The following is a 72,089-nucleotide window of genomic DNA, read 5'->3' as shown; positions in this document are numbered from 1 at the left end:
CGCTGCACACATGATTGTCAAAAGAAAAATTCAGATGTAATCAAAATTCAAAGATTTTTATGTTCATTTACCTCCTTCAATATAGACTTAGTCAGATTTAGTGGACATTTTATGGTAGGATTACCAAAATATAGTACCTGGCATTTATTTGTACAACATTTTAAGCCTGTTAATATTGCCCATGCTGAGAACTCTCCTAGAAATGTGTCAATTTTCAAACAATCCTTGCTAGTATTAGCAAAGAAACCTATCTTGCAGTCATTTGTATAATTACCAAGTCAACACTGTCTGTTTGATGGATTGGTGGAGAAGAACAAATTAAACAGAAATGGCCTCAATATCGAGCCTTGTGGAATTCCAGCAGACACAGGCAAGTAGTTACAGTTGGTACTTCGAACAGAAACACAATGAGTTTGACCAGACAACTAATTGTTAATCCAATTCACTAAGAAGGGGTTATATCTGTAGCTCTTTCAGGCCTGAGTAATAGATTTCTGGGGTAGAAATCAAAAGCTTTGGTTAGAGCTAAGAAAATAACTCATATTTTCAAATCATAATCTTGTACAATAGTAACTTCATCACTGAATTCAATCAGATTTGTTATCGTAGACCTTTCAGCACTAAATCTATGTTGGCATAAGTCAGTGATAAATTTGTGGTTCATATTGTCAGAAAATAAGCTCAATAGACATATCTCAAAGCATCTGCAAATTAGTGAGGTAAGACTAATTGGTCCATAATTAGCCAGATCTAGTTTATTACCTTTTTTAATATTTTGGTGAGATAATATATATTCCAAAGCAATGGAACATGAAAGTTAGCTAGCAGGTGGTTAAGCGTTTTATGTAATATTATTAATAATTAAATGAGACTTTGTCTTCAGAGTAGCTGGAATGTTGTCTGGTCCCATGGATAATTTACTGCCAGTTTTCTTAAATATGTTTACAATCAAATCACAAGGTATAAAAGGGCAGAAGTAACTATCTGCACATAGAGATTAAATAGGTATTTCAAAGTATCTTGCTAAGTTATGAAGTGATTGAGAACATATATATAAATTATTCAGCAAAAAATATGGGATCAGATAGAATTTCTCCATTAGGTAGTATAGAAATGTTATTCAATGACTATTTTTACTGTTTAACTTAACATATTTGTAGAACTGTTTCTTAAAGCCTGAAATTGTTGCCAACTTCCTTTCATATTTTTTTATTCTAATAGAAAAGGTCTCTCTTATGCTCAGCACTCTATTAGTAATGACAATTGCAATGCTATATTATTACTGAGATGTCTCAGGTCCTTATATGAGAGCACAATGATCTATGTGAAATAAGTCAAGAAAACCTCCCCTTTAAAATAAATATGTACGTTGCATTTAAAGTAATTAAGTTTTGGAGAATTCTTAACAAATAGAGGTAAACAGTTCAAAGATCTTGCTACTGTGCAGTGATAAAACTTCCTCGTTTGATTTGTGTGGTAAAAGTCATTCACAATTAACTAATGGCTGTTTCTCATTTTAACACTGACAGATGAAAAATTAAAAGACATGGTTATATCTTTCTAACACTTATAGACCCAAATTGGTTCTCCCTATATAATCAACAGGTAAACCAACTTCAACTCTAATGTTCACTATTTGTCTTGGTGGCCAAGTCCTTTCACATTGATAGTTTGTTCTGAATACTATTTCTTGACCTTTTCCATCCTAGCATTATCCCTAGGGTTGTAGGAGCAGAAAAGCACCATACTCTAAAACTGGCCAGATAATTGACTTGCACAGTAGGATACAGGTCTATTTATAGATCAAAGCAATGCATTTCAGTAGAATACTGATAAAATTGAAACATTTCCTGACTACCAAACCAACATGAGTTTGTGGTGACAGATCGATATTTATCAAAACTTGAAATCTGTAGCATGTTTCCAAGATGTTATTGTCTAAGGCACAGGAATACTGGTTGTTTAAATGCTCCAAATGCACAACTTTCCATTTGTATTAATTGAAATGCATCTAATGCATTTCAAACCACTGATACAAATGATCCAGGTGTAACAAACTCTGTGTTCATGAGTGAATGATACTGTACTTGTAAGTTTTGCATTGTCCTCAAATTCAACACCCAGGTGTTATCTGATGAAAGCATGGTGGACATAACAATATTAAGCAGAAACTATCCCAACACCAATTCTTGGGGCACTCCTTCTCAGATATGCAACTACTAGATTGAACATTTTATATCTATCTTTTACCAAACTGAGATCCACCTGACAATAAGGGAGTTAAGATTCTTGTTCTTTAGAGCTGAAATTAGAAATATGAGAATGAAATGCTTTGGCAAGATCCAAGAACGGAATGTCAGCTGGTAAGCCTGTATCCAGTGCATCAATGACACTAGTATAAAATTGAAGTCAATTGATGGCATAAGATCTGCCCTTCATAAAGCCCTGTTGTTTATATCTTTAATAACAAAGTTATTTAGTTAGAACTCGAACGCTATGTAATTATCAAACCTACCAATATTAGGCCAAATGTTAAACATTACTACAAACCTCTACTCAAAGCCCTCAAATTCATTACCACTCTGAATCACAGACTAGCCACAGATGGTGATATCCACCCCAACCCTGGCCCTTCCCCTCCACTCAATTCTAATTCCACCCTATCCTCCCCTCCACTTCTCAATCTAAACTCTAGACCCTTTAACTCTCTTCTGACCTGTCATCTAAACATCAGAAGTGTAAATAATAAGATTCACAACCTACATGCCCTTTTAGCTACTTGTTCCCCAGACCTACTATGTCTCACAGAAACCTGGCTTAAACCAAGTATGAAAGACACACAGATAATCCCACCAGGGTATGATATATTAAGAGCAGACCGAATAACTCGTAAAGGTGGCGGTGTATCCATACTCTACAAAAATACATTACAAATCTCCCTTGCCTCTCTACAAACCCTCCTAACAAACAATGCCGAAATTCTACTTGTAAAACTTCAACCAAACAAACATAAAAGCATAAATATAGCATGTATTTACATCCCCCCAGGCAACAATAATAACAAAACCTTAGAGGACTTTCTCCACTGGTTAACTCAAACTCACCCCCAGGAATCCATAGTGTTAGGTGACTTCAACATCGATTGGAATTCCTTCTCATCTAGCTCCCCATCTAGCAGCATAAATCTACATGGCTTTTCTCAGCTCATATCCACTCCTACCAGACTAGGTAAACCCCAAAACAAAGACAGCATCCTGGACTGGATCCTTACTAATAAAGATCCTGACCAGTACTCAGCAGGTACTCACCCAGAGGACATGAGTGATCACTTACTCACCTATGTTATCAAATTCAAGAAAATCACCCCCCTTCTTACAACCATAAAAAAAAATCAGGAACAATAATAAATTCAACGCCTCCATTTTTCAAACTGAACTTAAAGCCCACAACTGGACAATACTCAAGTCTCTTCCTCTTGAAGAGGCAGTTATCTACTTCAACACCACCTTCCTCAAGATTCTAGATTCCCATGCTCCAATACAGTCCATTAGAACTAAAACCAAAACCGCACCATGGCTCTCTAAGGAAACAAAATCCAAAATCCTATCTAGAAACAAGATGTGGGTCACATGGCGTACCTCTAAAGACCCACACTCCCACCAAACCTTCCGGCAACTTAGAAATGAAACTAAAAGAATGATCTTAAATGATAAAAAAACTTCTTCCTCCACCTCCAACACAAACACCTTAATAATCCACAAAAATTCTGGGCAGGCTTAAACAAGCTCCTGCACCCAGGCCAGGCAACCACTCCCACTCCAACAACTTGCAAACAACAGTGCCCTGTAAACATTGCTAACACATTCAATAGTTTCTTCACAGAAACTATACAATCCCTGGCCACACAATTCAAACAAACACCCAGCCCACTCCACTACCCATGTCAGCAGAATACTACAACTACATCAGATCATCTATTTACCTTCGATCCAGTACCCATATCCTCTATAACATCTCTTCTTAAAAAACTAAAACCCACTAAGCTAGCAGCTGGCCTTCTCCCAGCTGAGTTTCTGCAAAAAGCAGCTGAGGCCATTTCCTATCCCGTCTCCATAATCATAAACCGTACCTTGTCAGAAGCCTTCATCCCTCCATATGGAAAATGTCCCACATTATTCCTCTCCATAAAGGTGGTAGCTCACTAGAGCTAACCAACTACAGACCTATAGCTATACTCTCACCCCTGGCCAAAATTATGGAAAAGTGTGTCCAAAAACAACTGATGGAACACCTCACCAAAAATAAAATTCTAGCCAACTCCCAACATGGCTTCAGGCCAAATCACAGTACCACATCAGCCCTACTATCCTTTTCTAATACCATCAATAACTTCAGAAACAATAATAAACTATCATCTGCTCTTTTCTGAGACCTCTCCAAGGCCTTTGATATGGTGAACCACATTCAACTCCTCCATACATTAAAAAAACTATCACTCAGCAATTCCATGCTGAAATGGTTCCAATCCTACCTGTCCAATAGGCAACAGGCTGTTCTATGGCAGGACAAATTATCCATATGCCTACCTGTTACACTTGGAGTTCCCCAAGGATCTATTCTTGGCCCTCTTCTCTTCACCATCTTTGTTAATGACCTGCCCACAATCACCCCCATGCCACATGCATTCAATATGCAGATGATTCGACTATCATCAGCACTGCCTCCAACCTGGCAGACCTCACTGCTTCAACCCAAGACACCTTCAACCTAATAGAAAAATGGTTCTCAAGTCGTCAACTAGTTCTCAACCCCAACAAAGCAAAACTACTTACTTTCTCACCCACTAACAAGACTCTTCCCCCCACCTTCTCTATTACATCCTCCAATGGAATCACTATATCACCAGAAGCTCACACAAAACTATTAGGTGTTACCATTGATAACTCCCTTAAATTTGACACCCATTTCAATCTTACTATCAAAACTGTCAATAAAAAGCTTGGCTCTCTCTCTATAAAGTAAAACACTTTCTCACTCCTCACGCTAAAATTACAATTGCCAGCACACACCTACTATCAACTCTTTTCTATGCCTCCCCCTCTTTACAAACCTAAACAAGACAACCCTTAACAAACTTGCTTCTTGTTACAATCACATAGCTAGATTTGCCACAAATTCCACCTTTAGAACGCACCACTGCACTAACTTGAAGCAACTAGGGTGGTTAGAGTTTTCCAGCCAACTCCATTTCAACCAACTCAAAACGGCTCACCAGATACTGTATCACCCAGAGAAAACACCAGCTCTGAAAAACATCATTCACCCCTATATTAACCTGCAATCTTTACACTCCTCCAATAAGATCTTAGCTCAAACTACCAAAGCCAATAATTCTGCTGGGGATTCTCTATTCTCAAACTTTGTAGATAAAATGTGGAACTCCCTACCGACCATGCTCACCTCAGAACCTTCACTCTTACAATTAAAAAAAAAGCTTAAACCCCATCTCAATACTCTCTGGCAATGTCCCTGTTCCAAACCTGATTAACCACTATCATTTACCCTTCTCTTACCTCACTATCCTTAACTGCTTTTTAACAAGGCGCCTCGCCTTTGTAACTGACCTATGTTTTTTTTTATATGCTGCTGTTATTTTTTTCCCAAGATGTGATGTATCTTTATATTGTATTTAGAACTCAACTATCTTCCTTTTTTGCACTAACAATGTTCATATGTCTGTTATGTACCTGGAGCTTTTCTCCCCGGGCCTCCACTGAAAATGGACATGTATCCAGTCGGACTCTCCTGGTTAACAAATGTAAAATAAATAAATAAAATACTTTAATGCATTTTAGCACAACCCTCTCAAAGCATTTGCCCAATATAATAGTAAGGCTAATAGGTCTCTAATGACTAATGCTACCTTGATCTCCCCCACCACGATGTTGGGAATTTCCAGATTTGGAGAACATAATCTTTCTTAATAATCAACTAATATAAAAAAGTGAGGCATGTAAAAATGTTGTGCTTAATTCAATTTAAAAATAAGTTATTCATGTCATCTGGACCAGTAGCCAAAGCATTCTAAGTTTTGCTCAAGGACTCAGATACCCACTTCTCAACAACAGTTAGAAGAATTCCACCTACTTTAGCAAATAAAGTTTGGCTGCCATTTCATGTTAATGCTTGCTTTTGCAGAAAAAAGCTGCAAACACTTCATTATTCCACTTTATATGTACTACCAGACAGTCATCGATGTTTGGAATAGTATTATGATTTTCATAGGTAGTTACTACACATGCAGTCCATGAAACCACTGAGGAGTCTATTCCAACCTCCCATATACCCCAGTCCAATGATTGGTTAAGTGACAAGCTCAGAGTCATGCAGTACGCAAATGGTAGAAGAGAAAATCAAACCGCAGGAAGCAGATATTTAGCAGTTTATGGCCTTAATCTCCTGCACTTGCTGCCAGAAGATGCATTTTAGCAGAACCCTTTTTAAAGCATTATCTTATCTACAGTATGCTTAACGTAATTCAGTTTGTACTGTATCTTTGACTTCCTAATTTCTGCCCTAAACTTTTTTGCTAGTGCAATTTTTTGTATCATGCCATTTAAACTAATTGGATTCATTTATAGGCTTGCCATGTTATCTTTTCCTTCCTGGATTGATGAAATAAGGACATAGACCACCAAGGGTTATTATTATTATTTACTTGATAAACCCTTTGCAAATTTGTGAGAACACAATTATTAGTCACAAAACTGAACTTGTAAAAAAGATGCCAGCAATCTTCTGCACTCATAGCAGTCATCTCAGCCGCCCACTTTTAACTTTCCAATTTTCCAATTTGGCAATACTTTGTTAATGAATACACAGTCTGCAGCATAACATTTCTTAATTATAATCATCTTTTGCTGTGAAATAAATCATACGCAGCTTGCCATGTTACACCTATGTGGTCTGAATTGGCTAACAGTAAACTGCCATATTTTTAAGAACTTGTGTTGCACAAATAGTGAGGACCCTTCCAATTTGTTATGCTGCTAGTTGTACTGTTTCAAGGTCATTGATTATCTATGAGTATCCTGTCATCAAGTTTACCTTGAGCAGCAACTGATGACCAGTTGATGCTAGGAGCATTCAAGTCTCCTTCTAAAATGTAATTTTCTTAACATACCTTTTTAGATCAGGTAGAAAAATATTAGACTAACCTTGTGAAAGTGAGGTGCTACTGTAAAAAACAGTATTGTTGTATCTGTTTTTTGGCCAAGCAATATTGACTGCACTGACTTCTGAGGTGTCACTTTTAAAACTATTGCTAGCACAAGCAGTAAGCATAATGTAAATAAATACTCCACCATCTAGTCTGTTTCTGCTAGTGTTGTAAAATCCTTGGCAGCCTCTCATCTCTATGGGAGATCTTCCAATAAAACATGCCTCTGTGGAAATTCCCACATCTGTATGTTAACTGGTTCGGTAAGTTTCCTGATCAATACATTTCCTATTTAGGCACCTGGCATTACAAAGTACAGAGTGCAGTGTCCTTGTGCTTGTATTATCTAGTACAGATGACTAAGGGGTAAATAAAAAAAAACATTAATAGTTAAAGTAATTTTTACACCATATTAGGCTGTTGTCACTGCGATTAATTTACAACCCAACCTAGGATGTTTATTTTATTACTAGACATGGACTTTTCATAGAAGGAGTATTTAGAATTATTATACAACATTAGAATATTATTTTGGGTAATCAGGTTCCATGGGGCATTTTAAAACATTCCCTCAAAGTATCCTAGTATAGGTCTTCCTCTTTGATAGGCCTTCCTGTACATTCAGGTAAGTTTCCCAACTCAGTAACCAGTCCTTCTTGTACATTCAGGAAAGTTTCCCAACTCAGTAACCAGTCAGATGGCTTTTACATGAAAGGGATGCTCTGTCTGAGCATTTTGGGATTCTAGTGTTGAGCTCAGTTAAATGGACACACCATTTTTTTACATGAGACTTGGAATTGTTATCAGTTTGGAGTAGTGTATTCTTTAAGCTGTCCATATTATAAATACCATATTGTACAACCTTCTTGACAGGTCAGATCAAGATTTTCTTAGCACATGAGAGATATTCATAATGCTTCCATCGCTAGTTCTGTAGCATAGCATCTTTTGCTATTCATCATTCTGAGCTAAGTGTCTCAGTATGTTAATTTACATCTGGATTCCATCCAGTTTCTTTTAGAAGATGAGGCACAGCATATTATTTCATTAGCGGCTTTGTATCACAGAGGCCTTAATAATGAATTAAATATGAAATGTTTTCTATGAGGAGTTATAGTCACTAATGTACCCTTACATGTGGGGCAAAGTCATCAGCTGTTGTCAGTTTTTGACTAGTTGTGTAGAAATTTGTAAGTGTTTATATTGATTTTTTTTCTTACTATTTCTGTTAACTTTGAAGTTTTAATGCCAATGCACTAGTTCCTTTTAATTATAAAAACAAATGTTAAATAAATTAAAAAAATAAAATAAATAACAATTACAGTTACAGTTACAGTTTCATTCCAGTAGGTCAAGGGGAATGTGTATGGAGAGTCCAAGACTGATTAATAAATAAAAATAAAATTCCGATTCCATTGAAGCCTTTTTGACATCTATTGTTTTTACTTGATCTAAGGGCATTTTGCATACTAGCAGTAATGGTGATAAGAATTTTGTATGTATGATTCAAATAATAACCCTGAGTGCTTTAAAAGTTTGTTGTTGTTGCTGTTTGTCTTTTTGGCTTTTCCTGGTTAGGGGTCGCCACAGCGGAACTCTGTTCCACTAATGATTGACAGTAGATTTTTTTTATGGTGCCGAGTTGCCAGCCCGACGCCCAACCTTCAGTGAAAGAATGGATTGCTTTACACTGCCTATGTTCCCACAAAAAGATTGTGTTATCCCAAACAGCTAAAGGGTTATTATTGTACTTTTATATCATGGGCTTTATATCTATATATATGTTATATGTTATATTTATATTTATATCTAGTTAATTTTGCCATTTAAAAATTTATAGTATCATACCCTTTACTGTATGATACTACTTCACATTTTAAGGACATTACTGATTCTTTTTATGTGTGATTAAATTGAATACTGGGTTCTACTTGACTTTTTATGCAGAGAACTTTTCATCTAAGATCCCGTGTGCCATATTTTTTTCCTTCCTACAGTATAAAGATCATTACAAAACCCAAAAGAATGTCCTATTGTATCTGATTGTAGCTCCATTACTACAACTTTATCTGAATTTCTGAATGTGTTTAAAGCCCTTGTCAATTTTTAGTTAGGGTACATATCCAAGATACTAAGAAATTCCTCCAACTTATGTATGTATATGCATGTGTGTGTGTGTGTGTGTGTGTGTGTGTGTGTGTGTGTGTGTGTGTGTGTGTGTGTGTGTGTGTGTGTGTGTGTGTGTAGACCAGATGTGGTATGTGTGCACACTTGATGTGACCTCTCTTTATGCTTTTATTCCCCATATGGCTGGTTTGGCAGCATTAGAATATTGGCTAAACTACATTGGATTTTACAGTATAGAATTTATCACCTTTCTGTTACAGCTATCCAAGTTGGCTTTGGAGGAAAAAAAATGTTTCTTACTCAGCCAATGAGTGCAGGCTCAGTTGCAGGGTATCATTATGGATGTTGGATTTGTACCCATATATGCCAAGCTCTTTATGAGGCTCCTTGATGTTAAACCCTTTTATGATGAACACATAGCTTTCTTGATTAATGTTAACATGTGGCATTGTTATTTGAATGGCTGCTGGCTTGTGTGGAACAGTTTTTGGATTATCTGAAAGCAAATTATTTGATAATCATTTTTCTTAAAAATGTTTTATTTTTCTACTGATTTTCTCAATGTTTCAGTGACTAAAACAGTAGACAGTTCTATTGTTATCACTTTATATATAAAACCCTTTTCTAAAATATCCTTCTTGTATATCACCAGTTGTCATCCCAAACATGTCGTCAGAAGCATTCCTATTTCCAGACCTTATGCCTCAAGGGAATCAGTGGTTCTGTCAATGCCTGTGACAGGTTTTCAATGGATTTGGTGCTCCATTTTCATCACAGAGGTTACAGTCAGGCTGTCATAACCTGTGGACTAAATAGCAACAAGATTATGTCATTGGGTAAGCAGTTACAGTTTCATTCCAATAGGTCAATGGGGAGCTATATGGGGAGTCTCAGACTGAGTAATATACAAAAGTGATTTTTTTTCAAGATGGATCAGAATTAATTGATTTTTACTTTTACTGGAAAAGGTCACTCAGACTTTGCTACAGACTGCTGTTAGGGAAGGTTAGTTTGTTTTTCCTTTCTTGTAATTTGTTTTGCTTCATTGATTTCTATTTTGTACATTGTGGTGTATTTCATTTACATTCTGTTTTAATTGTATTCTGCTTTCAACTGCATATTTAAACTAGGAAAGAGACCAGAGATATGTCTATGAGTCACACAGAAATTAGAATTTCCCCACTCTTCCTCCCTGGTGCTGTTGCCCACTGCTTAAGTTAATTTGATCACATATTTTCTTCTTTCTCTTCTTTCATTTGTAAGGACAAAATTATCATTTTGTGAAGACACCTCACTTCAGCTGTTTAAATGTATTGGCCATCCCACTGTGTTCCACAGAGCCAGAATACTAAGAGCCTACCCCCCTCCAAAAAAGCCTGCTCTTTTACAAGTAGTGGCTGTTCCCTTAGATTGGTGAAGCTTGCGTCACCCCCTCTTTCATATCTAACTGCCTAGTGCACACTGCAACTCTTAGGATATAAACTCAATTGTTCCATCTTACTTTTAAAATCTGCAGCATCTAGTCTATGACCACCAATTATTGGAGAGTTCACATTCTGCCTCTCGGTAGTCATCTTGGGATTAGTGTTTCTGTTTTATTCCTGGTGATAGAAGGCACACAGTGACATTATTTTCTGTAAACTGCTGATCACCAAAAAACCTGATAACTGCTTAATATGTGCCAGCTTGGAATTTGTGCTTATATTTTGCTCCTGGAGAGAGAAAGAGCAGAGAGTGTTGACTTCTGACTGTCTCTGATTGGACAGTCAGTATCTGTGTGGGATCTTACTGATTGGTCTGGTTGCTATTCAAGGTATCTGCCAGGAAAAGGCTACAACAGCCCTACAGATTCCTGCATCATCTGGGAAAAGATTGCTGATTATCAAAGAGCCTATGACCTGCTTCTCATCTTGCAATTGGTGCTACTGTTTTGCCTCTGGTGAGAGAAGAATTAAAGGGGCATTGTATCCTTGCAGCATGAAGGTGTGGTGAGATCAGCACTAGTAGTAGCCAGTCAGGTGAAACCCTTATGTCACCCGATGGATAACCAGCTGGCTCACAGAGAAGACTCAAGAATTTAGAATTGGAGATTCCACCTCTAAAAAGAGGCTACTCACAAGTGGAGTCTGTCAGGGATTGGTCCTGGGGCCATTTCTTTTTGTCTTTACTTCTCTGAGGTCACGCCCAATGTCAAGGGCCTCTGGCTGACCTAAAGATCAGCCATACAGTCCCCCAATGACACTAATGTTCTCCAGGAAGGGCAAACACAGACAAATTACTTGTGTAAGAGCCATGGACTAAAAGTAAATGCCAAGAAATGCATAACAGTATCCTTTGGGAAGTCATCCACCTCCTGGTAACTATCATATTGACAACACACCCCTAAGAATTGGTCCAGTAGTCAGGGATTTGGGGACATGCATGGCAGTAATCTATCCTTTGAACAACACATGTCAACAGTAGTGAGGAAATCCTTCAATATTGTGCAACTTATAAACAAAGGTATAGCATCTAGGTCCAGGGAGGTCATGATTCCACTATATTCAGCATTCATCAGACCTACCATTGAGTACACTGCCCCTTTGGTATGTACGTAACCAGGCACATCCAACAGTTGGAATGTCCACAGAGGTTCCTCACTAAAAGAATAAAGGGCATAAGTAAAATGCCTTCTGCAGACTGCCTCAAAGTCCTACCCCTGTATTCTGTATCCTGCAGGATGTTGAGGGGAGATCTATGCCTGGCATCTAGGGCATTGTCAGACCTCACTCTGGACCTCCTGCATATCCACAAAACAAACAGCACCAGAATTACCCATTCTAAAGACTTAAACCTTGTCTGTGATATAAATAGAACCTGCTGAAGAGACAGGTATATATTCCCAGAGGTTATTCCTTCTCTGGAACAGGGTCTCCATTCATGTTAGGCACAGTTCCCCATAACTGAATTCAAGTGTAACTTGAACAATCGAATGGGGAACAGGTAATTGATCCCTGGTTTTCCACCGATGCCTCTAATGGACACAGACAGCCTATAAATGGTTCATCTCTCAGGCCCCTGCTTGTAAATGATTCCTCTCCCAAGCCTCTGCTTGCACTTATCAAGGGGACCAGAAACTGTCACTGATTTGGGATGCCTTGCTAAGCTTAAAGAGTACTTGTGGCAATTAGTCTAGTACACATCTATAAACCTTTGAACATATGAACTAAGGCATGGTTATTTATGGAACATTATGCCCAACAACTGTTACGATATATTTTGTAAACAGAACACTATTTCACAGATTCTGAGTCACCACAAAAGGATTTGTTCTATGAGGCCCAACCAGTCTTATCATAGTCATGTGGCAACTGCAAAAATTGTAGTTTCTCAAAACTAAACATTTTTCTACAAAATACACAAAAATTTTTACCCTAGGCAGGTCGTCACTTGAGCAAGTGACCAGGTCATTCACATATCTCATTATACATGTAGAGCTTTCTATTTCTTTCTGTGTGCAGAAGTTCCAGAATATATTTAGGCATCATATTTCAGAATATTGCAGCAGTATATAAACACACAGAGATAGAGACAGTACTACCCTCATACCTCCCAAATGTACTGAATTCCTTGGTATTTACCGGTTTTGAGGGCAAGATAATGGGATGCCATGAATTCCTGAGAGGCCGCTCAATTCCTGAATTTCACTTTTTTAAAAAAAAATTTTTCAAAGTTGTTGCTGACATCATCACATGCAGGGGCATACGTAATGACGTCAGCTTCATGAGGCAGACTGCTAGCCAGTCGGAATTCGGCTAAGGTCTGTACTGTGTAATGTTTGCCTCTGTGTATTTCATTGAATGTTTCAGATTTCTTAACTTTCTCTGCAGTGCAATGTGAGTGTATTAAGTACAGCAGGCAGCCCAACAGTAGAGCAGAGTCCACTGCGGATGACCCAGCCAGGAATCAGGAATGACAGGTACAGCACAGGTGGTCGAGGATGAGAAAATTTATCTCAAGTGGCTCGACTTCCTCCTCCAGGTAAAAGAAAAAAAAATGGGACTAGATTTATCAAATAGCATAGCTCACTGTCCAGATTTACGCCTCATATTTTTGGTCCGTGGACCTTTTCTCAAATTCTCATAAAACTGTAGTTTTCTGGTAATTGGCAAATCACTAGTAAAATTTTTGACTGAAGAAGTCAGGAAATAATGTGGCAATCATAGCAGCAGCAGACATAACCAGTGGTATAGCTAGGAGGGGTGAGAGGGGCAGTCCATCCTGGGTCAAATTTTTGGGATTTTCACATTTACATATTTATTTAAGTGTTTTAATTTTAAAAAAGGCATTCTTCTTTAAGAGGTCCCACAGTATCACATCCTGTTCTTCCAGTCACATCACATCTCTGTGTGCACTGCACAATTTGAAAAACAGTACAGCATTTGCTTTGATTGTTTTGCTGCCTGTTCCAAGTAAGGAGATTTTTCATTTTCTTATTGCTGCTCAGCTGCCCACGAGTGCACTCATGAATTCATTTTGCTGGTTCTTATTACTATTGCTGTAGGCCGAATGTTGAATTCATCAGCACTAGTTCTTATTGCTAAGATTGGTGTGTGTGTGTGTGTGTGTGTGTGTGTGTGTGTGTGTGTGTGTGTGTGTGTGTGTGTGTGTGTGTGTGTGTGTATCGCACACGCTGGTTCATATTGTTAAGATTGCTGTGTGTGTGTGTGTGTGTGTGTGTGTGTGTGTGTGTGTGTGTGTGTGTGTGTGTGTGTGTGTGTGTGTGTGTGTGCATGTGTGTGTGCATTTGTGCTGGTTCTGATTGGGTAGGGGGTGTGCTCATTCTGATTGTGTGTGTGTGTGTGTGTGTGTGTGTGTGTGTGTGTGTGTGTGTGCTGGTTCTGATTGGGTGGGGGTGTTTGTGTGTGTGTGTGTGTGTGTGTGTGTGTGTGTGTGTGTGTGTGTGTGTGTGTGTGTGTGTGTGTGTGTGCTGGTTCTGATTGGGTGTGTGTGTGTGTGTGTGTGTGTGTGTGTGTGTGTGTGTATGTGTGTGTGTGTGTGTGTGTGTGTTTGTGTGTGTAAAATGCCCCAGTTATGTTTACCTGGTGGTTATTGTACATGTGTAAAATGCCCCAGTTAGGTATACCTGGTGGTTAGTGTTACTCAGGCTCAAACCCTGGACCTTAAGCATAAGAACCTGAATTCTCTACCCATATCACCACTTGTGATTCAAGGAGTTGAGTCCATAGCTCTCAACTGTCCAGATTTTCACATAATCTCTGGAATGTTTGGCTCATACTTTTAGTTTGTTCCTCTTATAATTTGTGTTTTTTTCTGACAAATTAGTGAGAAATTAATTCACTAAATAATGATAGCCATTTAAGTTTCAGTCTTCCTATCTTTCAGGAAATGCATGGTAACACAAAACACTTTATTCTAGCAACTATCTAAGATTATACAAGCAATGTTTAAAATGTGTCCCTGGTTTTGGCCCTTTGCCCCCCACCCCCCACAATAAATTTTGGCTTTTTCCAGATTCCTTGTGCTGCAAAGTTGAGAGATTTAGTTGAGTGTCAAGTGGATTTTACAAGGAGCTGAGAGCTTCAGGGGAAGAGAAGTTTAGTTCTGTTTATACCAAGTCTGTTTGAATTGTTAGTAGCACAACATGTAGTGCACTTGTTTTTGATGCAGAAGGCTGTGGGCTCTACTCCCACAGTATGTGGATGGATTGCTGATACTGTACTGTGTTGTATTATAAAGGAAGTGGATGCTGCAGTCTTGTAAATGTCCTCCTTTGGAGGAGGTACCTAGTAACTATGAACCTGTTATCAGTTTGCCATCCATTCCCTTATTGCAATATTACTAGCTTATCATTTTTTTAGCGTAACATAGGTGATTTATTCTTCAAGGGCAACAGGCACTTTATTTGTAGATGAAACAATTAAATATAAAGTTGTTTGCTAGCAGCTACATCTTCATTAGTTACAGATCTATTTAACATGGAATTTAGATGTTTTTTACTTCTGCAGAGATTGTGCAAATTTACTGATACTGATGCATTGCAATGGCAGAAGTTTGAGTAGACTTTTATGATGGAAATGTTCTGAATTGGGCAATTTGTCATTATTGGTTCATACGTGTTGTTTCATTGCTTACTGGAAAAATGTTCAAAACAATAAAACATGCTCTAACAAGTGTGCTGTATTATACAAGGAAAATAATTTCATACAATCAGAAGGTGAATCAAAGAACACATGTATGTTTGCATAGTCCTAAATATATTTGAAAACAGCCCAAAGGCAAACTTTATCTGCCACTGGCCAGATGCATTTTCATAGGATGTGGGTTTCAATGCTGTTTCAATGAATGTGAGTTTGAAGGGCAGAGGAGTTATAATGTTAAGTCTGCTTTCATTGTGAGACTCTATTGCTTTGTCTATCAGTGTTTGTGCTATAACATTTAAAATAAAAGTTTTAAATGAAGTTCAAATAATCATTGTAGAATTAAAGCATAAAGCAGTATTTAACATTATAGTATTTATGGTAAATGGGGAGAAATAGCCAAGTAATAGGACACTGGAATGGCTGCGGGGGGGGGGGGGCTATTTGACCATGATTTTTTGAGGGGCGGCAAATTCAAAGACAGCCCGGGGCAGCACAAAATCTAGTTACTCCACTGGATATAACATATGATTTTCAGTCTTCGTACTTCAGAAAATTCATCCTATGCAGATCTGTCAGTCTGTAAGAGCAATATTTAAAAATTGTCACTATTTTTATGCCTTTGTTTTGTCCTCCATTATTTGTGGCTTTGTCCAAATTTTTTGCTCTAAGACATTGATAGGTATGCAGTCACTATGTGCATATTTGAGAGACAGGATTTATACCTTTACGATACTTTCTTTAAGAAAATAGAAATCTGGTACTACCCTAAGATAAGCTGTGACTGAAAAGCCTTAAATGCATCCACAGAATCTGCCCCTTCACTATATTAACAAGCCCCATTGTCCCAATACTGTAACATGGCCCAAACGTGCTGTCACCATCCTACATTCCAGACAGATAGCTGATATGGCTGAAAGGAGAAAGCAGTGAAATTATGCACACAAAATTGTATGACCTGCTCAAAAATCGCAACTCTTCTTTACACACTGATTCATTGCTTTATGTATAATGGTCCATTCCCTGTGTAGGAAAGGGATAATCTTGCAGATAGCCAGAAGCAGATGTTCAGCTTGGGTGATCATCTGGGGTTGTGATTTCTTTCTGAGTGAGCTGAAAGAACCAGGAAGTAAGCAATTACTTGTAGACTGTTGAGATTTACGAGGGTGGGGAAGATCTGCATTTCTCATTTTGTACTCTTTGATTCTCTTATTATTATTATTATTATTATTATTATTATTATTATTATTATTATTATACTTTGCTTTGCTGTTGAATTTAATTTGTTTGATGGCAAATGCTGCCACAGGCTTAACATAATGTCTTCACATTACAGTACTACATCTGCAAAGATGTTGGAGGTAAACGACATTCTCATCGTAAAGCATCTTATATGATCTGACAAGAAAAGGGAAGTGTCAATATTTCTGATGATAAAATAAAGGTCAATAATCCAATTGGCTGAAACCTTCACCTATTTTATACTGTGAAACCCGCACATTGCATTTTTTTAAGTTGTAACTCATTCATAAGGAAAAGTGTACTTCATTTTGTGTCTTAGATGTTCCGTGTTCTACAATGTTCTGCAATCAGCACTGAAAGGGTCTGTTACATATTCAAGATTTTTTCCTCAGTAATAAACATAGTAAGTAGTACTGAAAATATTAATTCATCAAAAGAACTTTTTTGTAAGTATGAAGTTATTAACCATGTAGAGAAATTTCTAGTGAAGTTATTACCGAGTACTCCAAGTCTCTTGTCGATATGTTCCACACTGTGAGAGGCGGTGCTGTTCCACATTTTGGAAATGGAAGATTGAGAGGTGTGTCTCCAAGGGATCTTAGTTAAGTCTGCCCTGGGTGCTACAAGGGACACACACTGTAATCTTCTGTTTATTTTGTGTTTAATATTTTGTCTGTTCTTCAGTTTGTGTTTGAAATTAGTATCCCACAATTCCATTGGAATGGGTGGGTTCAAATAATTATGTATGCCAATTTTATGTTAATCAGCATACAGATTTTTGGACAGTTGCATTATGATTCCAGGTTGAGAGGTATGACTACCTTTTATAAACATACTAAAATCTATTGTTCTGCAGATGTTTTTTATAGGGCTGGAGAAGACTTCTTGGGGCATACCTAATAAGCTGAGACGGTTGTATGTTCTTGACCAAAAAGAAAAAAGGTGGATAGTGTATAGCACTGCTTTATGCATGTTAGGTTTAAATGAACATCTGTAAAGTTTTGTGGCAAAACATTTTATTATGTTGGTGTGCCTAATGTGCTTTATAAACTTCCCTTTTCCATGTGGCAACACCTTTTTGAAGTAGGGTGAATATTTTATATATGTTTATTAGATTTGTTGTAATGCAAGTATTAAGTGTCTTCATTTCAATTTTTTATCTACTGTTCATAGTTGTTTAAAGATTAATGGGTCTTCCATGAGACCAAATGACATCTAATTATATTGTAATGTGTTATATATTGCACTCTAGTTCATTATTGTTCTAAGGTTTCTTCTATGCACTAGAGTTATATACATATTTGGTAATATGGTAATTATTATGTCCTGTTCACTGAATTTTGCACTGATTCTTTGAATCCATTGGATGTTGGTTGTTTATATTTCTTACTGCTGGTTTTATTTATTTATTTTTTCCCTTAGGGCAGTGATTTGGTATTTCAGTTTTTAGTTTCATTCTACAAAAATCTGGAATTATTCCAAGTGGATTAAGGATTCATATTTTGGAATTTTATGAAGTGTGTTGCATACATATTTTACAGGTAATCTTTTTATTGTGATTTTTTTTCTTTAAGAAAATGGGATATTTGATTGCTACTTCTGGATGTTTCGATTGCAGAATAATTTGACAGTTTGTGAGCACATGTTGTTCTAAGCATTATTTGAGTGGTATTTTCAGATGCTGCTTTATACATGCAGAACAATCTTTGTGACTGAAACTGCTGTGTTCAGTTTCACTTGTTTCATTCCAGTAAAGAATATAAGAATTTGTTGTTATACTGAGTGCTTTGTCTTTGGATTATTTGCTTTTTTTTCTTGACTCATTCAGTTTTGTACCATTCTTTGGTTGTGTAATCATTTCCTAATATTTCCATTGAGAATTATGAAAAGAGAACATTTAGGCACTCTACTTACATATTTGGGAATTTAGAAATGTGCTTGAGCAAGTCATAACATATTAAAGTCTTGTTTCTCTGAATTTGTATTTATTTTTCTGCATAAATGGAACTCTGAATATTTGTTTTTTTTGTTTCCCTGGCATGTTCAAGAAATGCAAAGAATATATCGCTTTGTAACATTTTACTTAGTCCAGATTTTGAACATACTGTCTATACATTTATGGTACATACCTTAAGAATTATACTCTAGGGGGAGTGTGACCTCTGCAGCAGACAAGAAGAAAGCCCTGTCTATGTGCAGGTGACCTCAGATGGATTAGTGGCTAAGGTCCCTGTAGGAACTGACAGCAAAGGATGGGAGTGCATAGCCTCTGCTAACATGCCCATCTTGGGGAGTGGGAGTTAGCTCTGGCTCACCATATAGGAGCACTAGGTGTTACATCCAGTGGAGTTCAGGTCCACTGAGGGTGTGCTGTCTGAGTTCATTCATACCTATAAAGCTGAGGGGGCTCAGGGTGCAGAAGCATGGTTCACCTCAGGACACAGTAATAGCAGAGCTTGGAAGAACCAATGAGAGGGTAGGCCGCCCTGTAGGACCAGCATGCTTGCATGCTGCCCACCACCCAATTATTGCCAGGGAATGGAGGGCCATTTGGGATTACTGGGCAGGAATGAATTCACTGTAGGGCTGTTATGTAGCCTGGTAGCCTTGGAATGCCCAGGTCCTATACCTCATAAACAAATAGGTTGACTGGATGTAAGTAGAGGAGCTGTTGGGTGAGGTCCTGTGAGAAGCAAAACAAAACACAAAAAAAAGGAAAATGAAAACAAGTATACTCCTGGCAATGCATCTTTCTGCCCTGAAAATGTTCATATTAGTGACATGAACTCAGTCATTGTGTTCAAATTATAGAATGCCATCAGAAATATAGCTAGGTAAACTTGTACCTTGTGCAGTCTATATAGTGGCAACTCCTCGTTAATGAGTTGATGGCCAAAAAAATTATCCTTTCTGAAGTAGAGGTCCAGCAAAAACATGCACAGTTGCTTAACCTAATTAAATTAAACAATCATGATGTCAACCATAGCTACTTAAATGGCTTCCAATATTCCACTCACACCCAATCAGCAATTCATCTGCTATGCCAATCAGTTCCCAACAGTTTGCTTTGCTCTCTCTCTCTCTCACCCTACAGTACTGCAGGTCCTTCATGTATATTATAAGATAGGTTCAGTAGCTTATAAAACAACTAAGCTAGAAATGTTAAGAAATTTCCATTAAAGTATTTCAAGTACAGCAGCTGTCTTCAAAGTGTCATTTGGGGATCTTCTTTTGCATTTCCACCTAGAGCACAGCCTGTTTTTAGTTTCAGTGTATTGAAATAAGGTTGGTTTCATACTGTTTAAACAAATGAAGGCAACCAAAGGATAAATCCAAGAATGAACTAGGAAAAAGAAGTGTTTTACTTTAAATAATACGATTGAAGATAATATGCTGGTAAGAACTCCTGATAACTTAGTTTCCCATGAACATTGCCAGAGCACAGTATGCTCAGTACTCAAGCCAAAGAAGCAAATGTTCTAGCATTTTCAGTACAGAGTATCATGATTGCATTTCAAAAGAGTAGCACAAAGATTTCTAATATCATGGGATTCACTAATCTCAGTTACATAACATTGAATGCTGCCAGTCTGATTCCAGAATCTCCTTAGAAACCAAAGCTAATGGATTAAAACAGATGAACTAAATGTGTATAATGATAATATGGAGGAAAATACTTATGCAAATTTTCAAATCAGACTAAGAATGCAAACTAATAGTGTATTAGGTGTTCCAGAAAGCTGAGTCAAACATTATACTAAACAACCTTTATCTTTGCTCTTAAACTGATTATCAAGCACATGAAAGAGTCCACATAGTGTAAGCACCAGACCTGTCATTTGGAATGCAAACTATAGTTTTATTTTATCACATAAGCTATTGTTTTCCAAGAAAGAAGAATGATAAATGAGCAACTTTTGACACTAGGAAAAGTTATGAAGCATATCAGTGAAGTCTGTTCCTGTCCCTCTCTTTCTATAGAGAGATGGATAGAAAGATAGACAGAATGTCTTTGTAGTCTGGGCAGTACCCAAGAAGGACTAGTTTACTTGCCTAGTCATTAAATTAAATTTCAGCATCAGTGGCTATAGACTTTTAAACATGAAGCACAAAAACAGAATAGTTTTCCTCCGTTTTCAGTATATGTAGGTAAACTAATTTCATATTCAAAATATTGTATTCTTTCTGCTACCAAACTCCCCTTCCCAGATTAAATAAACATTTGAAGATGTCATTGAATCCTTTCCCTACGTATAATATTTAGAGCCAGTTAAAGCTGTATACTATACAATAACAACTGCAGGAAAAAAGACAAATTTAGACATATTCAGCACACTTGGATAGCCAGATACAGAATAGACTTACTCTGTTGATTTGAAAAACAACACAAAATAACTAATATTTCTTCAGGTATCTTATGTAAAGGTAAAATTAGTGTTTTTCTACAATTCTGTTCAAATAAAGTATATGTTAGCTTAAGATTTAATAATGTGTATCTTCTGTAATGTAGATATTGCAAAATGTGTAAGAGCCTCAATATTACATAAACAATTTGGTGCCATATGTTTTATCATTTATATTTCTGAATACATTTTTGTTGAAAATCACCCTGTCAGAGACATTCATTGTGATGGGGGGTATGTCCTTCTCTTATAATACACAACAACCTTAGACTTCCTTAATATTAGATGGGGGTTAGGTGCATGGCTGTTGATATGAGGGGTTACCATACCAATTGATTTGCTTACTCTATTGTCTAAATGCTATTCTGTACATTTGTTTTTAGATAAAACAGCATTTAAAATGTTTGGCTGTTTTATTATCTCTGAATATGACTACAGCATTTGAGGTTTGTTAAGTATTTGTCCCATGTGGGGATAAAACATATCAGAGATGTGTCAAGTTCATGGCACCTGTAGGACCAATAGTAAAATTTAATATACCACAGCTAATTATTTTTATAGGTAAATTGGTGTATAGAAATGGTTGCTAAATTGAGAAGGCATCAGTTCATAGGTTGGTACTAGGTTATCGGCCCTAGGGCCTGTACTGTTGTGGGTGAATACTACTATTCCTCTAATGCATCTGCAGGATAGCACTAGCCACTCAGTTCCATAGTTTTAGACTATTCAAGAGATTTAGCGGTAGTATTTGTGTACGTCTAGAAGTGTTGCTTATAAATATATAACTGAGTACCATTGTTACTTTTGTTGGGCTGTTTTCAAAACATTAAATGTAAATTCAAATTATTCTTCTGTTGGCATTATATTAGTACTCACAAATAATTAGACTTTTATTTAGGTATGAAAGAATACCTAGAAGGATTATACTGTAGAAGGCCTCAAGTTTCAGCCATGAAAGTTCCAAAAGGCATATCCTTGTAGACTTGATAAGTTCCTTGCACTCTGATAGAGTAGCATACCAAAACATTTCTTTAACCCACAAGATAACAGGTTGTATCAAAAAATATCTTGAAGACTTGTGTTCGGCAGTAACATATCTCAGTGTTACTGTCCCAGAAATCTCAAACTCACTGCTAGGCATTTAATTCAGTATTGATTTAGAAACAAGCTATCTCAAACTATGTTATCTTCATATCATCTATTGACAGTATAACCAGCAGCTAAAGACAGCAATATCAATGAGCAGGGTTCAAAGCCTACATGCGACATACCAGAGGTCGAATGAAGGCTCAATCATCGACAAGGTTAACAGGCATACTATTCATAAAATGAGGAGGGCAGTGTTACTAGTCATAACATGAACAGTGCACTGAAGATGAGCCACTGCCGTTTGAATGCAGTAGCAGCCCAATATGCTAGATGGTACAATCGTTTAGTCACTGTAAATAAAGTGTGCCTCAGCGGTAGTCTTCACCTTATGTAGCAGAGGTGACAGGGGGGGTTCTGTTATAGAGTGTTGATGAAGGGGCTGTTATTTGATAACCTAACTAAACAGTCATGACCCATCCAACATAGACCATGATGGGAAGGCAAGGAGGAAGACAACAGCAACTGACAACTGTATGTAAGTTTCACAGTCATGCATCACAGATAATGTCCTCATATTAGTGTGGGAGTCAGTGCACAACATCTAGATGTTGTATACAGGCAAAGGCGTGATTAGGTCCTGATCATGTTTTGAATATACTGAGGGGTGTGTGTGTGTGTGTGTGTGTGTGTGTGTGTGTGTGTGTGTGTGTGTGTGTGTGTGTGTGTGTGTGTGTGTGTGTTTGTTTGGTTAAACCAGTACTGTTACTTCACGCTGTCAGAAAGCCAGAACAAATAGCCATAAGATGCTTGTCCCAGTGCAGGTGCTTACCCTGTTATTCATACTATTCATGTGTACCAGACCTCACTAAAATGTCATCTCGTCTATCCCCACAGTATCTCACTGTATTTCCCTGTAGCATTAACTTGTGCAATGAGGAGTGCATCCACACCTAACTCATGTTGCTCTATAGTGGTGGCTGTGTTCTAGCTTGGCTAACAGTAGGATTCCAGATATGACGGGATATGGTAGTAAAACTTCCTACCTATGCTCAGGTCTCATGCCAACGCATATATGTGGGAGTGGGACATATCTGTAGGTTGATTAACCGCCACCATTGTTGGTGCCACAAAGTCTTTGTGTTGGCAGCCTGGCATCCCACGGGTTGTGAGGTGGACAATAGAGATGTGTATCTGCTCCGTTTAGCAGTGCCACCAGTTATCCCTCTTATTTTATTTATTTATTTCCAGTTTGATTACCGGGGAAGTCCACTGGGCCCAGAGAGCCTGTTTTCAGTGGAGGCCCGGGGAGAGAAGCTCCACAAAACAGATTACAGTAAAGATAGCAGTCCAATAAAAATAAAAGTACAAGTACAAATACATATCAAATAATACAAAGCGTGAGCAATATTGCCCATAGTGGAATAATATCGTGCAGATACATTTTAACAAATTCACACAGTTAAAGTCAAAAGCTATTTACAATATTTACAGAGTGTGAGAGATCATATGGGAATTAGCTATTGAAGGTTATGGCCAGCTATAAGGTGCTTAGGAACTCAGGAGGATACCCTCCCAGGTGCTTTTGTTAAAGTGTGCTATGTAGGGAGAATGCAGTTACATTTCCATTTGGAGGCGGGGTAGGTGTAAAGCTGAGTTTTGAAGTTGTTTGTGTTTGACATTGTCCTTAGTGTGGAAGGGAGAGAGTTCCATTTCTTATCTAGGGAGAAGGAGAGGAGAAGTTGTCCAGCAGGACGTTTAGGTTTGTGGACAGTAATTAAGTTTTGGTGTTCAGATATGAGAGTTCTGTTTGGGGTGTATGGGGGAAGGATGTTAGTTAGAGCGGGGCATTTGGTTGGATTAAATATTAGTCTATGTGCTGTAGTGAGCTGGAGGAAGTCCAGGTCATTTGTGAATTCTAACCAGTTGAGGGATTGGAGGGTAACACAGTGATGAGTGGGATGTTTACTTTCCTCTCTCCTTTCTTCTCCTTAAGCTCTTACTCAATAAGGCCATCTGTAGACTGTATGGAAATGAATATTCATATGAAGAGGCTCATTTTTATATATTCTGCACATCACAGGAGGACTGGTATGCATCAGCATCACAAGCATTGTTTACCTCTCCAACTCTTCAGTATCTAAATCACATAACATCTCTTTAGTACTATTTCCTTATACTTCAGCATTGCATGGGTAGTACCTTGTTTATGTATCCTTCTTAATCTTTGCAATGGAAATATACCTAGTCATTCTGTGTACTAAGTCTCTGTCTTACTACATTTCCTCTTTTGCAATGCTTTACAAGAAAATCTGCCACCCTCTTAACATATTCTTTTTGAAGTGAAATGTGCCAGGAGTTTTGTCATGTATTATAATGAAATGTAAATCCAAAAAAAACTGCTTGGAGAGAGATAGCGATTTTTTTGTATGTGTATTACTACACATCACAACAAGCACTCTGTCGATATGATTGATATCTTCGTCTTGACTGTGATACCTTAAAATACTGGGTAAGAGAAGAAAGAGCTGTGGATCATGGACATCATCCAGTGGAGGGGTTATGAGACTTTTTGTTTGCTCATAACAACTCTCTTGGGCAGAAAGTACAATGAAATGGCTGTCATTCTGGGCCATGTACAAGTATGTGCCTCCACGCTCCCACAGCCCCAGCTACAATGCATATGCACTCTTTGCTAGTCTCATACTCATCAGAGTCCCAAGATACAAGGGTTGCAAACCTAGTCCGGCATTGAGATGGAACTCTTGCAGCAGGATTTTGACAACACATTTCTCCTAGGAGAGGAGCCTGATTGGCTCCTCAGACCCATCGCTTCTTTACAGTCCCAGCTCATCAAGCACTTTTCCTTATTAGTAAGATGTTATGATAATACTGCATACTCTGATATTAGGGAAAATATGGTCACAGCTTTTACCTGCTGGCAAATATGCATCACAAGGTTTCCTAAATGTTCAGGTCGATTAAAAACTCCTGGTGTCGTAAATGCAGCAATACTCTGCCTCAATTCTTCAAGCAGTTTAGGTTAGACAGATAAGGCTATGAGCTTCATCCTGGAGTCATGAGTTTGATTTACATAGTTTCTACTTGCAAACTACATGACTTTAAGCAAATTACTTAACCAGATGTTTTTTTTGGGTCGTCCATCTTCACTGAAAAGAGGCAGTTGTGGCTAGTCAGCTTACTAAACAAAATAAATAACAGCACTTCTAGCCATTTGGCACTGGGGAATCTACTCAAAAATATATATTACACCCCTTTTTCTATATATTTAAACAGATTGGTACCATACACTTACTGAATAATTAAAGATATATATTATGATATAGTCCAGAGTTGACAACTGTGATTTATTTATTTATTGATTGATTGATAGAGGGACACATAATTTTGGCAATTTTCAAGAGGTCACGCTCAGTCTGTCAAAAATATTTATTGTATATAATTACATTTTAATCATATATTTTATTCTCACAGAGTATAAAAATTGTAGATGCAAAATGTATGTGATTTATTACTAGACTATTTCGATGGCAAATACAATAATACAATTTGATATAAAGGGGTCCAATCTGCACCAAAACTGTTTTGAAATACACAGTCCCTGATGAAGAAGGATAAAGCCCTACTTGCATCCCTGATGATTAGTGTTTGATTCATGTCACAGCACTGCAGGGATCAGGTGGGGTTTAAATGTGCAGTCGATGTAGCTTATATATCCTGGAAGGGATAGCACAGCTTACCTCGCTACATTGATAACACCTGCAAGAATACAGGTTTTTGCCCTTGGAATAAACATCCTTGTGTGCACATGCTGTAAGTGATGTTCTGCATGATTGGAAGGTTCTGTATGCATGGAAGCATGCATGCTCCTTCTGAAGTAGCTATAGTAGACCTCTCCATTTGCTGAGGGGTTTTGGACAGGATGTTGCACAGGATCTGTAGACTGTCCTGCTCCCTAAATGCAACTCTTGCCTCCACTAGGGAACAAATGGATCAGAAGATTTTCTCCTCGATAAGGAATGAATAAGTCATTTAGGTGCAGGAAGGGGAGCCATTAGGCTAATCCTGTGGACCAAAATAAATAAAAAAGCTGTTTTTATATTTTCCATTTCTGTCATCAAAATAACCACATAAGTGTTACCCAATATGCACACATAGATATACAGATACATAATAAGTATGGATGGGTAATAGTACTGTGCAAGCTTAAATAAAGTGTGTGTTGTATCCATGATATACAGGTATTTTCCTTTTAATTACCTATTGTCATACAAAGCTTTTATAAAAGGAGGACAAACTGAATGAAAAGTACAGCATTGTGCTTATCATTATGGTATGATATGATATGATATGATATGATATGATATGATATGATATGATATGATATGGCATGAGCTGTAGTAGAAGATATACTACCACAGTTCATATCATATCATAAACTGTGTTAGAAGGGTTCTGTTGTGTATGATCAAATTAATTTAATGTTGAACTGAAAACACCAACAAAAAAGTTTGAAAATGCACAATACCAAAAGCAAAAAATATCGAATGAAATAATATCAAGAAAGGAAAACTATTTCTTCTCCCAATATTAACACTAAAACTCCCCATAACTCTAGCCTCAAATTCATACAAATAGTGGAAGTGTTATGGGAAAGCTTTTATTAAGTTAAGGTGTAGGATTAAGACTGCGGGAAGGGGCAGTGTTAGGGTTAGCACCCATTACTAAACAGGACAGGGAAGCTCTGCACCCCCTCCCCCGCACCGTCTTAGTAATGGGTGTTAACCCTAGACCTTATGTTCATAAAAACTTTCCTGAAACACTGCCACTACACAAGACACACTTGACACACAAACATTCACAAACATATACAAACAATACTATATCTATCCCCTAACCTAACCCTGACCCTAACACTGAAATACATAAACTTGCACATAAACATACATCTATCCTTCAATTATCTCCAACCCTAAACCTAACTCACATACAAATGCACAAACACCCTCACCCCTCCAACCTCACTTACCTGTCTTGAAATTACATACCACTGGCATTTCCACTGAATGACTATCCACACCATCGACATAAAACCATACCACCTGAGCTTGTCAAAGAAATAGCTTTTAACAAAACAAAGGGGAATCAATAGAGGATATACTATGCAACTGCCACTATATAGTATTCTATTTGAATACTCTTAGAAGTTTCTAGAAATAAGGGATATTCTGAGATACAGCAACATAAATATTATGGTTAAAAACCATAGTCCATGGTCTCCTTACAATACAGAAAAAAAAAATCTTTCTTCATATTCCATTGTAAGTGACTATGTGACTTCCAAATTCCCTGTTGTAATTATCTGAAGGTAAGCTCCAGGTTTTAAATGACTTAAAAACAGAAACCACAAGCTAGACTTTCCTCTTTAGGAGTGTAAGATTGTATATTAAATTCACCTCTATTAAGACATGGTTTATTTACTTGTTTTGCAGATGCTAATTCAATCATTTATAATTGCACTTATCCATGCAATTGTAAGACCAATATCCATTTACCATTGCATACAAAGTAATTCATCCTACTTAATAATTGCGTGCTTTCCCTTGAGTCTACTCATTCTGAATCTCTGAAGATTTGTCCCTATAATATAATTGGAATATCTAATCCTCAAAATTGCACAGAGTGTTTAAGTAAATGAAACTCTACCAACCTGATTTTATTTACCTCCAGGAAATCCAGGAAATCCATTTAGATTTTGATGAACATCGCAAATTATTTAAAGTGGATTTCTTCCAAGTGCATGCTTCCTTCCATCAAGAGAGACAATGGGAATGTCTACAAATGCACATAAAATGCTACGCAGTGGCTACTGTCGGTGACCACCCATGTAAACGAATGCTGTTCCATGGGCTCCTAAATGTTTAATAAAATGCACTACATACTTACATTCCTAGGCTGCTATCAAACAACCATGGGAGAGATTATATTGATAGAATATAGTTCATAGCAACTGATATCCTAACTTTTGCACAAGTTTTTAAAGTTATAATGGCAGGTATGCCACACTCTGTTTCTCCTCCTTAGAAAAGTTTGTGCAAGACAGTTTATTTAAGAGTAGAATCCAAAGACTGTATTAAAGTTTGGGTTTTGCTACAATCCCACTTTTAGAAAGTATGTCTAAAAGGCCAAAGTTCTTTGCAGAAGATGAAATTCCTCTGAAGCATGCCTGCAACAAGTTTGTGTCCAACTGACAGATTCATTTGCTGAATTCTCCAGTGCAACTTCTGACACTATAATGACCTTAGATTTTTTTTGTATGTATTGCTCAAAGCTAAGTAAAAAATGTCTGCATTTTCATTCTATTATAACAACATAGATTTAGAGCAAGAAAGACAGAAAATGACTTAGCTATGTTTTACAGCAACATAAGGTTTAAGATGTCCATCCTTACACTTGCACAATGGGGGAACAGAGCAAGTTTTTAAAAATGTTTAATAAAAATTAGAAAGATGTAGTTTTCTGCTTTTGGCATCCCCTGCAACCAGTGTCCAGGAAAACAACTCCATCTGCCCTGCCCTTCCTCCAGCTCTGGGCTGTAGTGTTCAGATGTGCAAAAGCACAGAGGAGACAAGACCACAAGGTCTGCATACTTGTACTCTTAAGTACTCTAAAGGCACTTAACATTGAAAGAAATAGTACTATATGTTGCATCCCATTTTTAGAAGCAAAATATAATATCACTCTGAGGTGGATATTTTTTAATACTCACATTTATGTATCATAGATTTACTGCTTTTCCTTATTATATTAATTGCATTCTGACTTTCTCTTTTATAAAATACATATTCTTTCATATTGCTTTGATTATATTTGCATTTAATAATTTAATATCATTATTATATTAAACTATCATAGTTATTGAGACATTAAATGAATATCATAGTTCATGGTTATTTTAAGCTTGCTTTCCCGGCTATCTTCCTTACCTCAAACACTTGAAGATAAGGACACACAGATTTTAGTGGTACTTTTAACTGATGATAGACCTGCAGTCTTATCTTATGATGATAATAACTGCTGACACTTCTATCTGATGCTCTCTAAACACCTCTGTACTGGACATCTTGTTTGCCATTTTGCAAGACCCAACAACTTCAAAGCGTCACAGAAAAAGTGTAGTCATCTTTCATAGTGGTTTAGAGATGATTTACTTACTCTGCTCACAAATCTCCTGTTTCTTGTTACCATGCTTTCATCTGAAATGTTTGCAAGAAACCATCTTGGCTGCTATTATTTTATCAGAATAATTGCTTCAGGTTGTTTCTCGTGACAAAGTGAATGAAAAAGATGAATGGAGGAACAGGGACAGAGTTTGCTTCTCATGACACCTTAACAGAATGTGTGCCCTGTCGCCTTTCTTCACATCAGAGTGTGTCCAGTTCTGTCTCTAAAATAACATTTGTTTTGATTAATTCTGTTTCAGTATCTCTTCTCTAATCTGACTTTGATTCTCATGAGTCAGCAGTGAAGTACAGGCATGAATTTTCCTTGTTAATCTTCAATCCTTAATATCTGAGCAGGTAAACAGATCAAAACCTTGCAGTACGGTATTTCTATATTTCAGAATAATTAAGAGACCGTCGCTGCTACTTCTCTGAGAGTTCTTCATAAAAAATCATACTTTGTACTGTTCTCTCAGTTCGGCCATGTGACAATGTATATTTGGGACTTAAAGGAACATGCTGGAGCTCCCATCAGTCTTCAAAAGTCTAGAACACAGTATTAGTACAGTGTGACTCACTGCCTGATGTAACAACATCAGGAATTTCATATCTTGAAAATATAGGTCTCAGTGTACTGACTACACTTTGGATGCATGACTTCAGGAAATTTCCAGTACTTGTCAGCATATATCAAGCAAGTATATCTCTTGATACTGGAATCAATCAACATTGGTTTTACACCATGGTCCTCCTGGAGCTAAATAAAACAACATTGTTTCTCTTGGAGTACTATTGTGATATGCATTACACGATCTACTTATCCTATCTGGATGTGTATTGTCAACCAAAATAATATATCACATACACTTAATTATTACCATATAAAACTCTGTATTCCTTCCAGCACTTCTTTGCTCACTTGATTTGAAATTATCAGTTTATCTGTGTTAAACAGCAAACACTGACTGCTCTTATTTAAAAGAGAAGCAATGATGAATTTTGTTCTTTATATCCATTTCTGGCCTACCTTTAAAATTCTTTCAACAGCTTCATTTCTGGGCTTTCCTCATTATGTATCGGAACCTCTTTTAATAAATTCTTTATTTTTCTTTCCTGTCATGGATAATGATGGTCTGACCCAGATAATTTCAGATGTATTTCTAAACAGGTCCTCTTTTTTACTCCTGCATATTTACTGCATCACTACAATTTTGAAAGCAGGAAACTGTAATATAGCTCCCTTATTTACATCCAAATATTTAATTGTAGGGAAACTGCTAAAAGTGACTGAGCAATGCAAAACTCTTTTGTTGTTTCTCACCGTAATATCATGCTACAACATATTTCAATAATTTCCTTAATGAGATTTCTTCATAAAAAATCATACTTTTTACTGTTCTCTCAGTTTGACCACGTTTCCTTAATGGCTCATTTGTTTCAAATGGCTTCAGAATAAAATTAGAAATATATTACACCATACCCAGAAATAACATAGCTATTTGTTTATCTTCTTTTGGAGATGTGTAACATATTTCTGACCTTTGCATTTCTTGGTTTCAAGCTTTCTCAAATTAAAACATGAACTGTATATCTTAATTCTGTCTCTTGTTATGTATTTCTCATCAATAACATTAACATCTTTAAGCCCTTTAATCATCAGTATGACAACTTTCGGAAATGCTTTCTTCATGTTTTTTTTGCTCACCTTCCCTGTAACAGGCCATCACCTGCCACTAGTTCTCTTCATTCACTTGGTCTTTTTGACCCACTTTAACCTAACCCAGGGTCAACCAGGCCCTCATCCAGGGATGGTGAGAAGATCAAAGGCACTGGTGCAGGATTATACTGCAGCAGTGAGCGTGCCCTAATCCTCCTCCCACCATGTAACAGCCTTGTGATCTCTGCAACTGCTGCCTACTGGAGATGCATGGGCATTTCCACATATAGACAAGCTCCAGTGCAAGTAGCATACTCTTTGCAGAGTGGTGTTTGTCCAGCTTTTAATGCTGATATTGCAGTGAACCTAGGCACATTTATTCCCTTCAGGAAGGGCAAGCCAGCATCAGACACTGACTTTCATTTTTTTTCCATCCAGTCCCTAAAACATCCTTGCTACTAGTCAAGCCGAGTACAGTAAGGGCTTTATACCATGAGGGCATGCTTCCTCTGTCATTGATTAAGAATAATCAGGGATAAATTCCTCCATAATAACTGATCAAGAATGCAGCTTATTGCAACTCCTGATATACGTATCTAAAATAATGATTTTTGAAAGGGCAGCCATCCCCTACATCCCCCTCTCCCTTACTAACATATACACTGTGTCTACAGATGTGCAATATGGAGGGGAACGAAAAACACCAAAATAATGTGCAGAGTTATCTCACACAAACAAGATGGTGTACTACATAGCTTACAGCAGGTTAAGCTTCACAGAATAGTAACAGCAAGGAAGCATGATCATGAAGTCAGAACCTAAACACGTTACCATCAGTCAGTGGTAGGCAGCCTTCTGAAATACTTTGTGTACTGAAAATACATCATTTGCTGACATAATGCCAGGTTGAAGTCTTACGCTCCGTACCTTCTTATAAACATATTACATTTACACAGCTTGGAACATTCTTAATTTAGCTTGCTTTGCCATATTACCTGATTAACACAGACTCAATTACAGAAACTATTTTTTATTTGACATACTAAAAGCAAGCTCTTCTATAGTAAAAAACAGATAATGCTCCCTTTTTATAGCCTTATTCAAATCTTGCAGATCTATACGTATAGAAAGTTTGTCAAGACTGATGACAGCAACCATATAGCCCACTCAGTCACTACTCTTATTCTATGTCTTAATTACATCCATGATCTCCAGTCTATCAAATTTGCTTTCCATTTTGCTCTTAATGCCACTGGAACTTTCACTGAAGCATGCACTGTTGGTAAATTGACAGAATTTTATTCAGAATGTGACTCTTTCCTAGTAAATTTCAAAGGATAATAAATAAATCTTTATGGCTATGAAGTAAATCATCACTCTTAATGGACAGATTATGAATTCTTTGCACCATATCAAAGCTTCTTGCAAGAAAAATGAGCCAGTAGAGAAAAAAAAACATCTGTGCTAAACATCTGGAAGTTAATTGTGCATTTCTTTTTATTATCCTCACCCTAACTCAGCAGTGACAAGTGGTAGTATGGCTAATTAGACACTTACACAGGAATGCTTAAGTTTGCTTTCTTTGAATCTCAGCAATTCAAATGTCTTTGCAGACATCACATTATACCCTGCCTCATTGTTTAGATTGAATACAACATTTTGATTACTTATTTTGAGATTCTGTACCAAAGTTCATGACTGACCCTTTTGTTTCACTTACAGGAGCTGTAAGTTTCCCCTCCATGCTTGTAAGTACTATGTTGGTTCTTTTGGCAAGACCACATTCATGTCACCTATAACACCTTTATTATGCATAATGTGTTCCTTTCCTAGTACTTTTTAAACCTTCTTGTAAATATGTGTATGCATTTTGTTTACATCTAAATTATGTTATGTCATTATACTATACGATTTAGTTATACCTTTAATCTTACTTTGCTGTTGTCGCTGTGTATGCAACCCAGGCTGAGCCTGCGAATGGTGAAATCTAATCAGTGCTCTATCCCAGTAAACAAAATAAAATAAATAATAAAATAAGTTCCTACCTTGACCTAGATTCTGAAGCTGTACACTTTGCTTCTGTCTGTATATTAACGGCATTGCCCCAGTAGGTTATCAGAAAAAAATTAAAAACTCTATCCAAGGTCATATATGAAATAAAAAGAGTAATGACACAATGAGACCATATATGGAGAGTCTACCACAAAACTAAATCACCTCTAGCTCTTTCATACTTCAAAGAAGCAAGAAATATATTTTAAATGTGCTGCAGAATATATTGTTTGTAGTCCTTAAAAGAGACAAATTAAAACAACTCTGAACAGTTTTAGATTACTATTAATCACCTTCTTAGTCGTGGGAAAAGTTGTTCAGTCTAATCCATGTATGCCTGCTGAAAAAGCTACTCATTGCATTCATCACTTTAACAATATAATTATAAAGATGGCTTCCATGGTATCTGACACTATGCAGTCACTTGTACAAATGGCAGTACAGCTCATTTTACATTAAAAGTTGTCTCATTCATCTTAACATGGAAGCTTCTAGAAAAACTTAAACCAGGCTCTATCTCAGATCATGCCTCCCAACCCACCCCCACCTCCACCCAAAGTATTTAAGAATATGCACAGACTTAGTCAGCTATCCCATCACTATACTTGCATTAGCTTATATCTCATGTTTGTGGAAAAAAACAGTTACTGTCCTATTACTTAAATATGGTCCCTCATACGGAATCAGAAATTACTGCCCTGTTGCGTTATTTCCTCTTGTATCCAAATGAATAGAGAAATCTATTCACATTCAACTATTGCAATAGCTAACCAGCAATAAACTTCTTTGTGATTCCCTGTATAGTTTTTGACTTGGTAAAAGGGAAGAATTGCTTTGAGTGATATACACAAGTATCTGAATATTCATCTAAATTGAAATGAGGCGACAGCTCATTATTTTGTGAGCATTCAAAGTCATTTGATACTGAGAAGCATCACCTCTTCCTACATCACCTTTAAAACTGTGGTATTTTGAACAAGGTGAGCCAACACTATTCTAGCTATTTAGGGAGGAAGACACAAACTGTCAGAAGTGAAAATCCCATCTCAGCTTCTTGGGTAGTTTCCCCTGGTGTCTGTAAAGATTTTATGCTTGGCCCTTTTCTTTTTGCTTCTCCCAATAACAAAATGATGAAACATTGTGGTAATGCCAGGCTACTAGATTATGCAGATATTTTCATCCTGTTATGCTATGTGTTCGATATCACACTGGAATTGTAAGCAGACGGCAAAATAGTTCACAATGGATCCAACATTTGACTGTCTGATCGTTATCGCAGTGTAAGTAAAACTATTTTTATGTTGCTTTCACCTTAGTCTTACAGACAGCGAAAATAGCTCCTAATTCTTTATTTTACGAATTGATATTAGCATGAATGAAGTGATAACCTTTTTATCTATGCCTGACACTTCCACTGATAATAACTTCAGATTTCACATACATTTTAAATCAGTCATATCCCATGCTAACCATCATCATCTTCTTTCAGCTGTTCCCATTAGGGGTCGCCACAAGGGATCACCTGTTTCCATTTCTTCTTGTCCTCTGCATCGTGCTCTGTCACACCAACCACCGGCATGTCCTCTCTTACCACATCCATAAACCTTATCTTAGGCCTTCCTCTTTTCCTGTTAACTGGTAGCTTCATCCTTAGCATCTTTTTCCCAATATTCCCATCCCTCCTCAGCACATGTCCAAACCAACGTAATCTTTTCTCTCTGGCTTTGTCTCCAAACCTCCCAACCTGGGCTGACCCTCTAATATACTTATTCCTAATCCTATCCACCCTGTCACACCCAGTGCAAATCTTAACATCTTTAACTCTGCCACATCCAGCTCAAACTCCTGCCTTTTTGTCAGTGCCACTGTCTCCAACCCATATAACATAGCTGGTCTCACTACCCTCTTGTAGACCTTCCCTTTTACTCTTACTGGTACTCGTCTGTCACAAATCACTCCTGACACACTTCTCCACCCACTCCATCCTGCCTGTACTCTATTCTTCACCTCTCTTCCACACTCACCATTACTCTGAACTATTGATCCCAAGTATTTAAACTCATCCACCTTCGCCACCTCTACTCCCTGCATCCTCACCTTTCCTCTATCCTCCCTCTCATTCACACACATATATTCTTAGTCATGCTGACCTTCATTCATCTTCTCTCTAGAGCATATCTCCAACTCTCCAGGGTCTTCTCCACCTGTTCCCTACTCTCACTACAGATCACAATGTCATCTGCAAATATCATAGTCCATGGGGAGTCCTGTCTGATTTCGACTGTCAACCTGTCCATCACCATTACAAATAAGAAAGGGCTCAGATCTGATCCTTGATGTAATCCCACCTCCACCTTAAACGTATCCATCACTCCCACTGCAGACCTCACCGCTGTAACACTACCCTCGTACATATCCTGTACCACTCTTACATACTTCTCTGACACTCCTGACTTCCTCATACAATACCTAGTAAACAAAAGTAACAGCAGCAAAATGAGGACACCACAGTAAAATGAGGACACTGGTCTCAAATCCCTTGAAATACTTTTATTCGGACATAGAACCAACATGTAGTTAAACGCTTTCATCAAATGGAGTTTGACTTCATCAGAACAATGGTCATTTCTTTTTTGTATTTTTATATAACATATTATACAATTCATTTGACTAATGTAATTAATCAATTTACCTATGTGCTGGGTTTGATTGGATGAATGTTTACCCCACCGGTGTGTTTACTGGCTATTTTAAATCCGTTTTTTCCCCACATCTCATCGTTCTGATAAAGTCAAACTCCATTTGATGAAAGCACTTAACTACATGTTGGTTCAATGTCCAAATAAAAGTATTTCAAGGAATTTAAGACCGGTGTCCTCATTTTGCTGCTGTTACTTTTGGTTACTAGTTTTTGTTAAACAGCAACTTCCAGGTTTTTTTCTTCTTGGTTTTACTTGTGGCTTGAGAACATATGGATTCTCTTGGTTTACCTGTTGATCTCATCCCCAGACAAACTGATCAGCTGATTGAGTTTAAAAAAGATGTTGCTGAGTTGAGGGGGTAACTCAACAAGTTCACTGAACTTTTTTCCAGTAAATTTGGTGAACTCTCCATTGCTAATGCTAAAGTTAACATTTCTAGAGGTGATTGTACCCTTAAATCTATGCCAGGAACTGCAGGACATCCTACCGAGGGTATTTCGCATACGAACGTTTCGGATGGGCGTCATGACATCACAGTTTCGGTGAATGTCCACCGTGATGGCGATGTAGGCATTCCTGATACACGGAAAGGTTCTAGAGCGAAAACTCAGGTTTCTAACGGTTCCTGAGAGGTGAAGACCAACAGTGCCGTTTATTTAGGCAAGGATATCCACACTATTGTCATTGAGGATTCACATTCCTATGCTACTACAGGTACTGTAAATTCTACAAGTTGTAAAATGACTTTATCTGCTCGGGGGGGGAATCAACAGTGCATTTCACACTTATAATGCTTTCTCTGTTGCATCTTCTGGAACTATTTCATGTGATAATAAGAGATATACAAGTTCACCCAAAGTTGATGTACACAAAGGAAACAATTTTGACACACTTTTAAGACAGGAATACAATTTCAAGAACAATCATGCTAAGTTTGTAAATGACTGTATGAATTCCAAAGATGGGTTGGTGTCATATCATTCTCTCAAGGACGCCATTTTTTCTTTTGAGAAAAAACTATTTAAGTTAAAAACTATAGAAATTGATAAAGTGTACTTAAAAGAATGTATTGGTTTGAATATTGTTCCCCAAGGTTTGCGTGTTTTTAAATTTCCATATGGCTTATATTATGATGACAACATGGTTCATGATTTTTCCCTAATGTTTGACAAATGGGGGTTGGAATTGCTAGATAAAAATGTTTTTTATTTAGAACTGGTGAAAACTAGGATTCAGGAAGAAGTTATATGCTTGCATTGGGGCATCACTACTGATTTGCTATTGGACCAATATGAGGGATTGTTTGACAAAATTATTGATAGGGTGGACAAAAAGTGTAATGGTCTGTTTCAGAAAAAGTAAAGGAAACTGGATAGAGATGTTAAACAATATGATAGCTCCATAGATCCAGTTGATAGGTTAATTTTGGACGGAGACCAGTGGCCGAGATCAAAAGCCCACCCCAATACACTTGACACATGGGTAGGGGTAGAAGGTGGGGAAGGTGTTTTTGATCATCACCCCTTTGAAGTGGATGCACCAGACCCACATGAGATACAGGATTTTCACATTGTGAGATGCTCAGAGAAAATAGCGAACAGGAATACCAAGGGGCCCTATACCCAAAATCAAGGGAACAATTTTCCGGGACATATTTACAGGGTGAGGGGCAGGGTGAGACATTGTTTGCTTCTCCTAACCACATCATTCATAGTTTTCAAGGTTTCAATGTGTATAATTATACTGATCGTAATATTGGTGAGGAATTCTTCTCCTTATTTTTAAAAAGATTTAAATTTGTTCCTAGTAAAATACCTGATATAGCAAATGTTTTGTTGGATATACACTTGTATACTAGGAAATTTAATTTTAAAATGTTATTTCCCAACTCTGGTATTGATATGACGGATGTTCATTTAAAAAAAAAGTGTATGTAACCCTCCCATACATCCATTAATTTCTAGTTTTGAAAGGGTAGTTAAAGATGATATATATAAACTGTGGATTGATAACAAGAAAATATACCACAACTTAAATGAAAAAGAGAAAAAGCTACTTAATGAATTAAGGGCAGATAAAAGGATTTGTATCATGACCCCTGACAAGTGAGGGTGTATGGTGATCTTCAGTTCTGAGGATTACACTAATGCAATGCAGAACATTCTTTTTAATGAAGACACCTATATACAAGTGTCTATCAATCAAATTAATATTTCTTACATAGGATTGACAGTTTTTTAGAAGAATATGTCTCAGAGAGTAGAATAAACATTGACACCTATAACTTTTTGATTAATACACACCCCAAAATTCCTGCCTGCTTTGGTATACCTAAAGTGCATAAAGGTGTTGAAAATCTGCCCTTCAGGCCTATTGTGGTGGTGAGTGGATCAAAAACTCATAATTTGGCTGTTTATATAGACTGCATGGTGAAACATGTAACAGCTACTGTTCCCCACCTTGTTAAAGATTCGTGGGATTTTTTAGGTAATCTTACTTCCAATCTTTGGTCCCCCGACATAACAATTTTAACCATTGATGTCCAGGACCTGTTTACTAGTATACCTAAAGAATAAGGTTTAAATTATTTCAAGGACATTTTATATTCCATTTCAAGCCTCAACGATGACAAGGTTAAACTTATTTGTGAAATGATGGCCCTTATCTTAGAATATAATTATGTCTATTTTGAAGGACAATTTTATCAGCAAATTTCAGGGGTTGCTATGGGTGCTGCCTGCACCCCTGTTTATGCTAACCTTGTCATGTTGGAATGGGAACTAGAACATATTTTTAAGAGCAATTTTTACTCAGATATCTTGTTATACAACAGGTACCTGGAATATTTTTATTTTATGGAAGGGTGACCCTGATACAGTCCTACATTCTATGGAATACTTGAACAGCAGTACTAGTTTTTTCAAGTTTACATACCATTGTGACCCACTTGAGATTAGTTACTTGGATACCCTGATTATTAAAGACTCTGATGGGTTTAGGTCCAAAGTATTTCGTAAATACACTTTTTGTAATTCCTATCTTCATTTCAAAAGCCACCATCCCTTTTTCCAGAAAAAGGGCATCATTTTTCCACAAAGGGCAAACGCCCGTCTGGGGGGGACCCCAGCATAACAAAAACTTACAATAAGAGAGAAAGCTATTTACATGACAGAACAAAATCCATAAAAAGGAGTCACCCTGATCATTATTAGTAAAAAATAATCACACCTAAAAAATCAACTAGGCCAATTTTGAGAGAAAATTGCTATGGATTCAAGGGACAAATCAAGGGGCCTTTTCAGTTATGTTAGAACCCAGGAATGAACTCCAAATGATACCAAATATGCCAAATGAATGAAAATCAAAAAACCCTGAGACATTGCCAACATACAAGCAGACAGCAGACATGCAGGTTTCACCCTCTCCCCTCTCCCCCTCTGAGAGAGAAGACCAGCCTGTCCTCCCGCTGTCCCGGATAATCGGATTCAAACAGGTGAAAGCTGCTCTCTAAAGCTAAAAACACAGCATCAATGGGACCGATGGTGTCCCCCCCTGTTGCTACACTGAAGCTCATGAGAGGAAAGGCAATTGTTTACAGTCAGCTGTCAGACACCAGCCTAGTGCCCAAGGCAAGGATCACGGACCGCACGGTCCCAAGCTCCGGCTGGCGCCCATCGGGCGACCCCCCCTGAGGACCTTGGCCTTAAAGTCTAGTCTGCAAAACTCTGGAGGAGCATGCTGGGAAGAAACAGAATGGAGGGCACTTGCAGGGATAATATAGGACCCAGTTGCAGACCCCCCACCCAGTTTTGTTTTTTTATGGAGGGGTGCTCTCTTGCTTGCTCTTATTGATTCTTCAACAGTCACCATACAGCATACAGGATGAAGGCACTCCTACAGTCACCAACGACACACCAGCCCACTCGTTACCCAATACCCCCAATCCTAAAAGACCTAATGAACACCATATGTAAACCCATGTGTCAGAATGGAAAAAGCAGAACCCTTAAGGTTAGAACCCAGGGTTAGAGAGTTGCTGGCGCTGTGGCAGAAGTGTCCCACAGTCAAGGTTGGTTAGCCCCTATTGTTTGGCATCTACTTCTCAGTGGGCAGGCCACTTTGGGAGAGTACGGGCCTGACAAGTTTTTCCCTGGCATCTACTGCAACTGAGTAATAGTGAAAAGTGCGACACGGATATCCTTCAGAAGGAACCGAGAAAGGAAACAGATAGCTGCCAGCAGGAACATCCAAAGTTCCAAGCCAAAATGCACCAAAATAAGCCCCAAAAAAAAAAGAGTGACCCCAAAGCCCTGTAATACCACGCACTATAAACAAGGCACAGTTATTAGGGACCTGGGGGGTTAAGATCCCCTACAGACAGACCAGTAGTTTTTTGCTAAAGTGGTTAAGTCCACCTTCTACATTGTTCTGCTGACACCCTTCACCACATCCAATTGATCATGAAATCTTTCATTGCCCACTCTTCACATATCTGACATCCCTCAATAATGATCCAACAATGCCCCGACCTGGATGACACCCGACGACATCATCAATTTAGAGACTCACCCGATCCTCACCAAAAGGATAAAGGGACCCGTTAATCAAGTATATGACCCCATATGTCTAAAAAATAGCTCATATGTCGACATACTGTCTGCTCAGAGGTGACATGTGCAATGACATACAGGCCATGTCAGGTGAAATGTGCCTGATGTACAACCTCAAAAAATCTGTCCTATCCACCTACTGGATACAGACACTCCTTAACATGACGGACGGAAAAAAATAGGATATAAGCCACATGATAACCTCAGCAAGAGACCCCTGTGCTGTGGAATCAATCCGTGTGAGTGAGGGTGAGCACCTCGCTGAACTCTGTTCAGAAATCTCTGCAAGGCAGAATCCTATGAAGTAGGTTTACCCATCAAATCTGTGTCCTGTGGAGACAGGCACTGAACACAATATTGGGATCAGTATTTTTTCATGGGACATAACAGATAAGCCAAAAAAATTTGAGCTGGCTAATGGCTGGCCTTAGGCACAAATTTATAATATAAACCTATGAACCTATGAACCTATGAACCTATTAAAGGACAGGTTATCAGAATAGCCAGGATGACATCTCACAAGGAAGATCTAAAGAATGAACTGGATACCCTATCAAACATGTTTTTAGAGCGAGGTTATCCAACACTATTAGTCCAAGACATCTTGCAGGACATATACTATGGGTGTGGGGAAAAATATAAACCATTGTTAGGCAAAAAGATTGATGCAAATACACATTCCACATCTGAATTATGGAATGGATAGCCCTTGCAGTTTTACACAAGCTTGCGTGATTCAATATAGCCCCCATTATGGAGATATTCAAAATATTTATGTAAGAACTGAAATATCTTCAGAGCTAATCAAGATGTTTATAAAATGTTGGGTGACAAACCTACCTTTTCTACCAAAGTTGGCAAGAATATGAAAAAATATCCTTGAAGGTAATCCAGTAGTTATAAAGAACAATGGAAACAAGGGTACGACGGCATGTGGAAGGTGCAGTCAATATAAGTTTATAGCATAGGAGCCCTCATTTGTATTTAATAATTATGCAGAAACAGAAGTTTTCTTCAGGAAAGGGAACTGTGCCACTAAAAGGATAGTTTATTTGGCTAAGTGTAACACCTGTGCCAGCTTTTATGTTGACAAAACAGAGAGGGCATTTAAGTTAAGGATTTACGAACACCTTTATGATATCAGGACTATGAAGGAAACCAATGCACTCTATAGGCACAGTAAGTTGTGTGAAAATTACACAGGTATAGTTTTGGCATTATTGATGAGGTACCCAATGATGTGAGGGGGGGGGGCTGGAAAAATATTTTGAACAAAAAAGAAATGATATGGCAATTGCATTTGGCTTCTAATATATATCCAGGGCTTAATGACTGGCATTTCTATTGCACCATGTGTACTTTCTGGTGCTTTTGGATTAAATAGTAGTTTTTATTATTGAATTTTATTGGTAATGTGATATTTATGAAAAAGTTTAACATTCTATTAGGTATTTTCATTCTATGTGTTTTAATTAAGTATATTTTTGTGCAATAATTTATTAATCTGTTTCTAATAGATTGACTTGCTGCAGTATGAAGTAGTTACATTTTTTTTATATAACATTTTTTATATAATATAATATACAATTCATTTGATTGATGTAATTAATCAATTTACCTATGTGCTGGGTTTGATTGGATGAATGTTTACCCAACCCGGTGTGTTTACTGGCTATTTTAAATCTGTTTTTTCTCACATCTCATTGTTCTGATGAAGTCAAACTCAGTTTGATTAAAGCGCTTAACTACATGTTGGTTCTATGTCCGAATAAAAGTATTGCAAGGGATTTGAGACCAGTGTCCTCATTTTATAACTGTTACTTTTGGTTACTAGTTTTTGTTAAATGCAACTTCCACGTTTTTTCTTCCTCATACAATACCACAACTCCTCTCTAGGCACCCTGTCATATGCTTTCTCTAAGTCTACAAAAACACAATGCAAATTCCTTCTGACCTTCTCTGTACTTCTCGATCAACACTCAGAGCAAACATTGCATCTGTAGTGCTCTTTCCTGGCATAAAACCATACTGCTGATCACTAATCATCACGTCCCTTCTTAACCTAGCTTCCACTACTCTTTCCCATAACTTCATGCTGTGACTGATCAATTTGATCCCTCTGTAGTTACTACAGCTCTGCACATCACCCTTATTCTTAAAAATCGGTACCAAAATACTTTTTCTCCATTCCTCAGGCATCCTCTCACTTTCCAAGATTTCATTAAATAATCTGGTTAGAAACTCCACTGCCATTTCACCTAAACACCTCCATGCTTCCACAGGTATGTCATCTGGACCAACAGCCTTTCCATTCTTCATACTCTTCATAGCTATCCTTACTTCCTCCTTGCTAATCCATTTCACTTCATGATTCACTATCCCCACATCATCCAACCTTCTCTCCCTCTCATTCTCTTCATTCATCAACCCCTCAAAATACTCTTTCCAAATGTTCAGCACACTCTCCTCACTTGTGAGTATATTTCCTTCATTATCCTTTATCACCTTTACCTGCTGCTCATCTTTCCTAGCTCAGTCCCTCTGTCTAGTCAATTGGTACAGGTCCCTTTCTCTCTCCTTAGTGTCCAACCTTTCATACAGCTCTTCATACGCCTTATCCTTAGCCTTCACCACCTCTGTCTTTGCCATGCACCTCATCTCCTTATACTCCTATCTATTTTCCTCATCTCACTGACAATCCCACTTCTTCTTTGCCAACCTCTTTCTCTGTATACTCTCCTGTACTTCCTCATTCCACCACCATGTCTCCTTATCGTCCTTCCTCTGTCCAGATGTCATACCAAGCACCTTTCTAGCCATCTCCCTTACTTGCTCTGCTGTAGTTACCTAGCTATTGCTAACCAAAGGGCATGAATACTGTAAACAGCCAAAGTGTTATGACTAACGTTGCAAATATGTCTGCACACTTTTCCTCAGCTATGATGTTCCTACTCTTAGACATTCTATATGCATCCAAGAGCCTCACAAATTGACATGCATTGTTCCTTCCTGATTTGTAGTAGGACATCCTTCACAAATATCACTGCATTGCCCTTAAGAAAATAAATTGGCTATTTAAAAAAGTCCAGGCAATACCAAAAAATTAGACTTGTTCAGAATTTCCTTTAAGCTCCTAAATGAACAACAACTTGTTGATTTTTGAAATGGTATTTTATTGCTTGGAATTTTATTTCCTCTAATTCTTAACATGTTAAAGTCTGCACTAGTTCTAATTGCTTTGATGATTCTGCCTCCTCTGAAGTAATTCTGATGTTGTAGAATGGCCTTCCACTATGGCATGCCTTATTCCTCATTTATACTCACACTGAATTCCTAATTGCAGCATTATCTGGTCATTAAACCTACTATCTAAACACTTCTTCTTTATAATGTATCACTAACTTATTTATCATTCATGTTCTGTTCTGTCTTTCTCTGATATCATCACTTGTCTGGTAGTATTTCCCATTTTTTGCATAATTCTACCTGCCATTTCTTTAATTGCATTCTTTAAATAGTACATATTACTCATTTCCCCTTACTCTTCTACCTTTCTTTGACATAGCAAATACTACTCATTTTCTTCTTTCCGATGGTCTCTCTTTCTGAGCTGTCTTGTTTTTTTTATTCCACCTCATACCATCACTCACATATATCAATATAAATAATATAAATTGAATATAATGTACTAGTAAGTCAAAATGTGTGCCTCTATTCCCACTATCATTTTATTATACCCTTACTTGTTTTAGAATCATTAGATTGACTATTTGTAAACTACTGTTTATTAACTCATACAGTGTATGAGTCTGCCAGGGGGCTAGATCAGTTTATCAAAATCGCAATTCAGCAAACTGCACTTCAACTAACAAAAAACAGCGAACATTCATTTAAATGAATGTTCACATCCACAAATGTGTTTAATAGGGAAAGGAGAAAGTTGGCCAATGTCAGGAAATGCCCTTTTCCCCACTGTAGTGCGATCATGGACTTGGTATATATAAGTAGGTGACGTGTGGGGGGGTTGATATACTGCAGTGTATGTTACATTGGAAATGTTGGACAACTTTCTCCTTTTCTTGTGAAACACATTAATGGATATAAACGTTCATTTAACTGAACGGTCATTGCTTTTTATTTGTTAAAGAGCAGCTCGCTGAATTACGATTTCGACGAACTGATATAGGCCCATATGCCAGCCCACTTCAAATATTTACATTTTTTTACTATTATTATTTTAACTTAGTGACTAATAACTTTAACATATCTTGCAAAATGTGACTCTTCTTCTAATATGCTCAATACAAATGTATTATTGAATTTATTGTCTGGTTTATGTCTGAACTTCTGTATGGGTTCACTTGTATATTGCTGGACTGTACATTATTTGTGGTATTTTCTTTGGAGTTTTTTTCCTTAGTCCTGCACTGTAATTGGGATTTAGACAGCTACTGCTTCCTGGTTAACAAATGTATATATATGGATGAATGAATAAATAAAAAAAAATATTTTGGGATCAGTATTTAGGATAATTGGCCTTTTAACTGACTGCTGCTCATTTTGCAGAGGTAGACAATTAAAAATGATTATTTTATTATATAATGTTGGTATATTATTCATGTAATAATTGGATTGTCTTCATCTTGTTCATCTGTCATACTCAACTATTTTGACTCTGATAAGTATTATCCTTTTTAATGACTAGGAGCAATTTGCAATAACATTTCTTCTGTATTTCAAACAACACCTGTTTAGAATGTTTCTATGGCTGTAAAAAAAGTTTAATATATTCAACTGGACACATTCCTATAATGAGGGTATAAAAACTTGACATAGAGGGATAATAGAAGGGTTAGTTAACTAGAAATAACAGAATATAAGTAACATAAGTAATGTTAATATTAACTGCAAAATGGTACAATTTAGATGTTGTACAAAACTGTAATTCTTATTAGAGACCTGTATTTATAAAAATGTAACTGTCCTGTTTACAAGTAAGGAGAGATTATACAGAGGTTTTCATTTTAGAAATGTCATCTTATGAACCAAACCATGAAAAGCTTCAAAAATATGAGCATAATTACCAGATTTGCAAAATATGCTTGAAGTTGATTGTAGAAGATACTAGAAGAAAGTAGAACACGTAAATATCGGTAGTAGGTAATTAGTAGTAGGTGAGTAGCCATCTTATTGCACTCTTTGTGGACCAATCCTAAAGGCAGCTGCTCTTACAAAATAGTCTATATCAATCCATAGTAGGTGACAGAGATATGTACGAAAATAATTTTCAAATCAAGTCAAAACTCCTTCACGTTAATGAGTTTTAATGGTTTAAGCAGCAGAATCAGGATGGGTCATGGTAATCATTTTCAGATCAGGTCTAACTATTCAACCAGTAACTGATAACATTTCTAATTCCTTCAGATTACTGAGCTTTGACAGTTTAATCTGCAGAGCTATTTCCTACTATTCACTCAAAGACCAGATTATCCTTCTATACTATAATTTATGAAACTTATTTTCAGGTTGCTGTGGCAAAAAATCAAAGGCTAACATTCCTCATTGATTTTATCTTCTGAACTGATGAAGGTCTCCCTGAATTTAAAATCTGTTTCTTCCGGATGGTTAACACACTACAGCTCCTACGTACTTGTTCATCACTGGCACATATTAAGGGGCAATCTCTGCATTTCATGTTATCATTTGGTGGCTTGTAATCTGCAAATGGGATGGTGAAACATAGACCACCATATGATCAAATCTTATCTGATCTGAAACATTTTATTTCTTGACACAGTTTTGTAGAAATAACATTTTAGCCTATGGGTAATGCACAACTGGTTACTTCTATGCAAGGTCAGACATACACTATATTTACAATATAGATGAAAACCCAGAGACTATGATGTGGTTGTATGCTAAGAACATTCCAAAACCTTAAATAATGTGTTTTTTCCATGTCTGCTCACTTTCCACTTACCCAGCTAATTGTGGCTTAATGATCAGCTTCAAGGCATACAGAGATCATATAAGAGACATGATTAGATGTGGAAGAAATGTTCTACTGTATCCAGAAAGCCACCAGACTGAAGAGAACTTAGCATGATAAGTGATGCAACTGGGAGTGTCTGTATGGTTTGTGATGTAAAATGTTTGCGACTAGGATTGTGTCGGTATGGTTTGTTTTCATTTATATAAATGTATGACTGCCTATGTAGTAAGTGATGGTTTAATGAAGATTTTTTTTTGTTTAAAAAAGGAAGGGATTGAATAATTTATGTAGTATTGCTTAGGTTATATGATATATAGCAATATATGTGAAGTATAATGTTTGTTATGTTAATATAGTTTGATTACTTTTATATGAATGTAAATGTGCTTGTCTCACAAGTGGTAATACAATAAAGGTGTTTAAAAAAAAAGAATGACAGGAGATCTTCAGTTTTTGTACTCTATGGAAAGCAAACACACACACACACACACACACACACACACACACACACACACACAAGCACACACACAAGCACAGACACACACACACACACACACACACACACACACACACACACACACACACACACACACACACACACACACACACACACCTCCCATTGGAGCCAGCCTGAATAGGGTTCCTTTACTTCAAGGCAAATGTCACATTTGTGTAATGTTTTCATGACAGAATATTATCAAAATTGTAAATGAAGACGCACGCACACACACACACACACACACACACACACACACACACACACACACACACACACACACACATACTGGGCTATTTAGATACAAGCCCTTTAATGTATGCCAAGAAACAGAGTATAAAGGATAACTCCACAAATAAAATCACTTTAGCTAGCAGATCTAGGAGACTCTGTCTCTGATAACCTCCCTGTGGGAGGAATAAAGACACCTTGTTGAAGTTTACAATAGTTTATTCAGTTAAGTAGGCAGATGGATGAGTGTTCTTGTTCTAATAATTAGAACTCCTATTCTGGCAATACATATCTGAGATCATCTGCACATCTGGTAATTTAGGCAACTGTTTTCTGTGGTAAATTTGCATATTTGAGACTTGTGTATAATAAAATTACTACAGCGTCTTGCATTTGCAAATTAGCTCTGCAGAATTTTGATGTTTTCTTACTCTTTCACGTTCATTTAACATAGAAGGATTTCTGATGTCTCTCCTGTAACAGTTTGTCGTGATTTTCTTAATTTCTAGTAGAAGTAAATAACATTACATTGGCAATATGAATCTGAAGCAATGACATATGAGCATTTATGCTCATCATCCAACAGACTGTAATGGAGTGTTTTTGCACTCAGGAATGGGCACATAACATATTCTGGTTCAGAGTTTTTATATTTCTTTTCACAGTTTGGACCAGTCTTTCAAAATGCCCATTAGACCCAGAATACTGAGGACAGATTATAATTAGGTTTGGCTTTCCATTGTTAAATGGAATTATGAAGTTTTTGCATCAAACATATAGAACTATTATTAGATATAGGTTCTTCAGGTATTTCATGCCCCACAAGAATAGATTTCCAAATGACTTCTGGTACAGTGCAGGTATACTATTCAGGAAATTTTGAATAATAGTCCACGAGAAAATGTACGTATTTTATGCCAAACGAAGTCAGATCCATATTTCAGCTGAGGTAATAAAAGAATGTTATCTGGTATGACTTCTCCTTTCTGGTTTTCATTCTTGAATGTACCATGGAGTTCACATGTGTGTATTAATTGCTCTATCTGCATAGTCAAGTTGGAACACTACATGAGACTATACATTCTTTACTAACACTTATTTATGCCATAGTGTGATTCAAGTATCTTAGATTCCATATTCTTACATAGCTGATTAGGGATGATTACTATTATACTTTTAAACAGCAATCCAGGTATGCAAAACAGTGTGTCGTACTACTGAAAATATGGTCTGATGCAGTGATATAGTGGTTTTACACCATCAGGTCATCCTGTCATAATGTGATAGTCAAATAAGTGATGTTCTTGAGTCATCTGATAACCTCCCTGTGGGAGAAAATATACTAGACTTGATCATCACAAACATGGGGACAAAATGCTCCACACCGGAAGTATATCCCTCATTGGTGAGATCAGACCATAAATTAATCTCACTGGAGATCCACATCCCGCCCCCACCCCCAGCAAAAAAGACCACAGTGAAGAACTTCTCAAAAGCAAACTTCACACTTCTTAAGACTGGAGTGGTATCCTTCAAGGCCCCCGAGCCAGTGGAAACCACAACCCACGCTGCTGAAACCCTTACAAATGCCTTCTATGAGCACCTCCAGGAATGTATGGATCAAGCAATCCCTAATAAAATCAAGACCCTTTCCACCAAAGGCAGGCGCCCGGTCTGGTGGACTCCAGCCATATACAAACTCTACAACAAGAGGAGAAAGCTACTACATGACAGAGCAAAATCCCTAAATGGGAAGGCATCTCTGATCAATACTAGCAAAAAACTACGATCACTCATAAAATCATCCAAGGCCAACTTTGAGAGAAAAATTGCTAATGACACAAAAGACAATCATAAAGCCTTCTTTAGCTATGTTAGAAACCTGGGTGGAAACTCCCAGATATGCTCAGAATTAGTCCAAAATGATAAAAAAATCACTGAACCCACAGACATTGCCAACATACTGGCAGACAGGTTCAGTGCAAATTTCTCCTCCCTCCCCCAAAAGGAGAAATATCTATCCCACCAGAGTCTAGCCTCCCAAACATCTCAGATGCCCAGGTGAGAGCTGCTCTCTCTAAAGCAAAAAACACAGCATCAATGGGACCGGATGGTGTCCCCGGCTGTGTGCTACATGAACTCAATGAGGAACTAAACCCACACATAAGGCTGCTGTTTAATCTTAGCCTTACTACAGGATACGTACCCAAAGAATGGCGTACGGCAACTGTGGTCCCACTCCACAAAGGCGGTGCTTCTACGGACCCTGGAAATTACCGACCCATAAGCTTGACGAGCCTTGTCTGCAAAGCTATGGAGAGGATCATAATGGAACTCATGAATAAAGACATTGGGGACCTACAGACACTGGATCCTACCCAATTTGGCTTTGTCAAGGGCAGATCCTGCCTCTTGAACTCGGTCGACTTTTCAAAACAGTCACTAAGGCCATTGATGAGGGTAAGGCAGTTCACACAGCCTACCTTGACCTAGCAAAGCATTCGACACAATACCCCACTCGGGCATCATAGAAAAGCTCACCAGCTTAGATGTAAACCCATATGTCACAAGATGGGTTGCAAACTGGCTCAAGGACAGAACACACAGGGTTAGAGTTGCTGGTGCCATGTCAGACTCTAAGCCAGTCACGAGCGGTGTCCCACAGGGCTCAGTCCTGGGACCCTCTTGTTCGGCATTTATTTTTCTGAAGTGCAGGCAAACATAGGGGGATTGTGGCTGACAAAATTTGCAGATGACTGCAAACTGGGCACCATAATTGACACTCCATCAGACACAGACATCCTCCAGAAAGGTCTCATAGAAATGGATAACTGGTGCCAGAGCCATGGCCTTAAGCTAAATGCCAAAAAATGTATAGTCATACCCTTTGGGAAAAACAAGGTAACCCCTAATTACCACATAGGTGGTAATCCATTAAACACGGAAGAAGTTATCAGGGACCTGGGGACCCAAGTTGACAGTAAATTCTCTTTTGACACTCACATTGCCAAAGTGGTTAGGAAGACCTTCTACATTGCCCACCTGATCATGAAGGGATTCACATCCAGATCAGGAGAGGTCATTGTACCCCTGTACTCTTCACTTATCAGACCAATGATTGAGTACAACGCCCCATTCGGAATGTACCTTACCCGACACCTGCAGCAGTTGGAAAGACCCCAAAAGTTCCTCACCAAAAGGATAAAGGGGCTCAAACATATGTCATACAATGCCCGACTGAAGAAACTCCAGCTCTATTCAGTCGCATACCATCTGCTCACAGGTGATCTGTGCCTGACATACAAGGCCATGTCCAACCCGGAATTAATGGACATGCTCCACCTCAAAAAATCCAAATCCACCAGAGCCACGAGAGCAAGAGACTTAAACCTCAACACGGATATAAATAGGACGTGCTGGAGGGACAGATTCATCACCCAGAGACTCCCTACACTATGGAACAGAATCCCAGTCCATGTGAGGCAGAGCCCCTCACTGACTCTGTTCAAGAGAAATCTTGACGAGTGGATGGGAGATCGTAGGTTTACCCCGGGAATCATCTCTGTATCACTGCTGGACAGAGGCACAGCAAACTAATGGGTATAGTATTCTCACCCTAAGGGGTGGTGAAAGCCACACACACTCTGGCTAGGCTTTTAAATGCCCTAGGGCAGATAGCCTAGTATGAACCTATGAACCTATGAACCTATCTCTGACACAGAGTTCTAATTCCTGTAATTTATTTTCTTAACACTGGCAACAGTGATACTATTTACAGAGCTTCTATGTCTTTTTCCACCAGTTTTCTTCATTTTAGTCATTTAGATATCCACTTCTCAGAATAACAGCTATATACATTACTTTATCACATTTATATTCAACTTGCAAGTCATGTTTCTGTGATGACAGTAATATTGACTTGTGGAAGCGGTTTATTGTCTGACTGCACCATAGTGTGGTTACCACACATGTAATGATGAACTCTTTGAGAATTAAATATTTTGGCATAATCTCATTTTCCATCTGTGCACAATAGGATTTGTATATATTAATGCTCTTGATGTACATGCTTTTGATGTACCATCTCCCAAAAGCACTGCACTTAGACACTGCTAACAGCCATCCATTTGAAAAGAAGCAAAAAGAGTCACAACATAGAATCTGACGGGTGGTGCTGTAGTTTGTTTGTGTCTTTCGGCTTTTCCCAGTTAGGGGTCGCCACATAGGAACTCCGGTCCGCTAATGATTTGTAGTAGATTTTTACGTACCGGGTTACAAGCCCTGACGTACAACCTTCAACGAAGGCACACCCCATTCACATATGCCTCTACACAGAAGACGCTCTAGCTGAGAATCGAACGGAACAGCGTCTTGCTATGAGGCGACAACGCTACCGCAGCACCACCACCGCAGTTACGGGTGGTGCTGTAGTAACAACTAAAAATTCTTCTTTTTCCTCTGCCAACAAGCAACATGATGTATCACGGTCTTGCAGCTTCCGTAGTGGTACTGTGACATGTGACCACTGAGTGATAAACTTGGATAGATAGTGCACCATGCCTAAAGAAATATATATAGATTTTCAGCACACTTCTTGCTGCTAATTCTAGCTTTAAACTTCTCATATGTTTGTAACTCATTTGTATTTAAGGCATGCTGAACGTATTTCAGCCAAGTCACACAGAGCTGACATTTGGACCTCTTCCTGCTTTGCAGCTCAGCATTGTTTATGCTGATTACTCTATTCTTCAAATGCATTTACTATGGTCCACTGGGATACTTCTGGAGCTGAGACCTAAACGGTATCTGTACCAATATAGGGGGTATACCGAAAGCACATAATTTTGAACTGGGATCTTCCAAACTGATTTGCAAAAATGCCTGGTTTGAAATGAGAATCAAAATAAATTTAGCATTTGATAACGTTACTGCTAACTTTTCAAAAGTCTGATGTAGATAATGTTCACTTTTAATCTACTTGTTAATGTCTTGTAGATCATGTCCTTATTCTGTCTTGTTTTATGATGGTTACCAAATTATTCATCCATTCTAGTAACTTTGTCTGTTTGACTATGATGCTCATTGCTTCCAAATGTTTTAACACTTGCTCAGTCCTTTCTTTTAGCACACTAGGCATGATTTTTAAACATGAATCCCATGTAATGCCTCAAGAGAAACTTTTATTTTTATTTTCAACCTGTTGATAGCCCAAGTCTTCAAACAACATCTTTTTTTTCAAAATATCATAAGAACTCTGTAGTACATACCTGTACCCTTGTTGCTTATGCTTTTGAAATTGCAGTGAAACACTAATCATAGACACTGTTTTATTACACTGACATGGCACAGTAGCTCTTTTAACAAATACAGTTATAATTCTGTGCCTTATATTCAGCATTGAACTCTCCCTTTACTGTACTACTCTTAACACTCCTCAAACATTCATATTGAATACATCTGTGACTGACCTCTGTGAATTTCCGAGGAGGAAAAAGAACACATGCACATCTAGTCATTGTGTCCTCAGCATTAACTGACAGACTATTCTTGGTTTTAGTTGCATTTGTGTTACATATTGCTGAAAATAATAAATCATTCCACATGTAAGCTGCATGAATTAATTTCACTTTACCAAGTTTGCACAGTCACCTCTGTCCAGAACATTTGGTTGCTTTAATTGAGTTTGTACGGGCGCTACCTGGAACACCAGCTTAAATCTCCCAAATTTGTGTGCATAGTCGAGTCAGACTTTACTCAAAGGTATAAGCATAGGCCCTCAAAAAGACAATATCATGCATGCAGTACACTTAACTCTTTCAATTCATATCTTTAAAAATGGACTCGGACATTATGCAGCACTCTTCACCAGTATCTTCCTTAAATGCAATTGTTTTATCTTTAATCTGTAAGTTTTCTGAAATACAAATTGCTATTGCTAGCATGTTGTTTTAAACCGAATCATATTTTCATTCTGGCAATTCCTGTATACACTGAAATTGTGCGAAACATGCAACAAATTGAGCACAGTTCAACAGTACTGACAAATCCTTCAGCTTTATACTGCCCTTTCACTTCAGTAACATTAATACTCTGTGCTTGTAGCATACAGAGATAATGCCCTGACTACAGTCCTGGTGAGCAGAATTCAACTCGGAGCAGGCAAGGAGGATAGTATTCTCATCTCAGGGAGGTGCAGAGATGGTGATTCCCATATAGATCACACCACTGTGCTAGTGATGGAGTGTCTGCTAGAGAGTGTGGTGTCCTATCATGTTGCAGGAATCTGATCCCAGGAAGACATGAACACCCAGGGTGGTGATGACCAGATTAACATGCATAGATGGACAGGTTGTCATAGGTGGCCCTTGCAGTGGCACAGATGCTCACATCACCACTGGGGGGCAGAGGTAGGCTGTAAAATTAAAAAAAGTCTCTCATTACCAGAATGTGATGAAACCTCTCAGGCAGGGTCCGATCAAGGGGCAGACTTGATAGTTGTTGAGTAAAAGGGCAAAATCATACAAAAAATAATACCTTGTTGCATTGCTTGATTCCATTTCAAACAGACTATGGCAAAATTATTACTGCCCTACAAAGCTTAAATACTTGATTAAATGCTTTGTATTTGGAAGATCAGGGACTCTACACTGCTAGGTGAGAGTGTATGCACACATCATATGGGAGAAAAACCTGTCAACCTACTTCCATTCCACCTTTGTCCTGAAAACTCCATGGGTAGCGGTGACTGTCTGCAGTCACTCTAGAAAACAGATACAACTTGTGAGACTAGATGTGAGGAAGTTAGTGTACCTTTGCATGCCTGTAACTGCATCTGGCATGGATTATGCCTGTTCATTTATTACCAAGTCCCAGCTTGATGCAGTGGAGAACCAGACTGCATCCATTTCATTATTCAATTTTTAAGTATTTTAGTAGATTTAAGCATCACTGACTTATTTCTCACTTATATCTCATATTTTATGTACTTCCAGTTCTTCTGCCATAGTTTTAAACTGTATGAAATTAACTCATTTTATAGACATTGTTAGTCCTTTCCAGTGTGAAACCTGCTTACCTTATCTGTCTTGTACTTGACTGATCATTTCTGATTCCACATACTATTATGTGTCTAATTACTTGGGACTAAGACTGAAACTGGTCCTTTGCAATCAGGGTTGTACGTCAGTCATCAAATTAAAAAAAAATAAAATAAAATATATCATCTAGGTCAAGAAAATTTATAGTCTTATGTTCTGTGCTTAGTATCAGTCACAAAAAACACTTTAATTCCTGATTAATTTGTTTTTAGTAAAAAGCAGATTCCCTACATACTTGGGTAAGTTCTTCCTTACCCAGTAGTATGCCCAGAATTTGTTTTTTAAAACAGAAATCTTCTCTGTCTCTCTCTCTTTCTCTCTCTTTCCTTTGCGCTCTAAAGAAAAAAAGTGTCAAATACCACAATGGCTTCCTCACACAGTAACACTAAAGAAACTGCACACTGTATTTCTTACATTTTTTTCTGCAAATCTACTTGCAGTGAGATACAGATCAAAAACTTTCATCTACAAGTTATAGTTTTGAGAAACATCCTCTTAACAAGTTGCACTGCAGTCTTGCAAAGCCAAAAACAGAAAAATGCAATGAAAATATGGTGCATGAAACTAAAATAAATATGGCAATTGTATACTTTAGAAGTAAAATATAAACAATTTTATCTTGGCAGTTTTGAAAATGCAAGACAATGAAACTAATGTTAGAGGAAGGCAGAAGACAACTTGTTCATCCTTACTCTTGGGATTCTTTTCTCCATAGACCCAATATTTGGAATACCCCAGTAGAAAGCATGTGGCAACTTAGAAGTGTAGCAAGTCATGTTATATAGGAAAACTGGTGTTAAGGATATGCATTGTCAAGACAGTCACTCATAGAAGTGTTCACACTAAACTGCACACACTTAGATGCTTAACTGAAACCTAGCATTCATCCTCTGATCACATGACTCATCATCCCATTTCAAAGGCAGCACAGATCTTTTCACATACCATTGTGCATGACAGTGAAAAAAGTTATCAATGAATTTCTTATCGTTCATCTTGGTTTAGGTCATGTGCCTGCTGACCTAATTGCTTTCATGTTGGTATCATTGACAATTGTTTAAAATTTGACTACCACATCCAACATGCAGTAAAGAAATCTCACCAGAAATTGGGATCCCTACATAGACTCAAAAATGTCCTCAATGACCAAACCAGCAAACACTTAGCCTCTATTCTACTACTCCCAAAACTGACCTTGTTTTCACCAGCTTAAGGGTATCTCAGCTCTCAAAGCACCAGCAATGCTATCACTAAGTATCAAAATCTACAATAAATCACCCACAAAATCCCCCCCCCCAATGTCTAGCACTGAAGGAATTAAACTTAGCTACACAATTTGGATATAGAGAGTCACCTGTACTATTAGATGATTTGGTTACAGTGATTAGAGATTTTTCACTTGAGTGTTTATTTCTACTGGGGGAGTAGTGTTCTATAAAGTTAAGGGGATGGGCAATTTTTTGACTTACAGAAAATGAGGTAACACCAACCCGCTCAATTCTCTGAGGGCTAGGCAGTGGTATGTTCTATTTTTATAATTTACTGCAAATTTGGCTATTTTATTATAACATTATCCAGTTTGGACAGTTGTAAGACTTTAAGTTTACTGAAGACTGGGGCAACATACAGGAGAGATGGCAGTAAGAAAGTAGAAGGTATACATCTTCTGACTACATCAGTGCGGTAAGTTTTACTCAGTATAATATGCCTAGGTTTTGATGATTTTTTTTAACATGATACATGGTGGCCAAATTTCATCTGGTCATATATGGCAGGGCTAGCCACCTGGCTGCAAAAACCTTGGCTCGAGATGATTATCACTGTTTCAGTGACACCCTGACCCCATGTGCAAAATGGGGAAAAGGGGTTGAGGATGGATGGATGGATTTATAATGACACATAGTAATTTTGTGTGGTTTCCTTATTCCATTATGGTGTTATTGGTAGAGATGACCAATAATAGTTTTGTTTTGTTAGAGATGTGCTGTGGTGGGGAGCAGTAAGTTATTTTTTTAGGGTTTAGAAGTAGTTGTGAATTATGTTTAGATACAGAATCCCAATTTGCGTGTCAGAACAAACCTTGCATTAAGAAATTAGTTCAAATGGATAAAAACAGTTGTGTTGTAAACCAGTCTTATAAAGAAAAGTGGGTGCTCAAGAGTGCTTTATGTTCCCCTTGTAAATTCATTAATTAAGGACCATTCACATTAATGAAGAGATGGAGCAAAAAAAAGATTAAGTCAAACACTGTATATGTGATGGTAGTTTTGCAGTCTATATTGCTATTTGTACATGATATCAAAAGGTTTTACAATAGGAAAACTACGAGAAAGCTAAGGAAGAGTTTTCACATATATTGAGTTCTAGTGATGTTTTTGTAAAATACGTTCTTATAATGCTGAATGTTTTTTATAGCATATGTATACTGAAATCATTCTTTTTCTTCTTCTTTCAGCTGCTCCCGTCAGGGGTCACCACAGCAGATCAAATGTTTCCATTTCTTCCTGTCCTCTGCATCTTGCTCTGTCACACCAACCACCTGCATGTCCTCTCTCACCACATTCATAAACCTTATCTTAGGCCTTCCTCTTTTCCTGTTACCTGACAGCTTCATCCTTAGCATCCTTTTCCCAATATACTCTGCATCCCTCCTCAGCACATGTCCAAACCAACGTAATCTTGCCTCTCTGGCTTTGTCTCCAAACCTTCCAACGTGGGCTGACCCTCTAATATACTTATTCCTAATCCTGTCCATCCTCATCACACCCAGTGCAAATCTTAACATCTTCAGCTCTGCCACGTCAAGCTCTGACTCCTGCCTTTTTGTCAATGCCACTGTCTCCAACCCATACAACATAGCTGGTCTAACTACCCTCTTGTAGACCTTCCCTTTCACTCTTACTGGTACTCGTCTGTCACAAATCACTCCTGACACTCTTCTCCACCCACTCCATCCTGCCTGTACTCTCTTCTTCACCTCTCTTCCACACTCACCATTACTCTGAACTGTTGATCCCAAGTATTTAAACTAATCCACCTTTGCCACCTCTACTCCCTGCATCCTCACCATTCCTCTATGTATACTGAAATCATTATTAATGTTTATTATAGAACATTTTACTGACATGGACACCTTAAGGTAATGCCACATATTTTTTTTTCTGAAGTTATGTAGTGGGTGGATGATTAATTACGCTTGATTCTGATGGAGTCTCATGTTATAGGTAAAGGGACAAAATGTCTCAGTTTTGTTTCTGATACATTAAATAGTGGTTAGCCAGATTTGTTGCTATTTTTTATATTAAAATCAAATTTTCCTTTAATCTAAGTTAGTGTGACCTTAGAGTTAGTATACTTACAGTTTTAACCTCAGAGTTAGTACATTTACAGATTGGACAGTTTTACCCTCAGACTAGGGGAGCAGAAGACACAGCACTCTGCAAAATAAATTGTTTCTATTTAATATGTATTTTGAAAGATGCTATAATGAGTGGTGTGTTTGCATTCCTGTATTTATTAGTGTATTGTTGATGTTGCATAGATTTCTGATGTATGTTACAATAATTTGTGTAATCTCTGTTAAGTGCTTGACATTAGCAGGGTTGACAATTAACCACCTGACATTCCATTAGGTACCCTAATGGGTATTCTGCTTTCTACCACTGACAAGAAACTGTTGCTGATGCTGGGTCTTCCTGATATGAGTGTAGCATTTGATGCGATTATACACACTATACTAGGGCCAGAGGATCAGACCTGAGTTGATTTGCTAGCATTTTGCATTTTAGACATCATATGATATGTTCTAGTATTTTCACATTCAAGTACACTGTTTGAACATGTGGTATCCTCTGGGTTCAAATATGAAACATTTATATTTTACTGTATTTATTTTGCCACTTGAAAGATGGTAAGCCATTATGAGCTGGATTAAGAAAACATTTCCTCATCATGCTAAGTGAATTTATGCAATGAGTGATCATCTGCAAGATGTGTGCGATTCAGAAACATAGGTTCTGAATCAGGCAGACCAAGTGGCATGGACAAATAGGTATATACTAATGGCCATATAATAGCATGATAATCAGCAACATTATTAAAATTAGCCCCTCAGTGTATGCTAATGAGGAAAAAGAAGATGGTGGCGTGATTAACAAATGCATAAATGCCATGCAATTGAGCTGCACCCGCAGCATATTTGAACTTGTCCAAATGATTGGGTTCAGATTAAAGTAATCATTAAAGAATGTAGGGAGTTACCACCACATTAGTAAATGTCCATCAACAAGACATCACTATTGCTGCCATGTCTGACAGTGCAAAAGTCCACTCCCAGAGGTGCTAAGATATCCGATCCCACTTAACATTTCAAGGACTCCATGACATTGACATTGTGGACTGTTATTGTTAGACAGGGACACCAGCCAATAAGCTGTGGATATGTCAGCCTTCTCTGCAGCCCTGTGGGAATGATGGTGTATTTACCCCATTGGATAATGTTATAGGCACCTTTCATAGGTTCATAGGTAGGTACTATACTAGGCTATTGGCGCAAGGGCCTAAGTAAGCCTAGCCAACAAGGTTCCCTGGCTTACACCACCCAAGAAAGTTAATTTCCTGTGCCCCTGTCGAGCAGAAACACAGAAGTGATCCCCAGGGTGTATTTCCTATTTCCCATCCACTCATCAAGATTTTTCTTGAAGAGTGCTAATGAGGAACTTTGCTTGACATATGGGTAGCTTGTTCCAGAGTATAGGAAGTCTCTGGGACAGGAATCTATCCATCCAGCATGTCCTGTTTATTGTGGTGACAGGGTTTAGGTCCCTAGAGGGTGTAGCTTGGAGGGATTGGGATTTCTTAAGGTGTACCATGTCCAAGAGCTCTGGGTTTAACATAGCTTTATATGTTAGGCAGAGATCTCCTTGGAGTAGGCGATATGCTACAGAGTAAAGCTGAAGTTTTTTTGAGACAGTCAGTGTAGGGCATCTGTTTGAGGCCAGTAATCCTCTTTGTGAGGTACTGCTGTGGCCTTTCCAGCTGCTGCAGATGTCTTGTGAGGTACATTCCAAAAGGGGTGTTGTACTCTATAATGGATCTAATGAGTGCTGAGTAGAGGGGAACAATGACCTCTTTTTTCCTGGATAAGAACCCTTTTGTGATGAGGTCTGCCACATAGAAGGATTTTCTAACTACTGTGGCGATGTGATTATCAAAGGAGAGACTACTGTCCACTTGGGTCCCAAGGTTTCTTATCACACATTTGGCGTTAAGTAGAATGCCGTTTATGTGGTAGTTCATGGGTACAGAGTTTTTACCAAAGGGGATGACAATGCACTTTTTGGCATTGAGCTTGAGGCCATGCCCCTGACACCAGGCATCTGTCTCAGTGAGGTCCTTCTGTAGGATGTCCACATCATTTGGGGACTCAACTGGCTCCTAGTTTGCAGTCATCTCTGAACTTCGTTAGCCAGAGGCCTTCTGTGTTAGCCTGTACTTCAGAGAAGTAGATATCAAACAGGAGAGGTCCCAGGACTGAACCCTTTGGTACTCCACTTGTCACTGGTTTGAAGTCAGATTTGGAGTCTGCAACTTTTACAGTGTGGGTTCTGTCGGTGAGCCAGCTGGCAACTCATCTTGTGATGTAGGGATTTATACCTAGTTTAGTGGGTTTAGCTATAATTCCAGAATGGGGGATGGTGTCGAAAGCCTTGGAGATGTTAAGATAGGCTGTGTGAACCACCTTACCCTCATCTATGGCTTTGGTGACTGCCTCAAAGAAGTCAATCAGGTTCAGAAGGCATGATCTGCCTTTCACAAACCCGAACTGGGTGGGGTCCAGAGTTTGGAGGTTACCAATGTCTTTGTTTATGAGGTTCCATGATGATACGTTCCATGGCCTTGCAGACCAGGCTTGTCAGGCTAATAGGGCAATAGTTCCCAGGATCAGTGGTGGCTCCTCCTTTTGTGGAGTGGGATACTGTTGCTGTGCGCCATTCAGTGGGTACAAAGCCTAACTGAGACTATGATTGAACATGGTGCTTAGTTGGGAAGCCAGCTCGTTCTGAAGTTTGTGTAAAATGCAGCCTGGGATGTTTCCATGACCCACTGAAGATACAATGAGGGCAACTCAGGTATCTGTCTTGAAAACACTCCATCAGTTTCTCAATGCCATGTTTTATCATGTGGCAGAACATTTGAGGTTCCCACATACCCCAGAGGAGAGAGCCAACACCAGGTGAGATTTCTTTGTTATAGCACATTTCCCAAAGGTACTGGGGGCAGAGACTGTACCCACATTGAAATAAAGGTCCTGCCTGGTGGACTGGGAACCACAAAGGATATCAACTGCCAGGTGGTCTGTATTGCACAGGGTATCATCTACAGTGTGTGTGTGTGTGTGTGTGTGTGTGTGTGTGTGTGTGTGTGTGTGTGTGTGTGTGTATAGATATTGTGACTCACGCATATGGCATATCTGTGACTTGTACCAATCTTTTGCGAGGCTTAACTTCCCTCCAGGACCATCTTGTTGCTGATCCCTGGCTAATGACATCCATAGGAAATTCAAAACAGCAAAAAACATGGATCCTTAATGCTCCACGCTAGGTATTGAACCAAGGCACTCGAAATAACAATAACGTGCTTTTAATATCCTTTTAAGTGTACGAAAATACAATCCACTTTTCGTCAAGACAAATAGCTCGACTTCTTCAGAAACCATACAAAAAATAAATGTTAAAACAGGTGACTTAAATACACTATTATGCCTGTCACATGATGAACAAATTAAGGTTTAAAGGTATACAGTATACATACTAAAAGTTATATCCAAACCTCTAATAATTCAATAATTCCCTTCAACCTCAACTGTAACTAAAAACCTCTCCAAAAGACAATACATATAAAATACAATTAAAAATTACGACTATAAAAAATGTGTATGTATATATGCGTATGTAAGTATTTTATATATGAATAATATGTACACATATATGTATATGTTCAATATTTGTAAGAAGTATATGTAAATATACAAATAAGCATATGAAAACAAATTATGTAAACAAATAATATAAATGTCTGTACACTAATATAGTGTGAATGTATATATTGTGTATAAAATAGATATATAAGTCCATGATGTATAATGTATGAATGGAATGAAGTATGAAATGAAATGTGGGTATATATATAAATATGTATTGTATTAATTGGTTAACCCTATTTATGCATTCTATCGTGCATAGGATGGTGGAACCACATGATACAATAAAGTACAATATTGACAAAATATGTCCTATGAAATATTCAACAAAATGTATATTCACTAGGATAAAAAATGTATGTTCCACTAGGGTGAACCATAAAAAATGAATAACAGATAAAAAATACTAAATGATAGTAAAAAATAAATAAAAAATGAAAAATGAATTAAATTAATTAATTATACATTTACTCATCCCAAGACTGTGGTTTATATCTATCTGGCTAAATTTTTCAATCTTAAAATACACATTATAGTGTCTTTGTGTCTTTCGGCTTTTCCCGGTTAGGGTTCGCCACAGCGGAACTCTGGTCCGCTAATGATTGGTAGTGGATTTTTACGTACCGGGTTACCAGCCCTGACGCACAACCTTCAACGAAGGCACGCCCCATTCACCTATGCCTCCACACAGAAGACGCTCTAGCTGAGAATCGAACGAACAACGTCTTGCTATGAGGCGACAACGCTACCGCAGCACCACCACCGCAGTTTCAAAATACACATTATAGTACTCATTTAATTTATGAACATATATATAGTATTAGTAAAAATAAAAATAAATTAGAAAATGCGTTGGCAAAGCACATTAGTGAAAACGAAGGGCACCAATTCAAATTCAGAGTTATTGACCAACTGAGGAATGATGAAAGGAGTGGACCAGAGTCACTGAAATTAGAAAGAAATGAACTTCTCTGGCAATTGAGAGTGAATGCATGTCAATATCCAGGGATAAATGAAATGAGTACTATAATGTGTATTTTAAGATTTAAAATTTAGCCAGATAGATATAAACCACAGCCTTGGGATGAGTAAATGTATAATTAATTAATTTAATTCATTTTTCATTTTTTATTTATTTTTTACTATCATTTAGCATTTTTTATCTGTTGAATATTTCATAGGACATATTTTGTCAATATTGTACTTTATTGTATCCTGTGGTTCCACCATCCTATGCACGATAGAATGCATAAATAGGGTTAACCAATTAATACAATACATATTTATATATATACCCACATTTCATTTCATACCTCATTCCATTCATACATTATACATCATGGACTTATATATCTATTTTATACACAATATATACATTCACACTATATTAGTGTACAGACATTTATATTATTTGTTTACATAATTTGTTTTCATATGCTTATTTGTATATTTACATATACTTCTTACAAATATTGAACATATACATATATGTGTACATATTATTCATATATAAAATACTTACATACGCATATATACATACACATTTTTTATAGTCGTAATTTTTTATTGTATTTTATATGTATTGTTTTTTGGAGAGATTTTTAGCTACAATTGAGGTTGAAGGGAATTATTGAATTATTAGAGGTTTGGATATAACTTTTAGTATGTATACTGTATACCTTTAAACCTTAATTTGTTCATCATGTGACAGGCATAATAGTGTATTTAAGTCACCTGTTTTAACATTTATTTTTTGTATGGTTTCTGAAGAAGTCGAGCTATTTGTCTTGACGAAAAGTGGATTGTATTTTCGTACACTTAAAAGGATATTAAAAGCACGTTATTGTTATTTCGAGTGCCTTGGTTCAATACCTAGCGTGGAGCATTAAGGATCCGTGTTTTTTGCTGTTTTGAATAACTTGTGTCTTTCACCAGTTTGCATCCATAGGAAATTCACAAAAATCAAACAGACTGGGGTTCAATCATGCCCAGTCACAAACAAGGAACTTTATTCCATGAATTTTCAGGTTGCTGAGGACACACTTTCACTTACTGATATAACCGGTGAAGCCCAGCAGTATGCCCCTGGCACGTGTGCAAAATAATTTCAGCATGAGCACTGTTGCATAATATCATACTTTGGAAGCATTTACAGCAGGGTGGGCACTTGCAGATGCCGCAGCAGTCCTCAGTGCAACAGATAGTAGAGTCTGAGTCAGATGAAGAGTCAATGGAGGAGCTTGAGCAGGAGACAATCATGCCAGATGGAGGCAGGCACAACATTCTGTGACACCAGTAAAGAGGCAGCAGCTAGCCATATCTTCAGAACATAGTAGACAAGGGTAAAGCTGATACACTATAGTAAATGTGATGCATGCAAAACCAACACCAGGCTGGTCATGCTGTATATCAGACCCAAATAACAATGTTCAAAGGATAAGACACAGTTATCATCTTTGCACACATGGTGGATGGAGGAACAGGCATGGATATATTTCACAGGGAATTATATGAATACTATGGATTATGAAAGCAAAAAGTGATGTTGTGTGTCCTGTCAGTGTTGGAGGGGCTTTAACATAAAACTGTTTGTGAAGGGCCAGTTTCAGTGAAAGAATGTGCGTGTTTGTCTGTGTGTGTGTGTGTGTGTGTGTGTGTGTGTGTGTGTGTGTGTGTGTGTGTGTGTGTGTGTGTGTGTGTGTGATGTACTGGGTAGGGAGTGCGAGTGTGTGTTTGCTGGGACACAAGCCTCAGCAACAGGTGCAGCACTGCAGCTCAATGCTCTGGACTGTTCCAGAGTATGTATTGCAGAGGTTTCAGCATCCCATGATGCCCTCACCCGCAAGACCTGTCTCTCCCAGGAGTTGCACTAAATGTACCATGACCCTAGCTAGATGCTATTGTGCTGCATATCCATCAGCAATATCTGCTGAGATGTGTCAATATCGCCATTGTCATGACCTTGGGATGTCCTCTCCTGGGTGTAAACACCTCCACAACACATGTAGCCATGGAAGTGTTAGCACTGAGAGAGTGGAATCCTGGTCATCCACAGCCATGGTGGCCATCATCTGTAGATGTAGCAGTGGATGGATTTTGTGGATGGCCCCTCAGCCCTGACAGGTGAGTCTGAGAGGACATAAGAGGACATGACTCATTCCAATATGTGACTGAGTATATCCAAGTAATCACACATAAGGGGCATGTGCTCCCCTAGGTCATAATCCTAGCGCTGCATCACCCTCACTAACTTTGCCAATGCTGTGGCAGTATTAGCCTGTGTCTCCATTATGACCCTGCACATATGCTGCACTGCAGCCACTGACACATCAGAGGAAGGTGATAACCATGTCTTCAGTGAGCACTGTTACCCACCTCTCTCTCTGTGGCCCTCTGTGCCCATGGTTGCTAGTGACAGATTCTGATCTGTCTACTAGGCCTAGCACACTTTCCTGATTGATAATTTCCCCCATTAACCTACTGTCTCTGTGAGGTGTGAGTATCCGACATGTCCACAGGCATGTGTCCATGGTCTGTCCATGGAATTCCAATGAGCATGCTCCCTCTGTCCAACACACACTCTGTATAGTCTGATTGTGTCTGCTCATCCCCACCATCATTATCAGAGGCTGCAGATCCTCCAGCATTCAGTGGAAACAGTTCCACAGTACTGATGCTGGATAAAGAATCACCTGTGAGTACACCAAAGAATAATATCCTGTGTAAGTATAACACAGCACAGGAAGTAAAAAATGCAACTGATGTTTACAAATATTAACATTATAACAATAAATAATTTAATTGTATACCTTGTGCAGATAGCTGTGGTGGGTGAATCCCCAATGTTCCTATATACCATAAATCAGACAGCTATAATAATTTGAACAATGACTAAGGGGTGCAGGTGACTTACATATATTGTTACATAGACACAGGTCTACATACCAGGGGCATCTCCAGTAGATTGTCTCAGTGGTCTGTGCAGCTCTGCCGCAACATCCAACACCACTGTGACTGTGACTGTGTAGAGATGCCACTGCCTCTAAGAGGACCGGGAGCTCCTCCATCTCCATGATAGGTGGTTCTCCCAATGCCCCCCACTGACCTATGCCAAGGATTAACTTCTCTGTTCAGCAGCTCATGTCATATCAGTGGCTCTGCCACAAAAAGCACTGACACCTGACAGTATGTCTTCCCAGGAAAGGTCCCAGCATGTAGGTCAAATAGTCATCATCCACACAGATGGACAGCCTGGAGAAACACCTCATTCTCCTCATCAGTGAACTTTGACTTATGGGTGGATTTTTCAGCAAAGTCCGTAGTGTGCCTCTGCTGCACCTGTATTTTAGACATTGCTCTGTATGTGCAGAAAATAGTAGAATCATCAGCCTTGTTCCCGAGTGGTCCTGCACCACCAGTATCCACCTTGGCCAAATTGCATGCTGTTTGTATGCCTGACACTTACACCTATCTGTATCCCCATGCTTTAATTAGTATCAAGTACATAGTTTATTAGCAAATGACCTCATAAAACAATACTCATACCCTTCCAACTGACCAATGTGACTTGACTGTTTTCTCATGGAAATAAATAGTTTTACAAATGACCAATGCGTAATACAAACAACAGTCAAATTTACTTACTGAAAGTGGTATCGTAAGCCCCACATGAATGTTTTGAACTATGTTCTGTGTATGTGTTGATGGGTGTGTATTACATTATGCTCAACAGTCATTCATCCCAACAATTATTTCCCACTCTCAATACAAATGCACTTACAAGTATCAACTAACCTAGTTCTTATATGTCAACAAGCTCAATACAGTTAAAAGCAGATGGATTTGAAAAGATGGACTTGTAAAATGTAACACTTATCGTGTGCAATCAATGCTTTAGGTTTGCTTGAATAATTCTGTATTTCAGCTAGTGCAAGTTCTGAACCAGCTGTTCTACAGTTTCTTCCATAGTGTGATGAGGCTTTCTGCCTGCCATTGTGCTTTTATCATGCAGACTCCTCTAGCTTGGCTCAGTGATTATGCTAATTAGGGCTCAACTCATTATTGTTTCAGAATAACTCAGTTTGCACAACACAAACACCTGCTAACTGTCACACTCAAGTTTCATCTATAATGTGCATACATCTGGGTCACTGTGGGTACCACTGCATATGTGCAGTCAGAGCCATGCCTCCATGGGATAGTCTGTAATTCCACATATAACCATGTAAACATGAAGCCACTGTAATGTTTGCTTTCTTGACAGCATACACAGTGATACAGGCCTGCCATTTTTCACACCTTAAAGTGCCTTTGAGAGCCATAATAATATAGTAACTATATTTTCCTAGGCCATCATCCATCATGCAAATGAAGTTCCTGTTGTTGGCCATTGGTATGTGCCATGTGGTACAAGAAAGAACTGTTTAGGGCACCAATTTTCTGCCATAATCCCTGTGATTCTATAAGATGTGACATCACAGCTAGAGAAGGAGAGGGTAGAGCTCCTTTTAGAGGGCACAGGTGGTATGTGGAGGAGTCAAAAAAGTTCCTTTAACTCTTCCATAAAGATTACAGTGAGAGGCTATTGCAGGAGTGTTATCAAGGGCCTCAGTATAAGACTGAAGCTTGGAATAGTTTACACCAGGCTGTCGTCTGTTCCACTGGCATCCCATGCATAAGGGAACAGTGCCATCACCATTATAGTGACATGGTGCACCACAATCCTGTCCTCCTAGACTGACAGGAAAATGAAGTAAAACAGCAGTCACCACCTTTGTACAATAAGTAGTACTTATCTTAGCCACATAAGTAATCTGCCAGTGTGTGCCACCCACACATATTTTTACAGTCTGCTGTTCTTCTCTCCATAGCCCTTGAAGAGACTGAAGTAAATAGACAACTGCACAGGAGGAGAGTGGACAACTAAGACAGCATAAAAGTGAGCATACTAGCTTCATGACTGTACAACTTTTATTATTAAAAGTAGTATAGATTTAGTGTCACACAGCATACCTTTCATAAAGCACTACCTTGTCTATGATAACTGCCATAGTTCAAAGGTAGCAGTATGACTGTTGAATGTTACCGGTGCATGTGTGTCCGTGCATGCATTCTGCCATGTACTTGGACAAGTGGGTCAAGTTGTAAAAGGGACAATCCCAGTGTTTAAAATTTGGGTCCACTCTACAGCCAAGTAAAGGAGCGTCCATTTCACCACGTCATTCCAATTCCCACCCACAGTATCAGTTAGCTTGTAGACACCCTGTATATCTTCAGTTCCAGTGTTGTTTTGGATCCTAATCACACACATTGTGATGATACCTGTGGATTCAATTCGCCCCCATATTTGTGTTCTAATCATTTTCTCATTGCGGTGTTGGTCTCATTATACTACGTACATCATCAAAAATGGGAAATCTAAATCAGCAACATTTTTGGGATTTGTAAACATCTATATCATGAACAATCATCATAAATATATTTATTTCTTTCACTTATAACCTGTGAAGGACATGTATATTGCAGTATTTTTATTTTGTGTATGTAAATTTGTCAGACATCACATTACTGTGTTCTGGTCCACAGCCCCCTGATGGTTTGCCCAGGTAGCTCACCACAAATAATCCTTTTCCTTTCAGAATACAGATGTTGATCGTCATGGGTTCAGGTCCCCCTCTCACTTGTATATTGTAACAGTCTTGTTAAATTAGGAAGTGTCCTTATTATTAAGTTAGCTATATTAGGTGTAACTTAATCATATGCCAAGTACATGTATAGCTCCCTCTCCCCCACTGTCTTTGTTTCTATCACTCCTATTAAATGTGTTTATTTTATCAATTTGTTTTACTGTTACATTTAGCAGCATTGAGACTTGCACCCACAGGGGGCAGCAGTCACTAGCAGAAGCACCCAGCACATCTGGGTCTCAGCCTGTCACAGTCACCTCCATACTTCCTGCCCTACCTTTACCACCTGCTACAATTAGCCCTGCACCAAATACAAGGACAGGTAGACCACTCAGTAGCAATGCCAGTGGAGGTAACATCTTTGTCACCCATCAGAATCTGGCAGACATTGTCGATGAGATAACTGACAGGAGGTTATTTGCCTGAACTGGCTAGATGGAGAACCTCCTTTGGTATCTAAATGAATAGTGTCTCTATTCAGCACTGTCTCCACCATCTTAGATAGGTCCTAGTGGTAATGGTACCCACATGATGAGTAAACTTCCAATGGATCACAGCTGGAAAGGACTGTAGCTGTGGAACCCAATCCTATCCCCCATCCTAGTGGTCCCCTCCCTTTTGCATCAATGTCCAACCCTCTTGGATGTACAGTTCCACCTTCATCATTAAATTACCTTTGTCTGATGTCTTCTTCACCATTGTGTTCCCCCTCCCCCATTGTGTTACCACACATCCTGTCAGTCTTGTCTTGTCTGCATTTCTCATCTCCCTATCATACCACTTTTAACTATTTATTTATTTATTTTACATTTGTTGACCAGGATTGTTTGTCTGAGCGAAATAGCCCTTTTTCAGCAGATGCACAGGGAGAAAAGCTCCACAACATTACAATAAAGGTTAAACATTATCATCTGACATCAGAATTCAAAAATATTTACAGCACATGTAAATACATATAGCAGTATAACAACGTAGTACAATTCTGAAACTGAAGCAGGAAGAAAGGAATCATAGTATCATTGTTGTTACTGTATATTATGATTGAGGGACAGAGATGAGAGATGAGTATTTTTTAATAGAAGTATAAGGAGGTTTCTGTTCATGGTAAAGATGCCAGTTACCAGAGAGGTAAAGAAGGCTAGGAAGAGCTAAGATGTATACAAGTAGTAGAGGTCAGTGAAGCAAAACAATGTAGTGGGCAGGTAGAGCACTGTTTTAGGCATAGTAGGGAGGACCATGAGGGGTGAGTACAGTGGCAGGGCCAGTGACGTTTAAGTATTCCTTGGTAGCTGCTTTGAATTGTTTAAGTTGATTGAGGGACCTAATATCAAATGGAAACCTGTTCTAAAAAATGGTAGGATGGTAACTATAGAGGTTGCATCCCATTTTGGTTTTGAGTTTATAGATCTGTAGAAGGTTTTGTTCCAAGCTATGTAGAGATCAGGTGGGAGAATACTGAGAGATAAGAGGAGATAAGCTGGGGCAGTAGGAAGACTGATATAAAATGTAGTGAATAATCCAGAGCTGAGAGATGAGAAGCTGGTGAGGTAATTCTAGCCAGGTTAAGTATTTTAGTGAGAGACAGTGATGGGGTTTATAAGTTTGGTGCCCTGCAAATCTAAATACTTTGTTATAGGCTGATTCTAATTTAGTAAGGAGAGAGGGGTTGAGATTTGTCAGGATATGAAAGCTATACAATAGACTGAGTAGGAGGTAAGCATCAGAGAGGGTTACTTTTGCTTTGTTAGTGAGAAACTTTTTATTTCTGTATAGGAGGCCGAGTTTTAGATGAGTTGTCTGGATACAGTTATTAACATGTAAGTCAGACTTTAGTTGATCATCTATGATGACATCTAAGAGTCTTCTGCTTGATTCAACTTCGATGGGAGTGTTATGTTAAGAAAAGTAGGAGTTCTGTTTTTTAAGGGTTCAGAATATGTAGAATTTTAGAGAGCCAGGTTTCTACTGAGTTAAAGGATGCCTGAGTGGAAGAGATAGGTTCAGAGGGTGTGTCAGCAATGGTGATGACTATAGAGTTATCTGCATATTGTATCAGGGATGATTGGGGGTAGGAAGTATAGAGCTGATTAGTAAAGATATTGAAAAGTAATGGGTCATGACTAGAGCCTTGGGGGACACCCATTTTAAGAGAGAAACAAGGGGAGAGAGCAGAAAGCCATCTCAGTGACTGCTGTCTATCAGTGAGATAGCTGGAAAATCAGGCAACAGCAGAAGTAGAGAAGTTACGGTTAGACAGTTTAGTCAGTAGAAGTGAGTGAGACACAGTGTCAAGAGGCTTTAGAAAGGTCTAAGAAAAGGCAAAAAGACGAGTTTGTTATTATCTCTAGCCAGAGAAATAGTGTTAAGGAAGGATATAAGGGCATGCTTTTGAGAGTGGGGATAGGATAGCAATGGGTCTAAAGTTAGTGATTTCAGTGGAGTTACCTCCTTTATGTATAGGTAGAGTGTAGAATTCTTTCCAGATAGAAGGCACCTTAGACTCAGCGATAGAGAGATTTATCAGGATAGATAATGGGAGAGTAAGTGAGTCAGCTGCTAACTGCAAGAAATAGGAAGGAATATTATTAGCAAATGTAGAACAGGGTTTTAGTTTGGAGATTTAATGTAGCTAGTAGGAACAGATCTAAGGGAGAAAGTATTAGAAGAGTTTAAAGTAGGAGAGGGTCAGAGGAGTTAGTAGTCCAGTTGATTCTAGAGTTTGTGGCATTAGTGGAAAAGGGGTCAGAAATAAACATTTTAGGTATGGATTCGAGGAAGTAGTTGTTAAAGATGTCAGCAGTTTCCTCAGGTGTCTTGTGGGGGCAGGGATTGGGAGAAAAAAGGTTCCTGGGATGCAGTATTTGGTTAATAGAGTTCCAGAATTTTGGGGGATTTGATCTTTGAGCTGTGGGAGGGTTAAAGTAGAATTCTTTTTTATCCTTAATAATGTGTATTTTTGTCAATTTTCTGAGTTCTTTGTACTTTTGCAAATCGGTAGGGAGCACAGTTTTCACCCATGTTTCCACATCCAGTCTCTAGATTTTATTATGGTGCGAGTAGCATTTGTTAGCCATGGGAATATGTTTGATTTTATATGGACTGTGCGGAGAGGTACAAGGCTGTTGAGAATATTAAGAAAGGAAGAGTTGAATGAATGGACTGCTTCATCGAGGGGGACTTGGGTTAGATAAGTCCAATTAATTCTAGAGAGGAGGACATTAAAGGTCTGTGGGCAAAAGTTAGTTAGTTTGCGATGGGTAATATATCTGTGTGGCCTTGTAAATTGAGGAGTGAATCTCAGAGCTTTTACTGAGGAGTGGTCACTTAGGGAGTTTGGTAGAGTTTCAGAGTTATGGTATTTGCAGGGATCAGAAACTAGTATCCAGTCTATAAGCATACTAGGCTTACTTGAATTGCTGATAAGGGTTGGTTCAGTGATGAGTTGAATAACCCCATTTAAGTTAATGGATGTGGTAGAGTTAGGAGAGCAAAGCGTAAGCCAGTTAATATTTACATCCCCAAAGAGGATGGTTTCATTTGGGATATGTTGTGAGAGGTATGAGAGAATATTTTCCAGTACTGGAATGTTGTACCCTCAAGGTATGCAAATGGCTGCTACATTGATAGTAATATAGTTATTAAGTTTTAAGTTGGCTGTCAAAATTTCAGCAGGAGGAAAGGATATGATAGGTTTGTTAGAACATGTAAGAGTGAGTTGGTTGGACTAGACTATAGCAACTCTACCCCCTTTTTTCTTTTGGCGATCTAGGCGAAGGATATTATAACCAGTATTTGTTAATCAGGGTTTTGAGGTTTCAGCCAGGTTTCAGTTAGGGAGATTATATCAGGATTGTGGTTAGTAATTTCCTTACTTCCTTCCCCAACTTACTTTCTCTTTATACATGAAAAACAGGCACCTATTCCACAAAAAATATTTACCCTAGCTTCCCTACCTCCACCCTGCTCATTCTTTAGTTAATCAATATCCGTTCTTCCATCTGTTTGCCTTCCCCTTTTCATCTCTTTTCCCTTATTCTTATTTTGACCTTTTAATCTGCTAAAATAAATAGATAAGCACACTTCACACATGCCCACATAAAGCTTCCAAATCACATATCTTTTG

The sequence above is a fragment of the Protopterus annectens genome, chromosome 1.part0 (assembly GCF_019279795.1).
Source record: "Protopterus annectens isolate FY-2018-M chromosome 1.part0, PAN1.0, whole genome shotgun sequence".
NCBI classification, from domain to species: Eukaryota; Metazoa; Chordata; order Ceratodontiformes; family Protopteridae; genus Protopterus; species Protopterus annectens.
The sequence above is the reverse complement of the archived record's forward strand: the minus strand, read 5'-3'. Positions refer to the sequence as shown.